This window comes from Castanea sativa, chromosome 11 (genome assembly GCF_040712315.1).
Source record: "Castanea sativa cultivar Marrone di Chiusa Pesio chromosome 11, ASM4071231v1".
NCBI classification, from domain to species: domain Eukaryota; kingdom Viridiplantae; phylum Streptophyta; class Magnoliopsida; order Fagales; family Fagaceae; genus Castanea; species Castanea sativa.
In genome coordinates, this window is record NC_134023.1 from 36,609,180 (window position 1) to 36,681,268 (window position 72,089).

The 72,089-nt window shown below is 34.8% G+C and overlaps 1 pseudogene; it reads right to left on the reverse strand.

The window, feature by feature from the left end:
• Positions 1-5,769: 5,769 nt before the first annotated feature.
• On the reverse strand, positions 5,770-50,815 carry LOC142617575 (laccase-15-like; annotated as a pseudogene).
• Between the last annotated feature and the right edge of the window lie 21,274 nt (positions 50,816-72,089).

Below are 72,089 nucleotides of genomic sequence, written 5' to 3' on the forward strand. Positions count from 1 at the left end.
TTGGGAGGCTTTGGGGCTACGCCCATGTTCAGCCCTATATATGACCCTCTAAAATAATAATTTGAACACTTTTAACCCTAAATTCTTTTTTAGGGACTAGTAAGAAATATAAATTATACAAAATCTAAATAAAAAAAGAACTTGAATATATTGACATCTCGGACTTATGAACAATTAACCAGCTCTAGCTTTAAATGGGTATTTAATTCAAGATGTAAAACTTCTATCTCCACTTTTCTCTTGTATTAGCTTCTTCCATGTTGGTTGTCAAAGGAATTTTGTAGCTCATTTTATTGCTTGAAGGGCAATTATTTTGCCCAATTTAATTTTCTAGATGGAAGATGTACCACAAAACATTCTTCTTATTGTTCAGGTTGATTTGGCTTCCAAAGTTAATGAATGCAATATCTTTCTTCTCAAAAAGGAAGAAGAATATATCAGCATCACAAAAAAAAAAAATAATAATAATAATACAATAAGTTTTATAGTTCCAGGGTTTCACATTTTGAAATCATTGCATTATAGTTTAATTATCAATCCTATGAATTACATCTCTTTCAAATTTGTTATTATTTAAATGGGCTTTTATGAGTTTTAAGATCAACAAATTTCTACCTTTGTTGTTGGGCCTTTTTTTGTTAAAAAAGACTAAAATAATATTAAAATGATTATATTCAAGTTTATTTCAACTAAGTTTTTCAATGTATATATAAAAAATTGGGTTCAAGTTACACCTTGTGTAACTCTAAGTAATGTTACACCATTCAATAACTTGTTATTGAATTCATTTTTTAAAAATTCCACTGTTGGATTACATGTTTTATATGTTCTTGATTTGCATACCAATATTCATGCCAATCAATTATTATTTATCACCTACATCCTCTAAGCAGAACATCTCGCCCATGCAAGAGCACATGACTGCCATAGAAACACCCAACCAAGGTAACTTCTCCTATCATTGATTCAATGGCAGATGCAAGGGTTGAGATATTGGTGGATGAAGCGAAAAACCTCTGGAACCATTTAGTCATTGATGGCATTTTCATTCCTAAAGAGGCAGAAATCATCAAGTCCATCTCGTTGCCACAACTACGGGTGGATGATAGGCTTTTTTGACCTTTCACTCAGACTGGGACATATACAAGCAAGTCGGGTTACCAGTTTTTGAAATCGGAGGAAGATACTTTAGAAGTTTCAGTTCGGTTGGTGGAGGAGAGGGAGTTATGGCGTGAAATTTGGTCACTACATGTACCAAACAAAATGAAAAACTTCATATGGAGGGCTTGCTGAAACTCACCGCCCACGAAGGAAAATTTGGTGCGTCGAAACATTATTGAAAATCTTCTCTGTGATTGGTGTTGCTCTGCCAATGAATCAGCCCTCCATGTGTTGTGGTCGTGTGGTGAGTTGGATGTAGTTTGGGAGGACTTGAACCTGTGGAGTTGTCGAAATACACATAGCTTCTTCACCTTCAAAGAGCTGTTGTCATGGCTGATCAAAAACCAGCACCACCTAGAGCTTTTTGTGGTCAAGGCATGGTCCATCTGGACACAGCGGAACCAGGTCTGGCTAAATAAACCCAGTTGTGGCTCGCACTCAATTACCTCACTAGCAAAGGAACGACTTCGGAAATTCCAAGCTGTTAACTCGCACCCTCAATCTCTTTGGACTACCCACTCCTTAGCGCAGAAGTGGAAGCCACCAGAATAGGGGATGGTTAAAATTAATTGCAATGGAGCTAGGTTTGCAAAGGAAAACAGAGCCGAAATAGGGGTGGTCATTCGTGACAACGAAGGTATGGTATTGGGTTCACTATCTAAGCAAATTTCCCAAGCATATAGCCCCTTGGAAATCGAGGCAATGGCTATCAAAACAGCAGTACAGTGCGCGTCGGACCTGGGACTCCAACGTGCCATCCTTGAGACTGACTCGCTCGTGCTAATGAAGGCTTTGCGTGATGACACAGAGTTCCTATCAGCTGTGTGTTTAGTGCTGGATGAGATCAGAAATAAGGCTAAATTTTTTTATGAATTACACTACTCTCATGTAAAGAGAGAGGGTAATATTGTTGCTCACAAGTTAGCTCGTCATGCTATTTGTGTTTCAGATTTTTTAGTATGGATGGAGGATGCTCCACCACTTTTAATTCCTATTGTATTGATTGACATAGCTAGTTTTACTTAATAATATTAAGTTACGTTCTTCCTCAAAAAAAAAAAAATAAATATATATATATATATTATTTATCATTCAATCCATAAACTCACCTTTTATGCATTATTTTAAATTACAAAAATTTGAATTTAAACAATTGATTAATGACACGACTATTAATATTTAATTATCTTGAAATTTTGCAAATATGAAGAATGCACGAAGATAATATAATCTAACGGTTAATTTGTTAAAATTTGTGTTCAATTAAAAAATATTAAGTGGTATAACATTGCTTAAAATTATATCAGATGTAACTTGAACTTAACTTTATATATATTAAAAAATATTATATATTTTGTGAACCCTTGTACTAAACGTGGTGCCGCATTTGACCTTGTGATACTTCTAGCGACAAGGAAATTTTGTACGTTTATATCCATGATGGAACTATACATAGTTCATATTTGTACTTTAAACAAGGACGTCTGCTCAATGTTTAACTCCTTTTCTGCATTGAGATGAAACTACACATGCTAACTCTTTCATATTTTTATCTAGAAGGTATATCCTATTTCAAATGCACATGGCAGGTCTCTCATAACACATGGAACCAATTAGTGTGTGGATATCACATATTGTAAGAGAAATAACTGTATATAACCAAAGCAAAATATTCATCTTTGTTTTTAACATGAGGTCGTTCTACGGTATCCATTTTATTTTTTTGGGTATGGTACTCAAGAAAATCCTAACCATTAATTTAGTGTTGTTCTGATATTAACGGTTTATTTGATTTTAGGGGATACTAGTTAACAGTAAAGTAAGTTAGTATATATAATTAAAAAGAAATTTTTTTTTTTCACATTCTCTTCGTCATCTAGTTGATTTAATCTCAAATGAAGGATCAAAATCGTTTTGTTATTGTTGAAGGTAAAGATCAAAATGATAACACTTTAATTTCACTACAATTGTTTTGTTTTCCTTTTTTTTTATTACTTTTTTTAGGATTACCCACTTGAAAAGTAGATATATGCAATTTCAACTTTTTTATTTCATATGATTTGTTTATTTTCTTATGAGTATTGTGTATAGGGTGGATGGGTAGGGACAAGGTTTCTCTCTAAACTAGTTTGGAGAGAAATTCTTTAAATTCCTTCTCTTTTTATTGGATGTAAATTTTGAAAATTTAATAATTTTATTGCATGTTCTTTATGTTCTTAATACACATGTCAATTTTTGTTCAAATCGGATGTTATTTACTATTCGATCATTAAACTCATTTTTTATGCATAATTTTATATTACAAAACTTGAAATTTAAACATTTGATTGATAATATAGTTATTGATCTTTGATTTTCTTTAAATTTTGCAAGCATGGAGGACATATAAAAACATATAATCCAATGGTAAGATTTTCAAAATTCACATCTAATAAGAAGATACTGACGGAGTTTGGAGGGTTTCTCTTCAAGTAAGTTGGAAAAAAAAAAACCTTTTCTGGTGGGGAGAAATCCTGAATCTTTTTAATGTATTTTGTGTCATTTTATTGGAATATATGCTATTTGTAAGGGTATATCCTCCTAAAATCGGTTTGATTAACTTGACTCCTAACTCTCTTGGCCTTCTTATTCACGTATCTACCGCCTGAGTTGCACATGTGGGTGCTAGTGTAGCGTCATTGATCGTACTATTGTTTGCTACATACAATGTTGATGAAGAATTTGATGTGTATGAATATATGTGTGCAAATCTATGTATGGTCTTAGGAGAAGTAATGTTGCAAAAGTAACCAATTGTCTCCTTCAAGCCTTTTCTCTCAAGATTTCTGCAACACCTTACTAATTTTAATTTATAATTACTCTCTTGTTGTAGAAAATGTTTTCCTTTCAAGTGCGAAAGAAAGTGAAAATTGGAACCCTCTGTTTGATGGCGAGGGAACTCACTACAACTTTATTTTAAAACATTCTATGACTTTTCGTGAAGTACTTAATTTCTTGGAATTTTTGGGTGTGGGTAAATTTCACTAATAACACCTGAGGTTTGGGATAATACCAACCGGGTTCTAAACATTATAAAATTGACTATTTCAGTCCTTAAACTTAAATGGCATATAGCGCCGTTATTTATTTTTAATCTCTCTCTCAATCCAAATACTCTCTTGTCTCTGTCTTCTCTCTTACTCTCTTGTCCATCCCTCTTCTTACTCACTCATCCCTCTCTTCTCTCTCACGTGGTCTTTGCATTGGTACTGTGGTCCGGGTAAGTGGTGGTTCGTGGATTTTGGTGTGGATCAGCATTGGAGTCCTTATTCTCTCTCTCTCTCTCTCTCTCTCTCTCTCTCTCTCTCTCTCTCTCTCTCTCTCGTGGTTTTGCAATAGTGCCATATGTGGGCTAGTGGTGGTTTGTGATGTGGATCGGCGTCGGAGGGTTTGGGTTTTCTCTTTCGTGGTCTTGTGGCGGTGCCGTGGTGTAGGTTAAGGATGGTTAAGTTTCGATCGGTGGTGATGGGTTTGCTGTGGGAGTGGTTGGTGGTGGAGCACATTTTTTTCTTTAGGTCTATGGATTTGGATGTTTTGATTGATTGGGGTGGTTGGTTAAGTGGATATTTTGATTGATTGGGTTTGGTTTTGGATTAGAATTTTGGGTTGCAAGGTTGATTTTTTTGTCATAGTTATTGATTGCATGTTTTGTGATTTGGGTTTAAATCTTCAAATGAACTTTGATTTGATGTGTTTTCCTCTTCTTTGAGTTTTGCTTGTTGATTCCATTCCCTCTTTTTTCTTTTCATGTTTGTTTACTGAGAAAGTTCTTTGGGTTTTGTTGCAAGATTTTGGTTCTTGCTATGGGTTTGGCTAAATTCTATTATGGGTTTTAGGTGGTGGTGGATTTCTTGCGGGGTGGTTTTGGGTTCCATTGTGATGGTGGTGGTTTTGCTGTAATTTGTTTTTGGGTTTTGTTGGAGTATTTTGGTTTTATTGCTATGAATTTGGTTGAGTTTCGGTATAGGTTTCTTTTGGGTTTTTAGTTGGTTGTGGTGGTGGTTGTGGTGGATTTGAGAGAGAGAGAGAGAGAGAGAGAGAGAGAGAGAGAGAGAGAGAGAGAGAGAGAGAGAGAGAGAGAGAGGGAGTCACAGAGAGGAGCTTGTGAAGAGACAATTTTGAGAGGAGAAAAATTGACGTACGGAGTTAACGGTGTATAGGGACTTAGTTGAGTTTAGGGACCAATTTGGTCAATTTAATTTGAATTATCTTGGACTTGGTTGGTATTAGCTCAACCCTTGGGGTAGTTGGTAGAATTTTACCTATTTAATTTGTAGTGGTTTTGGACCCTCTTGAGATACACTCAATGTGCTGCTGGTTCTTTTTGATTATTTATAGCACAAATTTGTCCTTAAAATATTTGAGCAGTATTTATTTCATACACACAAATTATTTTATACAATTATTTTACACACACCATAAAAGTAACTGAAACCACGATTTGCAACTTGGAAATTGCTTAGTCATAATGTCAATTGGATTATCTGGCAATCCTAATTTTCGAAAGAAAAATACCTTCATCATCAATAATTTCACAAAGAAAGTGGAAGCTAGCGATAATTGTATCTAGCAAACAATAGTACCATCAATAATTTATTTATTTTTTTGATGGATCCATCAATAATTTATTTAGTTTTTTCACAATAAATAAATTTATAACTTCTTATATTAGTCTCTCTGACTCTGATCAAGAGCTATAGTTATTTAAAGCGTTAACACAATATTACATCTATCAAATTTATTACATAATTTTATTAATGCAATTAGATAAAACTTGATTCATTTGTTTTTCCTTCAAACCCATCGCTCATTTGGAGCCTAGGCCTTGTTGGAACTCTACAAGAAGGTAAGTAAGCTGGAGGTCGGCGGATGCTGGTCTCTAAAGTGTCCCCATTCTTTACTATAAAAGCACCAGCCATACCCCAGGTCATATGTCTATCCAAATGACAATGCCAAAACCACACACCTGCCAAATATAATTGATTTTAGCATCCGCAATATATAGACCAACCATAGAATAAGCATAATGAGAACATGAACATTTTTTAATGTCTCCAATCAGTTGCATCATATTTTGTGGCTTGACATAATAATTCTTACACGCATTCATCATTCTTGGAGAATCCCTATTTTGCAAAAATTCCATTTCGATCTTTTTTTCTCTATTCTACCTTATTTATTTATTTGTGACTAGTAGCAAGGGTGTCACTGGTTAGAAGATAGAGAGCTAAGAGTTATCTCTAATTGATACAGTATTATATTAGTTAGAATAATTTTTAAGTAGGCTATTAAAAATTAGTCTTTATTTTAGAAATACGTTTGTATTGTTTAGTCTTGTTATGTGTCTCATGCAATTTGTATTTGCCTTTTTAGTTGTATTTATTATTGTTGGAAGTTGTAATAATTATAAGGATGGTTAGGTTATGACTGTGATTGAAATGTAAGAGTAAAAATCAAGTCTTTTATATTGATTATCTATTAAGTGTTATAATTTAGTTTAGCATAGCTCCCATTTCTTCTTGTATCTAATTCGCTTTCTTTCTCTTCCACCCACTTCAGTAATGTATGTATTTCCTTCTACAGTAATCATAGTAGCAAAATATAGAAAAAACTTACCAGGATTGTTTGCTATAAATCTGAGCGCAAGCCATCCATTCTTAGGAACTTCAAAGGTATTCACTTCGGGTGGGTCAACCAAATTAAACCCTTTTGGGTCAGTTTCATTGTCAAAATTCCCAAGCCCTATTCCAATCACATAGAAGCTATACCCATGCAAATGCATTGGATGAATCCCTGACCCTGCCAGCAAATTAGTACCTTGAAAAACTACCTCAACTGCTTCATTATAATTCAATACCTTCACCTTGGTGCCTAACTCTGTTAATGCAATGCTAGTTGGAAGATCTTCACCTGTAAAGTTAAAAAAAGAAGGGGGATGGTCTGGGAAATCTGTAGTGTAAACCCCACTAATGTTCCTGCATGAAACATTCTAGTTTAGTTTTTTTTTTTTATAAAGTATATAGGCATAAACTATAGTCGGATACTCATGTTAGGTTTAAAAAAGTATTGAGTAAAATCCATTTTCGGTCACTTGAATATAGAATATGTTTGATTTCAATCCCTATATCTTGAAATGTTTGATTTTGGTCTATCAAGTTTTTAAAATGTAACAGCTTAGTCCATTCATCTATTCTCTTCCATTTTTTTGATAGGTAATCAGAAAAATTTTATAAATGATAGAAAAAAAGAGGAATACAATGAGTTCATGATGATGAACAACTAGAAAAAACAAAAAAAGGAACAAACAGCACAACAAACAGAAGGAAGTTAGGAAACTAAACTAAGGGAGGACAAAAACATAGAGAGAGAAGAATAATCAGTAAAACTCCAACACCGAGACCACTCCAAAAGGCTACAATGGCATAAAAGCTCTAACTCATCCAACATTTTCTCTTTGTCCTCAAAGGATGGACAATTTCGTTCCAACCACACAACCCACATTAAGTACCCCGGAACCAAGTTCCAAATGTCCGGGTTATGCTTCTCAAGCCATTGATGCCAGCAAGATAACAAGCCCGCCACTGATCCTGGCATAACCCAAAGAATACCAAAGGCCTAAAGCATAAAAGTCCATAGGAAATGGGTAACAGGACAACGAAGAAGAAGGTTGTTAACTGACTCCCCATGACAATAACACATACAACACCTATTAGCCAAGGGGCAACACTTAAGCATAAGATTATCCAAAGTGAGGGTTCAACCATGTGCAGCGATCACAGAAAGAAAACCACGCGTTTAGGAATCTTTGGTTTCCAAACACCCTTCCAAGGAAACAAAGAATTCGAAGCACCCTGGATCGCATGGTAGTAAGATTGAGTGTCAAACTTACCATCCCCTTTAAGCCGCCAGTAAAAAGTATCTCTCCTATTACCCCGAGGAATACGAGTTTGGATAAGTTGAAGTAGAGAATATGAAGTAGCCAACTCCCAATCTTCAAAGACTCTATAAAACCTTAAATTCCACACTTTAACAGTACCCCCTTTTGGAATCCACAAAACCTCAGAGATACAAGCATCCTTAACCGTTGAACACACATAAAGCTCAAGATAGAGATCTTTTAGAGTATTGTCACCAATCCACCTATCATGCCAAAAGTGGATTTGAATGCCTTCACCCACTGTAAACGACAGATGCTTAGAAAAGCTCTCCCACCCTTCATTAAAGCTTCTCCATAGACCACACCCATAAGACCTCCTACAAACATTAGTCCTCCACCCCCTTTGACCCTCACCATATTTAGTGGAGATAACTCGTCGCCAAAGGTGGATAACTTCATGACCATATCTCCACTGCCATTTCCCTAAAAGAGCTTGATTAAAAGGCACCACACTTCTTATCCCCAAACCACCCATCTCGATGGGTAAACACACCTTGGGAAAAGGTGTGTTTACCCAAGCCACCAAAGGATATTTGAAACACCCCTTAGAAGACCCCTAAAGGAAACTCCTTTGAATACTTTCCAATCTTGCCGCCACAGCTTTAGGAATAGTGAAAAGGGATAAAAAGTACGTTGGGAGACTAGAGAGAGTACTCTTTATAATCATGAGTCTACCACCCTTAGATAAATAGAGACGTTTCCACCCAAAAAGCTTCTTCTCCATCTTCTCCAAAATAGGATTCCAAACTGAAGTTGTCTTAAAAGAAGTTCCCAACAGCATCCCCAAATATTTCATTGGCAAATTGCCCACTCTACAATGGAGAATATTAGCCAGAGCATCTAGATTATTCACCTCCCCAACAAGGGCAATCTCACTTTTCCTTACATTGACCCTTAAACCCGTAAAAACCTGAAAACAAGTCAACACCAACCTTATGGACAATAGCTGTTCCATAGAGGCATCGCAAAATAAGATAGTGTCATCAGCAAATAACAAGTGGGAAATACTCACACCAACAGAGTTCCCAGCTCCCACATGAAAACTCCAAATAAGATTACACTCCTTTGTCTTCTTCAAGAGTCTACTTAAGACCTCCATTCTCAAAAGAAACAAAAGCGGGGATAGTGGGTTCCCTTGTCTCAACCCATGAGAGCTTCCAAAAAAACCTTCAGGGGAACCATTTACCAAGACTGAAAAAAGGACAGACGAAACGCAAGCCTTAGTCCACCCCCTCCATTTCAACCCAAAACCCATCCGGTCCAACAAATAAAACAAAGCCTCCCAGTTATATGATCATAAGCTTTCTCAATATCCAGCTTGCATGCCACACCTAGAATTATGCTCTTCAGCATGCTATCTAGGCATTCATTTGCAATAAGCACTGAATCCAAAATCTGCCTTCCGCCAACAAACAAATTTTGAGTCTCAGAAATGAGCTTATCCAAAACCACCCTCAACCTATTTGCCAGCACCTTGGACAGCAGCTTGTACACACTACCCACCAAACTAATGGGGTGAAAGTCCTTGATGTTAATGGCATTACACTTCTTAGGAATTAAAGTGAGGAACGAAGTATTCATAGACCACTCAAACACAAAGTGTTGATGAAAGCTATCAAAAAAACCCATTACATCCTTTTCCACAACACTCCAACATTTCTGAAAGAATGCCATGGTGAACCCATCAGGACTAGGGGCTTTATCACCCTCCATCTCCCTTAATACATGGATGACTTCCTTCTTCGTGAACTCCTTCTCTAAAAATAACCTCTCATCCTCTTCAATACAATCAAAATCTAATCCATCCATAGTAGGGCGCCCCACCTCGGTTTCCTTGTATAACCCTTGATAAAAGAGAACTATTTGAGAGCGCACATTAGACTCATCCTCATAAAGAACACCATCCACCTCAATCCTTTTAATTTGATTAGCCTTTCTATAAGAGTTTGCTAATCTATGAGAAAATCGAGTGTTATTAGCGCCCTCCTTCCCAAACAATGGCTCGAGACTTTTGCCTCCAGGAAATTTCCTTAAGAGATGCCAATTGAATTATGTCTCCTTTAAATTGAAGACGCCGAATCTATTCCTCATTTGAAAGACCCACTAACTTGTCTCTCGCATCTAAGCCCAACAGCTTAGTCAGCTTGTTCTTCTTTTTAAAAGCCAAATCACCAAACTCCTCCCTGTTCCACTTTTTTAAGTCTACTTTCAGAGCCTTTAATTTTTTAGCCAAGAAAAAACTTGGTGAGCCCTCAAAACTGTATGCATCCCACTATTGCTTAACTCTATCAACAAAACCCTCAGTTTTCAACCACATGTTTTTAAATTTAAAGGCACTTCAACCACGACGAACAACACCAGCTTCCATCAGAAGAGGGCAGTGGTTAGAAAGAATACGATGAAGCACCGGTTGGGATACATTCTCAAAGTGCTCCTCTCAATCAGGAGAAACCAAGGCCTTGTCAATTCTTGACATAGAGGGAAGACCAGAATCTCTAAACCAAGTGAAGGAGCCCCCCTCTAAAGGTAAATCAACTAAAGAATTATTCTCAATGAAATTTGAGATTGCGAACATAGTAAGGCTAAAAGACTCACAACCAAGCCTCTCACTTAGATACCTAACATTGTTAAAATCACCTACTAGACACCATGCCATGGGCCACCTGGCACGCACCTGAGATAACTCCTCCCATAAAATAGGCCGCTGACCATTATCATTAGGCCATACACACCTGTACAAGCCCAAGCAAATTCATCCACCACTCCTCTTAATAATACACTAACAGAAAATTATCCAGCTATAACGTCCAACTTCTCAAAAATCCTCTTATCCCAAATCAGCAAGACCCCACCTGAGGACTGCATGGCATCCAAAACAGCCCAATCAATGTAAGGGCTAACCCATAAACTCCAAACAAAAGCAATGTCGATAAAAGATACTTTCGTTTCTTGAAAACAGACAATATTGCACTTCCATTCCTTTTAGAGATTCTTACAAACCTCTCTCTTCCAAGGATTGTTAAGCCCCCTTACATTCTAAGAAAGAAGTCGTAGAGTCATTTCAAACTACAAACAACCCCCAAATCCGTCGAAGAAGCTCTGCTCCTACTCCTAGAAGAGACACCATCATAATTAACAAAATAAATAAGTCCGTTAAGCTCCCTGAAACCTCGTAACCCTGAGTTTGCAGGTCGCTTAAACACCCCATTGTCATTCACTTTGAGACATTCCTGTTTATATGACTAATGGAATGCAGAGGCACACCATATTTAAGGGACCAAAACTGAACTAGCCTCATATTTAAGGAACTAATATCAAACTGGTCCTATATTTTAAGAAACAGAAGATGCAAGCAAGAAATTGTTGAAAAATAGACGAACAAACTAACTAATTACATTTTAAAAATATGATGGATTAAAATCAAATTTTTTTAAATTGAGACTTCAAATAAATTAAGAATTGTTCAAGGAGATATTATAAGAGAACCATTCATCCATCAATATTTTAGTCGTCATTTGAGTAAAAGCCACCATGCTCTTTTACTATTACAAAGACATCATAGGACATGTAATCATGGAGAGATGTTGTTTTAGTTGAAATGGAGAGTCCATTTTAGGGTTAGGCTTTTATTTTCTAGATATATATACAAATTATCGCATTATTTAAAATTTTAAACGATATGATACTAAAGACACTTTTAGATATATAATATTTTATCTACGATAATAAGGAATAAGGAAAATGCATTGAATCTTCCTACTTCGTTCCTCAAAAGAACAAAATAGACAATATTGTTTATAAAAAATAAATAAAAGAGGGAAAGAGGAAACCTGTAATAAGCAGACAATATATCAATGTCAGGGTTGAACCAACTTATGTTATTCACACCAGCAGCTAAAATATTCTCACCCTTTTCCGCTGTACATGTGGTGTTCCGACATTCAAGGTCGTTCATGGAAAGTGTTATAAAAATTTTGGTAGTTATATTTAGGGGTACATTTATTGGTGCTCCTTGCTTGCTAAGCTTCTTAAACGGGTTGTGAATTTTAAGGCAGATTGTACGTCCTTGTAAAGAGGAAGTGTTTTTGGAAACGAAGGAGATGATGGGATAGTATAGTTGCCTCTATATTGTAGGATTGCAGTGGTGTTGAACTGGTTGAAATCTGAAACTTTGATACTTTGGCTCCAAAATTGTCGAGCAGCCATATAATATTGGCCAACACTTTGATTTGCTGTGAGTAGGAGATCCATTGTTTGTCCGGGGCTTATAGTGATGTAACTAGTTGTTATGGGTTTGGTATAATGCCCATCCATTCCAACAACTGTGAGGTTGTGTTGAGAAATTGCAAAGAAGATATCAGCAGCCACAACTGCATTGACTACACGAAGAAGATAAGTCTTGCCTTGATCAACCATCCAACGGTACGTTGTTTCTACAACATTAAGATTAATGAATTACTAATTCTCCAAAAGTTTAAACTATTAGGAATTTATGAATTTAATAACAATTCTAATAATTCATCTCATGTATGTACCTATACTCCCTCTTAATAAGTAAAGTCAGAGACAAATTCAAACCCATGATACTATGATAAATTAATAATTATCTTAAGAATTTAAACTCTTACGGGGCATTTGGTTCGCTTGATTTTACATCAAGGTGTAATGTTGCGTTTTTGTAATCTTAGATTCATGAAATCACATTACAATAATATAAGATTAAGTTGTTTGGTTTATTAATTACATTTGAATCATAATCCAAAAATTCAACATTCATGTACTTGATTCATAAACATTCTTAGAAACAATTAAAATTATTCTAATAACAAATTAATTGAAAAAAGCCTTAACACCTAAAAACACCAAAATTACCCTTAAAACACATGTTTTAAGACCCAAAATGACCAAATTGCCCCTAAAACCTTAATAATGCACTATAGAAAATGACCAAAATACCCATAAAACCTATAAAACTACCAAATTACCCTAAACCAACGAAACTGAACAAAGTATCCCTAAAAACCTCAAAATGATGAAATAATCCTGAAATCTATCAAATGACCAAAATACCCACAAAATCACTAGAATGACAAAAATACCCCCAAAATCTCTTTAAACAACCAAAAATACCTCAAAACCTCAAGATGACCAAAAATACACTGAAACCTCTAAAATGATCAAAATAACCTTGAAATCTCTAAAATGATTGATATAGCCCCAAAATCTCTTTAAACAATGAAAAATACCTTGAAACCTCTAAAATGACCAGAATTACCCTAAAACCGATAGAATGGGAAAAAAATATCTCCGAAACCTTGAAAATGACCAAAATATGCCAAAAACTCTTAAAACAATTAAAATACCTCTGAAATCACTAAAATGACCAAAATTCCCTCAAATTCTTTCGAATGAGCAAAAAAACCTAAAACGTCAAAATGACCAAAATACCCCCATAATCTTAAAATAACAACAACAAAAAAAATGCCCCCAAAATTTCTAAAATGACCAAAATATATCCAGACCTCTAATTTTGTCATTTTAGAAGGATCAATGGAATTTTGGTTATTTTAGAGGTTCTAGGAGGTATTTTGGTCATTTTAGAGCTTTTGATGGTATTTGGGTCATTCTAGTGGGTTTGAGGGTATTTTGGTCATTTTAGAGATCTCAAGGGTATTTTGGCATTACATTATTTTTAAGAGTATTTTATTAATTTTAGAGGTTTTGGGGGTATTTTGGTCATTTTAGAGGTTTTATGGTTATTCTAGTAATTTTCTAGGTTTATGGGTATTGGCCATAGTGATTTCGAAAGTATTTTGGTCAGTATAAAGGTTTCAAGGTTATTTTGGTCATTTGAGAGGTTTCTCGGTTATTTTGGTCATTTTAAAAGTTTAGGGGTATTTTGGTCATTTTAGATGTTTTGGGGGCTATTTTAGTAATTTTCTAGGTTTAGGGCTATTTTGGTCATTCTAGTGATTACAAGAGTATTTTGGTCACTTGATAGGTTTTGGGTTAGTTTCATCATTTTAGATGTTTTAAGGATATTTTAGTCATTTTGAAGGGTTCACGGTTATTTTGGTCATTTTAGAGGTTTTGGGGGGTATTTTAGAGGTTTCTTGATATTTTAGTCATTCTCATTAGTAAAATAAAAGGTATGGACAATTTTGTCAATTCAATAAATTATTACATCCCCCACCAATTAGTAATGTAAGATTACCCTTATTTAAGAAAGTGATATGATATATTTTATATTCTTAGATTGCCGGAATCTTAGAAAAAACCAAATGAACCAAACTCTTTAATGTCACATTAAGGTCACATCATGGCAAGCCAAACTCCCTTTAGGAAACAATAAATTTAGTTATTTAACCATAATTCTTGCAAAGATTATGACTCAATTTATAATTTTATTAGTGTCAAGTTGTGATTTTTCTATGTTTGTTCTTGTTGGCTTTATTCTGTGCCAATTTGATTGTAATTATTTCAATCATTTACTTGTATTTTTGTATGGGTTAATTGTACTAGGTCTAGTCTACATTTGGTAATGAATTGCCCAAGACATTGTTATTCGCGACTAGCTCGCGACTACATCAACTTGTGAAAGGTCAAGTGAGAAGCACATGCTAAAAGTTTTGTGTCAATGTGTTTCGCAAATAGCTCGCAACTTGACTAACTAGTGAGTAACTCGCAAAATGCTCTGACAATAGGAATTTTGTATGACTCTTCCTGTCCTTTACCCACATATATACCCTCATTACCCACGAAATTGTAAAAAGGATTTCTAAGAGAAAACCCTAAAAATGCCATTTGAGAGTTAGTGATTGTTATCCATCAATCCATATTTCTCTTTGTTTTCTCTACTCTCTTCCCTCTCTAATTTCCACACCATGTTGATTTGTAGCATGTTAGGACTCTTCAAGCTATCTATGATTTAACACTAAGAAAGGAATTTTCTAGTTGATTTCAAGGACAACCAAGCCTCCTCAAGAAAGGGTGGAGATTAGGAATGGTTAAGAACTAAGAATGCATCATACTATTCATTAATCCTTTCTTCACATTACAATCCTCTCTTAGACTCTCATGACTTGCCTTCTAACTACCAAGTAACTAACTAATCAATACCAGGTAACTAACTAACTGCCTAACTGCCAAGGACATCAGCACATGCTCAATACAATCAGCACATGTCAAAATACAATCTCAGCACATGCTCCTAATCCAATACAATTTCTATACAATACAATACAACTATACAATATAATGCAGCTAGCTCTCTATCAATAGCCCCCCACTCTTAAATTAGCTTGCCCACAAGGTTTGGGAACTGCTTGGAAAGAGAATGTAGTGGCTCCCAAGTGGCATCTTTTGCAAAACAACCTTGCCATTGAACCAACAACTCAGTGATGACCCTTGATCGAAGATTGAGCTCCCTTCTATCCAACATAGCTATTGGTTCAAGGTTGAGAACTCCTACATCATTCACAGTTAGTAGAGTAGAATTGGAAGGATATGTTGCCTCAATTGCTTCTTAAGACAAGAAACATGGAAAACTAGATGAATTTTAGACTCAGGATGCAGCTACAACTTGTAAGCAGCAGCTCTAATCCTCTAAAGAACCTGGAAGGGACCATAGAATCAAGGAGACAACTTGTAAGAAGCCCTATGAGCAATGGATTGCTGCTTATATGGCTGCAACCTCAAGTAAACCCAGTCACCAACTTCAAAAACTCTATCTGATCTATGCTGGTCTGCATGTAGTTTCATAGTAGTCTGAGCTTGCATCAAATTGTGCTTAAAAAAAGCAATCAATTCTTGCCTAGAATGCAGCTGCCTATCCACAGCCTCAACCTTAGTGGTACCAGGGATATAATCAAGGAGTTTATGGGGAAGGACTCCATATAAAGCCTCAAAGGGAGTGCATTTAGTTGAGATATGATACTTAGTATTGAACCAATACTCACACAATGGTAACCACTCAACCCATTTAGCTGGTCTATCACTAGTAAAGGACCTAAGGTATTGCTCAAGGCTTTTATTCACCACCTCAGTTTGGCCATCATTCTGAGGGTGAGAGGAGGAAGACATGGCCAATTAAACACCTTGAAACCTCTTAAGCTCAGACTAGAAAAGGGCCACAAGGTAGGATCTTTGTCACTTACAATTGAATTGGGCATACCATGCAATTTGAACACATGTTGAACAAATAGGGTAGCAACCTTAAAGACTGAATACGGGATGACATAAAGTAATAAAGTGGGCATATTTAGTAAGTCTATCCACTACCACAAAAACCACATCCATTCTATGAGATCTTGGAAGACTTTCCACAAAGTCCATGCTTATATTAGACCAAGGCTTACAAGGAATGGGGAGTGGCTGTAACAATCCAGCTGGTCTATAGGTCTCATGCTTCATCAGTTGACAGACAGCACATTCCTTGATGTAATTTTTCAAGTTTGACTTCATACCCTGCCACCAAAAGTCATGTTTCAACCTGTGAAAGGACTTCAAGTACCCAGAATGGCCACCCAGGGAGGTTATCATGAACATAAGACAACACCTTAGGTTCTAAACAACTGGATGGTCCCAAAAAAATCCTCCCTTTATAAAGAATCAGTCCATTATGCAAAGTATAATGCTTAGAAGCAATACCTTGCTTAAGAGCAAACAAAAGCTACTATGACACTTCATCATGGAGATAATTTTGTTGTAATTCCTCAATCCATGTAATGATTGGAAATGAAATGAGAAATAAGTGAGCATTTGGGTTTACCACATCCTTAAATGAGCATCCCAATCTGGACAAGGCATTTGCAACCTTGTTATCTTGACCCTTCTGTTACTCCACTACAAAAGAATCGCCCAAAAGCTTAGAAATCCATTTTTGCTATGTTAGAGTGCTTATTTTCTGATCTAACAAGAATTTCAAACTCTAGTGATTAGTTTTAATGATGATTGGCTTGCCAAGAAGATAAGGTCTCCACCTTTTGACAGCTATAATCAAGGCCAAGAACTCCTTTTCATAAGTAGAGGTGCAAGCTTCTGCCATTCAAGGCTTGGCTGTGAAAGGCTATAGGCCTCTGACCCTGCATCAAAACGGCACCTATACCCACACCTAAGGTGTTGAAAGGTTGAATAAGCCTTAACAGTCCACTTAAAGGAATCCTTTTTGAGCAAATTAGCCAAGGGTGCATCTATGAGACCATAATTTCTAATAAACTTTTAGTAATAACTAGTGAGCCCCAAAAATCCCCTCAAAGCTTTCACACAAGTAGGAGTGGGTCATTGCTGCATAGCCAAGACCTTCTTAGGATCAATTTTGACACCCTCACTTGACACAATGTGCCCCAAATACTCTACTTCAGAGTAGCCAAAGGTACATTTGCTCCTCTTAGCATAAAGTTGGTTTTGAAGCAAAACACTAAGCACGGCCCTCAAGTGATCCAAATGATCTGCTATGGACTTGCTATAGACCAATATATTATCAAAAAAGACCAAAACAAACTTCCTTAAAAAAAGGTTTAAAGATATCATTCATAAAAGCTTGGAAAGTGAAAGGAGCATTTGTGAGACCAAAGGGCAAAACTAAGAATTCATGGTGACCCTTATGAGTCCTAAATGCAGTTTTAGGCATATCCTTAGTTTTTATTCTAATTTTGATGATAATTAAACCATTAATCAAGCTTAGAAAAGATCATAGAGCCACACAATTCATCAAATAATTGATCCACTGCTGGAATGGGGAACTTATCCTTGATAATGACTTGGTTTAGAGCCCTATAACCTACATACATTCACCAAGATTCATCAGCTTTCCTAACTAACAAAACAGGTGATGAAAATGGACTTTGGCTTGGTTTAATAAAGCCAACTTCTAAAAGCTCCCTATCAATTTTTTTAATCTCATTTTTCTGGAAATAGGGATACTTGTAAGGCCTTCCAGACACTAGTTGAGTGCCCTCCTTGAGTGTAATGTTGTGCTCATGACCCTGAGAAGGAGTCAAGCCTTAAGGAACCTCAAACACAACTGCAAATTCTTCCAATAAGGACTCTAGTTCAGGCACAAGCAAGCTAGGTTCAGAGGTGAAGAGTTAGGCTGTGATCTACAACAAAAGGTCTTTCCTAGTAAGTTTCTTGAAGAATAGGTCTGCATCTTGAAGGGAAGAGTGAGATGGACTCAATCCCTTAAGAATCACTGACTTGCCATGCCATCGAAATGCCATAGTGTGCAGATTGAAATCCCACTGTATTAACCCCAATGTTTTGAGCCACTAAGTGCCCAAAACTAAATCACACCCTCCCAAAGGAAGCACATTGAGATCCATACAAAAATGATGACCCTACACTTGAACTTGCAAATCTTGACAAGCACCAAGTGTCCTCAATATGGCCCTATTGGCAATTTTGACATCAAAAGCTAGAGTTGGATCAATTGCCAACTTTAAGCTTGAACACAACCCAGCATCTCTAAAATTATGGATACTGCTAGTGTCAATAAGAATCACCAAGCATTGCCTTTGAATTTTACCTTCAATACTCACTGTGCCTAGGGAAGGGCTGCCTACTAATGCATATAATGTGATCCCAGGTGTCTTGTAACAAGTCTTGACCTTCTAGCAACATCACAAACCCATCTCCATCCAACTCCATTAGTAGTGGACTCTAGGTAGGCAATTCTTGAGAAAAGGGGACTCCTAAAAGAAAAATCCTTGCTCCCTTACATTAGTGTCCACTCTGCCACTTCTCATCACGATGATAACATAGACCCTTCTTCCTCCTTTCCTCCATTTGAGCAGCTGTCAATCTCTGCAGAGGCACCTTGGTTCTTGATTTTGGTGTAGAGATGCTATTTTTAAGCTTAAGAATTCAAAAAATGGATGGTCTTGAACCATCATGAGGAATCTTGCTAGACTTTCTACAACTCCAAAGGTACTCCTCTTGCATCTTGGCAAGCCTAAAAGCTTCATTGAGAGTATTGGGACCCAACATCCTCACTAAAAGCCTCACTTCATCCTTAAGCCCACTGAGGAAACAACTTAGTTTATGAGGCTCAAAACCCTATTAGAAATAGCCTTAAATTGCCCTTTTACAAGCAAGAATAGAAGAGGTCTGCTTCAATCTTGTGAGTGACTCCATTGGATCATCACAAGAAGTAGCACCAAACCTCACATACACTACCTTAACAAATGCCTCCCAATCAGTGAACAAACTAGAGTTTTCAACATCTTGAGACCAAATTAAGGTTCCCCTTCCATGTGATAAGATGCCATCAAAACCTTTTGATGCTTAGGGGTGTTGTAATAAGCAAAGAACTTATTGGACTCGTAAATCCATGAAGTTGAATCTACTTTTGAGAAATAAGGGAACTCTAATCTCAAGAGCTTGGCCCCTTGTACAATAATGGTGTTTTCCACATTTCGAGTCCCTCTCTGATTTTCTTCTTAAACCCGTACCTCTATAACACTCAATCTTTGATCAACCCTCTACATGAACTAAGAAATTACACTCAATTACTGCTTCATCTCGATCAAGGTTAGATCATGCCCTTCAAACTTGGCAGCCAATGCTGCAATCTTCTCACCATTAGTGGTAGCTCTTATTTCTGCCATGGATCAGTAACTGCTTTGATACCAATTGTTAGGACTCTTCAAGATCTCTATGATTTAACACTAAGAAAGAAATTTTATGGTTGATTTCAAGGACAACCAGGCCTCCTCAAGAGAGGGTGGAGATTAGGAATGGTTAAGAACTATTAATGCATCATACTATTCATTAATCCTTGCTTCACATTACAATCCTCTCTTATACTCTGATGCCTTGCCTTCTAACTACCAAGTAAGTAACTAACTAATCAATACCAAGCAACTAACTAACTGTCTAACTACCAAGGACATCAGCACATGCTTAATACAATCAGCACATGTCTAAATACAATCTCAACACATGCTCCTAATATAATACAATTGCTATACATTACAATACAACTATACAATATAATGCAGCTAGCTCTCTATCAGAGCACTTGGAAAAGCATTCGGTCTATACTAATCTTTGTTTTTGCAATTGGCATAATTGTGGGATCCAGAAAGTTAATGAAAATAAGACTCCGTGAAAGGGATTTTGTGTATTCATATACTCCAATTAATTTACTAGTGGATCATTTTAGCTTGTTAGGCCGTGAAAATGTTATTCTACTGTGTTCTCCAATTTTCCCCTTCAATAACACTTCCAGTGTTATCTTGTGTTTGCATCCTTTTCTCCCTACTACCCTTGTTTATATTGCTTATCAATCCTGTATGTCTGTACTTTAGTTGATAGTTTCAATTTATTAATTTGGTAATCATGGAAATTCTGCATTAAATGAGTTTAGCTTAAAATTAATCTAACCACAATTAAAAGTTAGGAGTCTTAATTAGTTCCTAGCAACTAGACTAGGGCACTTTCAATTAGCTTACTTAATTTTAAAGGATGATAATAACATTATTTATCTTACTAGATATAACAATTAGTATGACCCAATTGCTTCTCCCTCAAATCCAAACTCTACAAATGTTCTTTCTCAAAAAAAAAAAAAAAAAAAAAAAAAAAAAACCTACTCTACAAATGTACCTTTGGAGCAATCACACAAATCTCCAGGTTCACCGTTTATGGTGTAAGCAATTGAATGTGGCAAGTCATCACCAGTTCGAATGTCTGCATCTAGCATGGCATTTAAATTTCCACTGTATAACGAACCTGCATTTTCCGTAAACGTAAATAAGGATTATGCTAACCTAGTTAGTATTAATCATTCACCTACTAATTAACATGTGCAAGTATATAGGATAAAGCCCAAAAACTATTTTGGAAAATAAATTATCTTAATAATTTTTATGTACTTGTAGCCACATTTCTAAAAGCATAGCATTTAAAACCAAAACTTATGATAGATTATTAAATTAAATGATAAATTCATTTTAAATTTCTTGAGTATTTGGAAATTGAAATTATAATTGAATTAGTAATTTAACTTCTTGAAATTTTAACCATGAGGTTTCACTTAAAGTAAATTATCCTTATAATTTTAGGGTACTTATAGTAAGTCATGATAAAAACACGCCATACAATTTATACTATATGTTGAAACACTTAGGACAACAATTCTTATATAATTGAATTTTTTTGTGTACGTGTATATGTGTATATATTATAAAGTTTCTCATATGATGCTTAAGTTAATTTATAGAAAAGATATATATAAAATAAAAATATAAGATATAACTAATATTTTATAATTTTCTCTAATTAAAAAAATATTGTTAAGTCCAGTAACAAAGCCAGGATATTACTTCAAGGGGACAAGATTTATATAAGCTTATATGTACCTACACTCAGACATATAATATGCATAGACTATTTGAAACAAGTATGAAATATAAAATGTCATTTATGTATATATTGAGTTATATCTTAATGTAAGAAAACCCACAAAACGATGACATATTTATTATATTTTTGTTAATATAAGATGGACACCAAGTATAACTTAAAATAAATCTATGTTACTATCTAATTATCCCAAAAATTTAATTTTTTATTACCAAAAATTTATGGAGAAAAGCTATTAAATTAAGAAATGCATAAAAACTTTTTAAAAAATATCAAATTATAATGGGGATGAGTCAAAAGTGGTAAAATGACTATTAACCTATACTGACTTATTTATTTATTTGGTGGGCAAGGGGGCAATTGCTCCCCTTTGACCACCCCCCCCCCCCCCCAAACACAAATGGCCTTAAAAACAATATCCTTCTGTACATTTTATTTGACACAATCGTGGGAGTGAAACAATCATTTTCCTAAAATTAAACCTAGCTAATTATGGCCTTAAAACCAGTGGCAAAGCCCTTCAAGTGGGTTGCAAGTGAAGGGAATAAACTCTGAGTGAGATCAGAGGGCAACTCCCTCCTAAAAAGAGGGGGAACTTTGAGCCCACATAAAATACATGATTGACTGTAAGCACTGTAGCAAAGAGCAGGTTAGCCAAGAAGCAGCTTCTAATTCCCCCCCCCCTCCCCCCCCTTCCCCACCGTCATCCTCTAAAAAAAAAGAGCACGTGTATTCTCTTCTTTTTATGGGAATAAGAAAATGATTAGTATTTTTTTTTCTATTTATTAACATAGAAAATAGTAAAATCTTTTTTATACACCAAGAATCAATTAATTTTGGATTCAAAAGATATAAAAGGAAATTAAAGGTAAGAGAAAAAGGAAAATAAGGACTACTTTTAAGTAAAAAAATAGACCAAATAAAATAACGTTGCTATTAATTTTGAAAATTGATAAATTTGTTTTGTTCATGATATGCATACGCAAATGGGCATGTATTTAAAAAACGTTTTCCCCCTAGAGCCAAAGTTCACACACACACACACACACACACACACACACACACACACACACACACACACACACACACACACACACACACACACACACACACACACACACACACACTACAAAAAACGCGTTTTTTGGCCGCGTTTTTTAGCCGCGTTTTTGTAAAACGCAGCTACAGTCTGCGGTTTTGAACCGCGTTTTACAAAAACGCAGCTCCAGGAAACAAGTATAGCCGCGTTTACTAAACGCGGCTATAGACCCTCACTGAAGCCGCGTTTTTTGGTGCTGATGCTGCGTTTGGCAGGTAGAATTTCAGCCGCGTTTTTAGAAACGCGGCTATAGGGATTTATTTTATTTTTTTTTAATTTTTTCTGGAGCTGCGTTTAAAAAACGCAACTCCAGACCAGCAGAAGCTGCGTTTCATTAAACGCAGCTTCTAAATGTTGAAGCCGTGTTTTCTAAACACAAACTCTCTCTAACCTAAATCATATCGAAAATAACCCTAACCCAAACTCTCTCTCACTCACCTGCCCAAATCAGAAACCCCTCACCCTCACTCTCTCTTTGCTTTCAACTCTCCCGTACACACGCACACACACACACTCACACACACACACACAGAGAAAGCCTAGCCTTCGTCTTTGGAGGTTGGCTTGCTCTTCTTCGATCTTCGATTTTCTCTCTCTCCGTTGTCGTTTTTCGTTATCTAAGGTAAGTTTGCTCCGATCCGAAGTGTTATTTTATTTTCGCTCTTGTTAGATTTAGTTTTGTTTATGGATTACGACCGTTCGATCTGATTTTGACCTCGATCGGTTTGTGTACGATTTCGAAGCTCTTCTTCGGCCTCACCGACTCCGACTCCTCCTCTCCCGTGACCGCACGATCAAGCTGCGGAACACCCTCGGAGAATGCAAGTTCACCATCTTTGACCAAGAGGCGCACCAGAGTGGGTCTCGTGCGTTTGTTTCAGCCCCAACACTCTCCAACCCACCATCGTTTCGGCGTCGTGGGATAAGACTGCCAAGCTCAACTTCAAGTTTAGCCTCTAAACGTAAGGCCTGATTTAATTATGAATAATCATTACATTTTTATATGTATACTTGTCTAAAAATATACTCATATAGACTTGAGATTGAAATGTATAAGTTTGTAAATAGGTTCATATGATATAAAATAATTATTTGTAGTGCATTGATAATATAAATAGACCATTTGTAGTAAAAATTTATATATTTATGATGGGATAAAAAAAATTTAATTATGGTTTTATTATATATGTGGGAAAAGAATAAATTAATCAAGCAATGACCTTATAGGTTCAATTACCAACTTGGCTTGTTTATAGACATACGCCCAAGTTACTATTTTATTAGGTTTTAGTTTACTAATTAAATTAGTAGTCCTAATTGGAGTCCTAATGCTATTAGTACATTGCAGTGTCTTTATATATATATTTGTGTTCAATGTATTCAAAAGAGGTGGAATTGAATAATAAAATTATTGAATGTTTTAAGCATAGAGGCACAACAGCCTATTTGGTTTCTTTCTCCCATCTTCTTCCTCCTCCTCTTATGATATAGTTCTCGGATATTGTTCATATAGCCCCTAAATACCATAAAAACTACCCATTTCCTTTTTACTTACAACCCCAAATCATTCCCTTTCTCTTACCTATCAAAACCCTAAATCCTCAAATACTTTCTTCTACCAAATGGCCATCAAATAGCTTATCGAAGCACCTTTTAATTCCCTACACAACCCCGTAACCCTTTCTGCAACAACTCTAGATCCTATTTCCATAAATCCTCCTTAACCTCTTAACCCACCCCAACCACATGTAGAAAAATTCACCTATTTGTCCTACATCACTCTCTCAAACTCTCAATTTAATTCCCTTTTATTTTTGTCACATTTTTGTGAATTTTTTCATGGCATATGTCTTGGGCCTCTTGGCACAATTTATGTGAACTATATGTGTAATTATGATCATTTATGTGAATTCTATCAGTGTATCTGTGGGAAAAATCTGTGATATTCAATTGGATGCTTGAGTTGTAACTGATACTTGGCTGAGATTGCTGAGCACTTGGAATGGATATTTGATAGAGGAGGTAATGATGTAGAATAAATTATGATTTTTTGTTACGAGCCAAATGCCAAAAATATGTTAACATATTTTTCAGTTTTCAGTTTCACAACCAAACACCGAAATATAAGCAATTATCCTAGCTGAAAACATTTCATGTCAATACAGACAACGTGAGTGTTGAAATTTTGCCAAAGCCATCTGATGCCTATCTCAGATTCACAATTGCTGCACCAACTTTCCAGACTCAAATGTTTAATGAAATTCATTAGCCCTAGCTGGATCTTACAAGCTTTTTGTGGTGCATTTCTCAACACAAACATTAGACTCTCTTGGGAATATTTCAAAACTTCCCAAAATAATAAGGGAATTATGAAAATTTCTTGGAACTTCAAACATGAATCCAAGTTTAGTGAATAGTGGCCTAACTATCTAACTCATTAAATTTGATGCGACAAATTCTCAGTTGCCCAAAAGTGCCAATACACTTTCCTACTGAAATCATGATTTCAGTTATTCATTAATCAATTGAAGTGAAATTTTTTAAATTTTTTAATGTTATGATTATGAACACGGAAAAGAATCTAAACACAACAGTTATGTTCTTCTTGCTTGGATTGTGATTATAATTTTACTGGTGTTATGAGTCCTGTTTGTTGGTGTTATGAGTCCTATTTACTGGTCTTACAAGCATGTATTTTGCTGGTGTTATTAGGCCTGTTTGTTACTTTTGTTTTAAATAAATGAAAAACCTAGCTAGCCAATCAAAGTGCCCCATGTGTTAGCTAATCACTATGGTAGCAGCAACACTATGTTAATTTTTCTCTGTGGTCTTGAACTCTTACAATCTACTTTGAATGTTTCTGGTATCGTAAAATTGAGAAAAACTTGGTTATACTAACTCTAGCTGTACAAACAATAATTTCTCTCCATGAAAACCTCTCTTGTTATAGCTTATGATATCCTTTAAATAGCGCAACAAACGGATTATGAATTGGGTTTGACACGAATAAGTTATGGCTTTTCGTGTTTCTGATTTTTGTTGATACACGTACTGTCAATCGGTCAAACTAGGTGTCAAGCTGGAATCTAACTCATCTCAATTGGTCGAACTTTCAATTGAAATTACAAAAACTTTATTTTTCTTTTTTCTTTTTTCTTGGAAGCTAATGAGTAGCAATTGGACCAATGAATTGCTTTTTCTTTTCTTTTTTCTTTTTAAATAATTATCATTCATTTTTGCTTAGCCATATTTTTTTAATATTTTCTTTTCAACTTATGTACATTCATGTTTATGATTTTTTTCCCTTTAATGAGTAGAAATTGGACCAATGAATTGCTTTTTCTTTGTGTTTTTTATAATTATTATTCATTTTTGTTGAGCAACATTGTTTTGATAATATTTGCAATGCAATTGACTTTTTTTTTATTTTTTTTTTCCATTTTTTCTTAGAAGCTAATGAGTAGCAATTGAACCAATGAAATTTTTTATTTATAATAATTATCATTCAAATTCCAACATTTACTAAAAGATGAAAACATAACATAAAAAAAATTACAAACGATGAAACTTTTGTACATATGGTGTACCTACCACCTACCTTGGTTGCTGCCTAATTGGTTGGTAGGATTTTCAGGCTTTCTTGCTTTGGAGAGGGTTGTAAAAGCATGCAAAGGCAGTTGGGTAAGGACTCTTTGTTAGGTAAAAATTAAAATTATCACAGAAAGAAATGCAATCTTCTAGTGAATTTATGAGTTATGGCCTCTAGAATGGCAAAAGGGGCACTACACTTAAGAGAAATGGAGACCCCAGTGCTGAGCTTGGGTCTTTGTCTTAAACTTTAAAATACATCTTTAGTATAGTCAATTTCACCAAAATACTATAAATTGATTAAATTTGAACATTGTTTGCCAACCTAAAAATATGGACTCTAAAATAGTTTTAAACAATTAAGCCCAATTAATCAATTTTACATAAAACAAACAACTTGGCATTTTAAAATTTTCAAACAAAATAATTTTTCATAAAAGACCAAAAAAGAAAAAGAAAAAATCCATCAACAACTAAGTAGCAGCTGAAAGTCAGAAACGCCACACGTAACCAATATAAGAGTTGCCTCTAAACTCCAAGCCCTAACTTTGACCCTGCATCTAATAAGGGAACCATATGTTTGAACCCCTTGGTTAAATTAGGCTTTGTTACCATGACATAAACCATCAAAATTAAAAACTATAGAAGCCTATATGATCAGAAAATAGGACAGCATATGCCTTTCAATTACTCCAACAAATTTATAATTGCTATAGATTGTTGTTCTACTTTAAGTTGCTGATTTAAGTTCCATACAAATATTTGGCTTTTTTTTTTTTAACGGTCCACCCCTTAGCTTCATGCACATGGCCTAAACATAACAGATTTTAAGCAAGGAATTCTGAATCCAATTCTCTATACCTCTAGTGAGTAAATTAAAACATTTGATCAGAGCTAGAGAAGCTTTCCATAGTAATAAAATATTTAAATATTCATGTGTGATTGGTGTGGTTAGTTAAATAATGAAGTCTCACATTGGATACTAATAAAAATAATTAATGGTTAGTATAACATAGTTGAGCTCAAACTCTTAGACTTAAATTTTTTGGATTAAGTTATGTCCATATATGTTATATTAAGACTTTGTTGGATTGTATTTATAGGAGATAGATAGAGAGGGATTGGAAGAGACTAGAGCAGTGAGAAAAGAGAATGTCTTAGAATATATGGTCTTTCAGTAAAAGCTAAAACAATGATGGTGTTAAGTGGTGCATCATGTGGCTACACAAATGGTGAGGTGGCTGTGGTTTTTAAGTCCTGAGTTCACACGTTTTTGCACCATAATAAGCATCCATGGGATTGCTTTTCGATACCCTTTTGCTTTGCTTTCATCTATGTTCTGATCACTGATGTCATTGGTGCGTTATTAATATTATCATGTTTCTTTTTGTTATTCTAAAAAAAAAAAAAATTGAAGAAATGTTTTGATGGATCTTATTCGCATTGGCCGACCATAACAACCACAAAGAATTCTCATCATTAAGTTAATCATGGTCCTGTTTCACATTTTTTTTAAGGTACAACTGTATAAATTGACGAAATTACATCTCATTCAATTCAAATAATAACGCACAATAAGTCTGATTTTTCATTCCACTCAACAAATTTTGGAGTGTGCATTGTATAGACCTATAATAGTGGCCTTTGTTCACTGTTTACTTCCTGAAACTTTGCATCTAAAATAAATTCTCAATTAACAATTAATAATTATCTCAGGTTCCAGTGCTCATTCTTCTCATTCAATTTATGGTGTGTCCATCATGAATGTGGGAGCATATACTCCGAGAGTACTTAAGCATTTTTCTATATTTTCTTTCTCATGATGCTTGAGTCCTGCAATCACATAATTCACATACCTTATAATTAATGAATAATGGGGCTTGTCACATATCCTCTAACCAAAAAAAGGAATGAGATTGTTTGTATAATTGTATTGCATGCATGCAGCTGGATTCTCAATTTTTATATAAATAGCCCATGCATTTCCTTTTCTTTTTAGGTGAGTATATAACCAATCTTAGTCACAGTGACTGTGTTTGTATAATTATATTGCATGCAGCTGGATTCTCTATTTTTATATAAATAGTCCATGCATTTCCTTTTCTTTTTAGGTTGAGTATAACTAATCATAGTCAGACACTACAGTTTGATTGAGCTCATATATATGTGGCAGATGCGTATTGTTAGAGGTAATACTAATTATTTCTAGTTTTGGACTTCTTTGTAATGATATACAAGTCTAATATAGGGAAACAAATGTCATTATTACTTAGATTTGTATAGGAAATGAATGAATTGGGTGAAAATGATTTAGGCATGACGCTTCTCCCTTTTAGCTATCAGTCTAATCTAATCACTTTTAAACCAACATACTCTGCGTGATTCTTTTGAGAGGCAGGTGTTCAGTTACGAAGGGGATTGTTTCTATAAAGTGAGCAACCTCATGTGTCTTTCTTGTGCTTATCCAAGACATGAAAAGACACCGTTGGCAATTCTTTTTTCTTGAATATTTTTGTTTTTACATGTGTGCTTTTCTGAATAAGTTAGAAAAGTGAGCAACCTCATGTGTGCTTTTTACCTTCTTTTGTGATAGAGAGAACCTTGTAGCTGTTATAAATGCCACTATTTCTCTGTAAGCCTTTGAGCCTGCTTTCTAAATTCTATATATCTTATAGTGACTACATGTACTGCTCCTAATGCCCTCCAATTTGTAAATACTTCATGATTGCATTCAATTGGACTTCCTAAATCTAATTCTCCCATTTATACATTCAGGTACATGATCTTAAGGAAGCATCAAGGACATATGACACTATAGAAGATTATCTTAAACGCAGCTTAAGTGATATAATCGCATGTCCCTTAATCAAGAATGAAGATATTTAGCATTTAAGGTAATTGCTAATTGGAACCCATGATTTTTTTAATCCTCTTTGTACTTATATTTTTTTTGCTAGTCTGTACAATATTGAACAATTAATTAGTCCACAATGGCTGTGGATGCGAATTTTGAAAACTTATTGGTGTACAGCTTGAACTAGGGTGGTCAATATATGTTGGGTGTACTAATTACTTAATACAATCTGATAAGGAAACCCACATTGACATTGCTGAACCTGTTATATCCCCTATCTCACCTTGTAATAGTCAAATTGTAATCTTTACTTGCATTTTGTTGCATTCGAAAGATGAACAGGGAAAGAAAACTTGTTGAAAGGGTCAAGTGAGAACATAAACTGTACAAGTTTAAGTGTTAGTGCTTTTGTTGCCGGCATAATTTGACATATATGTCACCGTATACGAAGGAATCGAGAAATTAACTAAAGTGGATGTTTCTTCTTGTATTGCTTTTGATGAGGACCAATACTCAATTGCATGCCACAGTAACTAATTAATTAATGAAATCACAAATGTATTATATAATGTGTTATTATAAAAATTGAGCAATGCCTTGACAGTATATATATGTAAGGTCCTTTTCTTATTTCAGATTTCTGTCTGTTGCTCTTGGTTTTTCATATAGAAGATGTCACATGTATTCAAGAAGGGTCTAAGCATCCATAGGTGAACACACACACACACAGACGCATATTCTTTTATAAGTTGCTTCGATAAAAAAGACATGGTTGTCTTTGGGTTAATCTAGAGCTACAATACGAAGGTTTAGGGTATAACACATTCTTTAAGCATTTGGGTTTGAGTTTATATCGCCCCCCAGTAATAATGATGGCAAAAAGTGTGATAATTGGGTGTCCAGTAGGAAAAAAAATAAATGCAAGTTGTTTACATGGGTCCAGTAGAGTTGTCAGAAAATAGTTATATGATAAATAAAAAATAAAATAAGTTTCAAAGATACTGTGACATGAAACCTGAACAGTCCAAAGAAGAGGGGTTAAACATGGGTCAAATTAAGAATTTTTGGAAGGAGTCCTCATAAATTTTTGTTTGTTTACATGAACTATGTTGGAATTTAATAGATGAAGTCCTTCATTTCCACAATTTGAATTGGATGGGTAGAAGAAATTGCAATTGGGAATTTCGTGCAACTTTCTTTTATCTTCTCACATCAAATACCATTGAAGCTTTAAATAATTAATAATAGCCTACCAAAAAGATTTTAAAGTACAATCAAATTCCCAGAAATTCTTTTCCACATTACTTTACGTTGATAATTCCGAAGAAGTATATAGCCTTTTCTGTTAGTAGGTAGGAAGGGTGTAAAACCTACTATAAGCGTGAGTGAAAAGATCTTGAACGAACTTTGAATAACGGTTCGATCGGTCTTCTTCTTCTTTCCTTGATGACTCTTTCTCAAATTCAAAAACACGTCCCCATTTCGCAGCCTTTGGTTGGCGGCTTAACTAGCAAAAACCATCACATGTTCTATGTGTTCCTTCATGCTTCGTTCACATGGCCCACCTATGCTCAAATGCGGAACAACTCCGGCTTCCTTCTTAGCCACTGCAGGTGAATACAATCTTCGTCTTGGAATTATAAAGGAGCTGCATCCGGACATGGTTGCAACTTATTCGGGCGAGGTTGTATTTGAACCTCAGTATGCTTGATCTGCTTCTTCTATGAAACTGACTCATACGTAGTATGAGTTTTCCTTGTAATAAGTGTAAAAGACTTAAAGGGTTACACTCATATGTAGTATGGTAATATAATTTTTTGTATATGAACTAGATTGTATGTTTTTAGAGTTAGATTTTTCTTCTGCTCATTGATGTTTTCCTTTTCCCTGTAAATGTGACGTTTCTCTTTTACCATTACATGCAGTGCTCAAGTTTTTGAAGGCCACCCATTCATTGTGGAAGCTGGTGTCAGTGTGGGAGGAAAAGACGTCAAGCAAGTGCGTGAGATACACTCTAGACTAATGAACTAATTAAATAAATAAATTGTGAATGTTATGCAAATAGGTTGTTAGATAAAGATATTATTCTTTAAAAAGGGCTAATTTTCTTTTTTATAATAACATTATTTTCATATAAAAATAATGTATATATGCTTCATTGCAATTGGTTTGCTAACAAGATGGAATACGTTATTTATTATAAAAATTAATTTTTAAATAAAGAGGAAAAGGAGGCACTGTTCTCTTTCTTGTGACTATAATAATTCCTTAAGTCTTTCTTTTTCAATGAAGGACTAATTGGTCCGTTTATATGTGGAAGTTTTGGCTTCTCTTTGACAAGAAGGTTGGTTCAATTGTGTGTGTGAATGTAATCTGAGCTTAAACATCTGTGAGAATACTCTACAAAATTACTTTGTGCATTTTTTTTTTTTTTTTAATGAATAAAAGATCAATTTATTGATATGAGAAGATTACTCCAGTACACAGGGAGTATACTAGAGCAACTCCTACAAATTTTACAATCTAAAATTTAGGAGATAACCAGATTCTACTAAAGTCAATGGTGGCTAATTTTTAAATCAAACCATACAAAGTTCTCAGGAATATGGTACGGAATTCACTACAGAATTCTACTGATTTAAAGGCTCAATTATTCCTTTCTCTCCATTAGACATAACAGAATGGAAAAAGATTTCCTCCAAATCATTTTGGAGAAATATCTTCTAACTCATTATGTGGCGATTTGATGACCATCCGCTCATTTTTTAATCACATGACTCATTAAGTGATTTAAACAAGTCACGTGACTATTTAATGAGTCATATGATTAAAAATATGTATGGGTGATCATTTGATCTCTTACGTAGTGGATTGAAGGAATATTCCTTCAAACTAGTTTGGATGAAAATTTTGTCCTAATGGAATAGCCTTTCAGATTTCACTACTTGTAACCTGTCCATACTTCCTTTGGCAAAAAGCAAGCAAATCCACAACATCTATGCTCTTATTTTAATATAATATTGCTATAATTAGCAAGTAGGGCAGGTTCTTTTTATACTAATTCAGTTTGGTTTCTAGTTCAATCCTATCCTTTATTATTTTCCTATACATGTGTTACACAGATATATGTAAATATATATACACACACACATATACATATACACACACTTTAGAGAAATGTTTTATTCATAACAATTTTACAATAAATCCTAGGTAGTAAGTTATTATTGGTTTTAATTTGGGTTTGTCACTGATATCATCTTCTTATCCATCACTAATAACTAGTCACCTAAGATTTGTTTTGATACTCTTTTGCGTCCTTTGTTATCCTTTTTTTGTTTTTTATTTTTTTTGTTAATTTTCAATTGGGGTATGGTCTTGGAGTTGGGTATATGCCATGGGTTGTGTATTCTTTGATTAAATTTTATATCCAATTGAATGAAATCACTTGATTTACAACTTGATTAAAACTATTTTTGTACTAAACTGATTATGGAGTTAAGTGTTGTTAGTCATGAAACTATTACTTTTTCAATTTATGATTCTAGAGTTTGGTACACATTTGAGATTAAGTCTACTTTGATTTTTCTTTCAATATATTCTTTCTCTTGTATGTTATATATTTTGATAAATATATGTAAGTTGTATGTTAGAAAGGAAGCAAATAATTGTCCAATTATAAAATAACTAAATGCGTTAATTTAATTATTTTTTTTCTACATTTATTAGGATTTTAAGTAATTTAAGAATTTTTAACTTAATAATATCAAACAATAAGTTTTTTTTTAAATAATGAATCTTATGAATGTTTTCTTTTAAATTTTTAATAGTAGAAATAACATTTAAATGGTATAGTTGTTTACTAAAATATTTAGACAAAGAATTAGATTAATTGACTATTTTTTTTTTTTACAAGCTAATGGATTAAAACGATAATAATTTGAACATGAAGAACTACTTTAGCTAGAGACATAGAATATAGTCTGACTGGTTGGAAGTCGTTAAAAAATATGTTCCTTTTTTTGCCAATTTGACTAGGTGGTCATTGTTTGACATTCTTGGCACTGTATTGTTGCAGGATCAAGTGCTGCTGCTTGGATGCTGTGAATACACAGCTCACCACTTTTCCTAATAAATTATAACAACATGTAAGCTAAATAGTTATATGATAACTATATTTGAATTTGATGGCTGTTGTATACCTCAGAAATGTCAATTGAAGATATTTTCTCTATGCAGCCATTGATCAACTCCACTATCAGGCTACGGGACTCATTGCTTCCAAAAGGACGAACCAAAGCTGGCTGTTCCTCTTTTGTTACTTATTGCTCAACATCGTTCTTTGTAAGCTGTAGAACTGTAATTGTTATATATATATATATATATATATATATATATATATATATATATATCTTTTTCCTTGGGATACATTGTTGATTACAATGTGTTCTGTTGTGTTTAATATCTTGCTTCATTTGATGCTTTTGATGCATCGTTGTAAGCCTTTATGTACATTCAGATTTGTATGATAGGGCCATATCTGAGACATATGTAGGCCCTATCAAACAAATTTAAAAAAAAAAAAAAAAATTGTAAAACAAACACAGTTGGGACATGCATGCGTGCAGTACCCTATTGGAAAGGGAAGCGGAATTATATTTGAATGGGTGAATTTCTCGCCCTGTAAAGAGAAGTTGTACTATATTTGAATGGGTGAATTCCTCGCCCTTGAAATTGCATGAAGAGACGCCTGAGTGTGTGTGCGTGTCTACACACACCCACACACACACATACACACACACATATATATATGCAACCTAAACTTCCTCTGATCCTTATTCCAGACTATATGTCTTCCCTTTTGGCTAACTTATTTCATAAATAAAAACAAGTTTCATAAATTAAATTAATTTTAACCCTTCGTATAAATTGATATTGCCTAACGATTTTCATAAATTAAATAAACTTTAATCTCCATAAGAAAATGTGACAATCAACTCTCAACAAGTAATTAGTTATTAATTACATGGATGCATTAGGCTCTTTCTTGCGATAGAATCAACAAATCTTATCAATTTTTCGAGGCAACTTAGACCAACTCTTGGCACCTCAAAGAAGTGGGCAAAGCCCTGTGCCTATATTTCTTGAAATAACTAACTTGTTATTTTTCTTGTAAATAGAATTTAAAAGCCAAAGCACAAGCTCTCATTCTATTTGGTGCGTGCAGTAGATTTTGGCCTGCAAGTGACCTGGCTAAGCTTTCCTCATAAGTAGTTTCCTACATCATTTTCTCCTTAACTACAAGTGAGTTCCCTCAAACCTTGTACTATGTGGGCAACAATTTTATTTATAGCCGAAACGAAATATTACAATTCTATAGAAAACCAATTGAGTAAGCAAGATAACCCTTTTTCTATTCTATTTTGTCATTAACCAAAAATTAGTTCCAATGAAATACCAATTAATGATTCTTATCGAGGTTAACGGTGACGTAAGTCACAAACTGTAAATTTTTATTACAAACTAAAATAAAATTTCTCATAGTTCGTGTGTAATATAATATTTACCTTTCTTTTAAAATATACATGTGTGCATGATTGTTACCACATTGTGTACATGTGGTCCAATTTTCTACATCTTATCGTACTTCTTATTTATTGTTGCTTCTTAATGGGGGTTTTAGGTAGGAAAACACTGAGCCACCTGTGATTCTTCATTTTCCACTGCTTGTCGAATATAAGGTAGCTTTCTTTTAATTAGTTGCCTTGTGGGACATGCACGTAGGTGTAATATATGAATACAAAAAATAGAAAGAGTATTCCCTAATGTAGCTATAGTTGCCCTATAGCCGCGTTTGTTATAAATGCAACTAAAACCCACCACCTATACCATTGTTGTTAACAACGTAGCTATAGGTCCCCTATGTAATAAGTAATAAGTGTCACATGATCATAGTTGCATTTAGTTTGATTGTCTTCTTTATTTGAAAATACGACTATATTCACAATAAGTGAGACTTTACATCTACACGTCATCCTTTGTTGGTGACATTCCATTTATATTATAATCTTCAACAAATTTGTTTAAATGCCACCTTAGCTCATAAGGTTCATGGTTAGGGGTCTACAATTTTGTACATAGAAAATGTTATTGTCAAACGAAACATCCTCAATCTTTCTTAACCACGTTAAAATCATTCTTCATAATACTATATTTATTGCAAACCCATCATCCAAAGACACATTCTACATTTCTATACAACAATTTGACAATAACCTAAATGCACTAGCATGCTTTTGGTGAAAGATAGGATTGTTTGACTAAAATTTGTCCTCTATTTTACGAACACTTGGTTCAACAAGTTTCAACTGTCACTCATAATTTCATCTTAACTCATTTGAAGGGTTACTGGCTATGCATTACCAAATGTTGTTGTAGGTCGAATTTTGAAATCTTGTCTAGCAATGGATAAAAGTTGGATGAAGAAGCAGAGGGGTTCAATGGAATATATTGAAGGTGTACTTAAGTTTGTGGAATTTGCATCTGAACATGCAAGCGATGGGAAAATCTTTTGTCCTTGTACCAAATGTGTGAATTTGTGTTTGGTCCCGCCAGGGGTGGCACGTGAACATCCGTGGAGAAAGGGGATGCTTCAAAGTTACACACATTGGAAATGGCATGGGGAATCGGCCGATGTGCCAACGGCCACCGAATGTGGGAGTAGTCATGTGCAAGAGTCCCTACAACAATATGGTGACTTTCGTGGGATGTTGCATGATTTGTGCCCCACACATGAAATGCCACCCGAACCAATGGAAGAAGGTGAAAGAGTGCAACAACCGGCTGAAGCCCAACCGACTGATGATGCACAAAAGTTTTACAACATGATAGATGATGTGGACAAACCCTTATATGCTGGTTGTACAAAATTTAGCATATTCTCACCATCGTTGTGTTGTTCCAAGTTGAAGACTCTTTGTGGTTGGACGAACAAGTCATTTACTATGTTGCTTCAAGTCCCGATGGATATGCTGCCTTCTGACGCTAACTTGCCAAAGGACCATTATGAGGCTAAGAAGATTGTTCGAGATTTGGGTTTGGGTTATGAGAAGATCCATGCTTGTCCCAATGATTGTATGCTATTTTGGAAGGAGAATGTTAACCTTGAGGCATGTCCTTGTTGCAAAGTTTCAAGGTGGAAAACGAATGAGGCATCTCGTTACAGTGTAATAATGCATCATCTAGTAAGGGAAAGAAGAAAGCCGCAAAGATCCTACGGTGGTTCCCCTTAAAGCCAAGATTGCAGCGATCGTTTTTGTCACCCGACCTAGCTAGTTCTATGAAATGGCATGTTAATGGTCGTACAGATGACGGGGTAATGCGGCATCCCGCCGACTCGGATGCATGGAAAATGTTTGACAAGACGCATGAAGAGTTCTCATCTCGACCCTCGTAATGTCGACTTGGTCTAGCCGCGGATGGGTTCAACCCATTCGGAATTCCGAGTACTACTCACAGCACTTGGCCCGTCATGCTAGTCCCTTACAATCTCCCGCCTTGGCCGTGCATGAAACGGTCATCTTTGATTCTATCACTAGTTATTCCTGGTCCTAAATCGCCAGTGGATTGCGATAGATGTGTACTTGCAACCCTTAGTAGAAGAACCGAGGGAATTATGGGATGTTGGAGTAGAAGCATACGATGCATCTTCCAAAAATGTATTCCAATTGCGTGCGGCATTGATGTGGACCGTACATGATTTTCCTGCCTACGCAGATGTGTCGGGTTGGAGTACGAAGGGTAAGTATGCATGTCCTTGTTGTGCATTAGAGATCGACTCGCGATATTTAAAAAATGGTCACAAATTCTCGTTACATGGGACATAGGCGATGGTTGGGTAGGGACCACGAATTTCGGGAAGAAGATACATTATTTGATGGATCTACCGATATGCGAGGGGCTCCTATGCCACAAGTTGCGGCAAGCATAATTGTGGACACCGAAAGTTTAGTTGGACGTTGTCCGGGAAAGAAATGTCAAGAAAAATACAAGAAAAGAAAGAGAGGTGAGGCAAACCAAAGTGTGTTTGGAAGAAGAGAAGTATTTTTTTCAACTTGCCTTATTGGGAGGATCACAAGTTGCGACACAATCTTGATGTGATGCATATAGAGAAGAATGTGATGGACAATATACTTGGCACGGTGTTGAACTTGAAGGATCGGACAAAGGACAATTACAAGGCAATGCTTGACTTGGCGTACATGGGAATAAGGAGTGAACTCCACCTACGGCGAAAAGGTGATGATAAGTACACGATGCCGCCCGCGTGTTTCCATATGTCCGCATTGGAGAAAGATGGTTTCCCGCAAGTTTTGCGGGACGTAAGAGTGCCCGATGGATATGCTTCCAACATCTCACGCCGTGTGAATCCGAAAGAACGCAAGATTTCGGTTTAAAGAGTCACGATAATCACATCCCGATGCAACAACTCCTTCCAATTGCTTTACGAGGATCTTTGCCATCGCACGTTACTAGGCCTTTGATAAAGTTAGCATGTTTCTTCAGAAAATTTGTTCGAAAACCCTTACGGTTACAGATATAGCGAGTGCTGAGGCGGACATTGCAGTCACGTTGTGCGAATTGGAACAGATATTTCCTCCATCTTTCTTCACTGTGATGGTACATTTGGTCATGCACTTGGCTACTGAAGCCAAGATTGGTGGTCCAGTTCAGTACCGTTGGATGTACCCCATTGAGAGGTAAGTCGTATGTGATACATGTCAAATTATGTAAAAATAATGTGCGCTTTGTAAAAACTAGTGTCAATTGCTAACCTTCTCATGCGCATTATAGGTACCTCTCACGTCTTAAGTCTTACGTAAGAAATAGGGCTGCTCCAGAAGGGTGTATTGCTGAAGGATACATAGTGGAAGAATGCTTAACATTTTGTTCACGGTATATGGAAGGAGTTGAAACTATATTTAATCGACCCACAAGGACGATGGAGGAGTCAACAGGGGCGGTTTCAAGTGTGGCACTAGGCAATAGGGAGCTGACCCAAGCTCATCGCTACGTTCTATTCAATTCCGACAACATTTACCAATTTCGTGAGTACGTACTACGGACACCAATATAATTGTATGAAAATCCAATGTTCGCTACGTGTGTTAACACTAATATAATTGCCATCGCATGCAGGATGCACAAAAGGGCCATAGAGGATGAACTTCGAAGGGGCCACTGTCGTATATCCAATGCTATTATTCATAAGCACCACATGGAGAAGTTTTGTAGCTGGTTTAGGTCTCACGTAGGTGTCACTTCTTAAGCTTGCAACTTTCCCATAAGTAGAATGATTGTACTAATGATAATAAGTTTGTTTGGTTATATTAGGTGATGTCTATGATCGATGCCGATAGGGAAAGTACCGCACTTACCGATGCACTTGTCACACTTTCCAAAGGGCCATATACTTCGGTCAATCGGCTGAAACATTATGTCATAAATGGGTTAAAATTTAGGAGTTCCGATGTCGAGGCAAATAGAAAAACGCAGTATAGTGGAGTTAGTGTCGCCACCGAAGGTGGCATTACGTACTACGGTGTGTTGAGAGATATTATTGAGTTGAATTATTCGCGTATCAAACATGTGTTATTCAAGTGTACATGGGTTGATGATCAAAATAGGAGGGGATATAAGACTGATGAGTTTGGGTTTCCTATGGTGAATTTTACTCACTCCATACATGGTGGGGAGGAAATGGTGCATGAACCATATGTCTTGGCGTCTCAAGCTATACAAGTATTTTATGTTGAAGATAAAAGACAGAAAGATTGGTATGTCGTCGTTAAAACGAAAGCCAGAGATGTCTTTGATGCCGGTATTGGCCCCAATTGTAACGAGGATGAGGCAGATGGGTTTCATGAGAACATTCCGTATAGTATAAGTGGTAATGATGTTCGTAGGGATGACCTTCGTTGGGGTCGAGATGATGTGGAGGGCATGACAATTGATGCCTCTGTCATTGGGGAAAGAGATGTTCATGAAATGGACAACTTCGATGCTTGTGAGTTCATTGATGATGAGTCCAACGATGAAGATGACAACGCAGTCGAGTACAGTGATGATGAGTAGTGTAATAGGATACTGCTGTTGTATGCGTAATTATGTTATAGTTATTATTGAAATTGTAAGTAGAATTTGTAAAGGTCTATTGCGTGCAACGTTTGACAATGTTGCACATATATGTGGAAATTGTTATTTATTCATATGATTCCTTGTTGGCTATAACTATCTTTATGTTTGTGTTGTAAAGGTGTTGGACGCAAGAATGGGGAGGAAACGTCAATTAGGGCTGGTTTACGTTGGGCAAGGATCATCGAATTCTCGACAAAGGGTGGAGGCAATAGATCAAGAAGCACATCATTCTGAGGAGGCAAGACCGGTGGGAAGTGAGGATGAGACACAGCCCCCAGGTAGTTAACATGTCACATTATCTAAAGTTTGATGTTTATTACTATAGATGCATAATTCAGTTCTAATAATCTATATTTATATAACATTAGCGTAGCATTTCCGTCCACTTTGGTCTATTCAGTATATGCGGTCGAATTTGGTCTATTCAGTATATGTGGTCCAATTTGGTCCGTTTGGTCCATTCATTTCCCTTGGGTCCAATTTGGTCTGCTCTGTCCATTGATTTCCCTTCAGTCCATTTCGGTCCAATATGGTCCACTTGATCAGTCCGGTCCAATTTCATCAACTTTGGCATATTCCGTCCACTTTGGTCCATTGTTGTTCTCTTTGGTCTATTAAGTGCACTTAAGAATGATAAAAGATAAGTTTGGGCTGAAATTGTACGTTCTAAATTTGAATTTATTAAGGAAAAATGAGGTTGTTCATATTTTCAAAATGATTAATCCCACAAAATCTTGTCATACAAAGAGGTCATAATTTGATTTTCCTTTTATTTTTATAAGTGCCAACACTTCGTTTTGGTAAAGTGCTCTCCTTTATAGTTGAAGTTACAATGGAAGCTAGTTGGAATGTTGGAATGTTGGAATGTTATGAACTAGTAGTCATTCTAATTATAATGCAAGCTAGTAAGCAAATGTTATCAACAATTAACTTGGCCTAGTAGGGAACATATTGGTTGTTTGCGACCTCATTTAATCCAAAGTGAACTAAATATGTTTCGTAATACATGATTGACAGTTACACTTGCACAACCAATGGGTTACATGAATGTGTGGGAGAAAGGCCTACATTTACTAATGTTTTGTTTAAATGAAATCATAAACTTTTTATTATTTTTGTTACTAGGTAGATGCATAATTTTTGTGTGGTGTGATATTTTTCAGTACTTGTGAGCTTTGATAAATCAGTTCTAATATTGGTGGTTTTGTATATACAGATGATTACGTTCAAACCCCAAAGACGGTACAAAATCCAGCATGAAAAATAGGCCCGGAAGACGTGGCAAAACGAAGTTGGCTGACATATGGGCAATGACTGGTGATGACTACAAAATCCAGTTGCCATTAAATGCTGAAGGCCAACCGATTAAGCGGGACGGGTCTTTGTTCAAACGGTGGTTGGGGTCGTTTTGCGAGAATGGCCTACTATGCCCGCTTACGCCTGCTGGGTGGCCAAGCGTTGCTGAAAAGTATAAACAGGATTGTTGGGTGGAAATTGAGGTAGTATGAAAATAAAGTATAAGTTACTACATTTACAACTGTTGTCCTAAGTAAATTCCCTTATTCAACCGTTGTTCTAATTAAGTTAGTACATGTTGGTAACTCCACTTTTGCATTTCAGAAACGATATATAATTGATCCCACCATTGTCGCACCACCCAATCAAAAGGCATGGGCAATGCATCAGCTAGGCGAAATTCGGAGAAATCGTAGGACCAAGTTAAAGAAGAAAGTCAAAAAACGCGGCATGACACGTGAAGAGGTTGCCGCTACTGTACCGGATCAAGTTATCCCAGTGCAATGGAGGGAGATGGTTGAGTATTGGTTCAATGACAAAACAGAGGTACTGACTTTCTTCGTTGGTCTCATCTTCGTGGTAATTTACTTTCATATGTTTTGTTTTGTTTTTTTAGTATTGATGGTAATGTGGTTGCAGACAACAAGTGGAAAAAACGCGGCTAGTCGAGGTAAACAGGAGGAAATAGCAAGGTCTGGGGCCAAAAGTTTTGCACAAATTTCTGATGAAATGGTAGGCTAAAGTTTATGATTTCCTTTGTCGAAATGACCTTTTCGCATCCTTTCTCTTCTCTTATTTTACTCTTTAGTTTTCTATATACTATTTCCTTGATGTGTGTGTGGGTGTGTGGCTTATGTGATGTAATTATATAAAGGAAAATCTGATATAACATGAAAGGACCACATGCGTACTTCCCTTCAGGATTGCATTTAAAAAATCACTACAATGAGTTTGGGACAAATCATTTTGCAATCCCAACCATTTTAACCATTGCATCCTGTAGAAAATAAGACTTTTTTGCTAAAGTTACAGGTTATTCAAATATATATTGTGAGTCATGTCTAAAGGTAGGGGTTAAGAGCCATATATGTACATAGGAGGCTAAGGTTTGGGAAAGCTAGGGACATAGCTAATCCTAAATTTGTTAAATTTGAGGAGAATCCTGAGTGTTCATCCAAATGACATAGAAGTCAGTAATCCAAGGCAGACATGATTTTGGTTGGTAGAACTATAAGTTAAGAGGACAATGTCCCTCCATTCAATTGCATTGCTGTATTTCTTTTTCTTCCAAGTAGTTTAGGTGCAAAACCATAGTGAGTAGTAGATTATGATATCATTTTTTGTTATTGCAGCGAGTTGAAGGACAGAAATCAATCTGTTCATCATGTCATTAGCCACATAAGAAAGAAATGGATGGAAAATTAATGGAAAGACTAAATTGTTCCCTTTTAAATATATATATATATATATATTTTTTGGAGAAGTCCCTTTTAAATAGTTGAGGGACTAAATCGAACTTATCATATATTTCAAAAATCATAAGTATAATTTACCCAGAAACATTTTAGGTTACGTATAAGTAATTTTCTCTCTATGGGACTTCACGGGTTGGAGTGTTAACATAGGATTAAAGTTCTAACTACCCATCAGATTATTGTTTAGATTGTAAGTTCTCTATAGGCCTTGGTGTGATCTCAAGTTCTCTTCACCCACCCAATTAAACTTATACACATTTGATTAGTGTTTCAAATGAAGAGCAAAAAGTAATACCTACAATTCCCTCTCTCTCTGCACATACAGGCATTCCCACATATAAACTTAGAATTTGTGAACACCTATTTATGGTTTTAACCTCATTTCATATGCTTTAGGAATAAGGATAAGTTAGTGAAAATCTATAATATAGGTTAGAATTTGCATTTATCATAGTAAGAGTGCATTACAAAACATAAGATAGAACATGTAAAATGAATATAGCTCAGACGAAATCTTTTTAAGGCAATTGTAAGAATATTTGGAGCAGTGCCTCTACGTAAAGACGCTTCCAAGCCTTAACATAGTCATTGTACCGTAAACAGCAAAAATAGGCTCTTTCTAACATGAGATCAAATGCTGACACGGAAAACACATCATTTAGAACCAAAACATCAGTAAATTAAACTTAAAAGATCACGACAAACTAAACCACCATATGCAAGAAACTCTCCATAAATATATTAGATTGTACATAAATATATTAGATTGTTCGAACAAGACTTTCTTGAATGCAACACAAATTTGTGAGAAACATAGAGGCAAAAAATATAAATAAAGATGCCAAAAGGCATTTCTTCATACTAGAAGCATAAAAAAAAGGGACCGTAAATTTCCCGCACTCCCATTCATTTGTAGCTTGTTCATCAAAATTTTCCAAAACAGCCAAATTAGGCATATCTCAACCATAACCATACCCAAAAAAATACAAATTTGGATTATCCTCTTTAAAAGGAAGGCGAAAAAAACAATTCAAAAAAATTATGCTTCAAACTATTCTACAAGTCTTCTTCTTTCTTTCTTTTTATTTTTTTCTTTTTTCGCTAGGTAAAAAGAAATGAAATTCGGTAGAACACATATATCACAGTGATACCCGGTATGCAGAATTATAGTTTTTTTCTTTACTTTCTAAATTTTTTAATTGAACCTGATGGAAAAATAGATGCAACCATACCTCTCGCATTTATACATATTTTCTCCATTAAGGCACTCCTTGGCTGTGAATTGTTCTAGGCATTCTTCCAAAGATGCAGCATCCCCATGAATTTCCACAGTCAAATCCATCATACTTTCATACTGATTTGAAATATTATTGCATTTTGAACATATCACCTGAAAATATTATTTTTTTTAAACATAAAAATTGAATACCTCAAAAGGAAACCAACAAAAAGGATTATATATAGAGGAATCAAATGTACAATTAGCAATAGAAAATCTGAAAATCGAAATGTGATTTGGAAAGAATTCATTAACCTCTATGGCTGCATAACTACAGCTATATTGTAAGCTAGCTCTAAGTGTTTTGAAGGTATTTAAAGAATTTCAACATGTAGGCGGAAGCTAAAGGGGCGCCGGTTGAGCGTGCAGATGTATATCAACAAGTATACCGCACCAAAGATGGGGTTGCTGTTAGTAGCCGTGTACAAGAGAACATGGTAAGCACAACTTGATCGAATGGAATTGTAGTGTATGTTGTGTTTGTATTGTTTATGGTGTGTAATATGTTGTTTGGTTCTTGTGGGAAAACAGGATAGGATGGCAGCATTGTTGAATGAACAGGGCATGCGACTAGAAGGAGAGGTTGGTAGTGGAATCCTCTGGTCGAGAGACGATGCGTATGCTCGGGTGATGGATCGTCCCGAGCGCCCCGACGTGTACGCGGGGTAGGTTTTGGAATCACCCCATCAGGAAGAAGTGCCACCAACAATTCACCGTTTACCTCGAGTCCGTCGTCAACCGTAACAACGCAAAGGATTTCGTGGTTGGAGACGAGTCATGAAGAGCTTAGGGAGCGACTAGCTCAATCGAGGCGAGGCATAGGGAGGACCCGGCTCAATCCGAGGCGAGGCATAGGGAAGAACTAGCTCAATCCGAGGCAAGACATAAACAACAACTGGACGAAGTGAGGAGTTCGATGAGAGAGATGTTCAACCAATTTAACGCATTTAGCCCACTTATCCGTGAATTATATTCTTCTCAGGTAGCAAACCAATTTCCCTTTAACGAAACACTACTTTTTACAATGCATTGTTATGTGATATTAATACAATGCGTTTAATATATATGTAGAGTGGCAATGCTTGATGGGAATGCAACTGTGCATCCGAAGGTAAAACAAAATTCCTTTAAAAATTTCCCTAAAAACAATACTCTTGTTAACGAATGGGAAATTGACTACACAACTTACTACACTACTCTTGTTTATGACTTAGTTGAACTACAGCTAGCCTTCCTCTTATGTTACTAAGTTGATGAAAACAACATAACTGATATGGGGCAGAGATTGATTCGTAGTACTATATTTTCGTTGTATTGTAGCCCCAATTGTAATGAGCTCTCCCTATTTCTAATTAATCTTATATGCTTCCATTTTGGCATTTGATACAAATGGTTCATTTGAACTCATATTTAGAGTATTATGTATTGCAAGCAAAAATTTGGCAAGTTTAACTTGACAGTTGTGAATAATTTGTGCAGTTTTACCATGAAGTGGACAAGAAAGCGTATGTCAAAATGGAGCCAAATGCCACTGAGGAAACTCTTCAGGCCTCACAACAAACGTTTTTTGTGAATAGACATGAACAAACGTTTGTATATATATATATTTTTGTTAATAGCCAGTTTGGCTATTTGTGATGTTGTTGGCTGTGGCTGTGGCTTTTTGTGATGTTGGGAACTGGTTTATTTTGGCACTTGTGTTGTGTTGTAATTTTGGGAACTTGTTTATTTTGGATGGTTGGGTTGTGTTGGAAACTTGTGTTGTGTTGGAACTTGTTTATTTTGGATGGTTGTGTTGTGTTGGAAAGTTGCTACTGTTGGATGGTTGTATTGTGTTGGAACTTGTTTAGTTTGGATGGTTGTGTTGTGTTGGAAAGTTGCTGCTGTTGGATGGTTGTATTGTGTTGGAACTTGTTTAGTTTGGATGGTTGTGTTGTGTTGGAAACTTGCTGCTGTTGGAACTTATTTATTTTGGATAATTTGTGTTGGAACTTGTTTATTTTAGATGGTTGTGTTGTGTTGGGAAAAATTCTTTTGAAGTTAAGGTGGTGAGTTGTTGAGTTATTTGACTCCATTATGGGAAATTGTTGAGTATCTTCAAAGTTATCTACACCTTTTTAATAATTTAAAATATTCTGTAACATTTTCAGTGCAGCTTGATAAGCTAGGCCTTAGTCTTCAGCTGGGTTCATTTGTGGCTGGTGTTATGATATCTACTACTGACTTTGCACAACATACTTTGGACCAGGTACTTTTTTTGTCATTAATAATTTCCAAACGTTTCATGTATATAAATTTAACTATTGTCTAAAACTAATTTCTAGTTCTACTTCATGTTGTGATGTTTTCTTATGTTATTTTAGCTTTTGAAAAGTTAGACTGAATAGTGTTTGAATCGGGGTAAATGAGTGTAGACTGCTAACTAATTTGAAATTATGATAATAGTCTTTGCAGTACTTTTCCTTTCAAGTATTGGAATGCTCATACATGGGCATTTCCTATGGAACCATGTGGATATATTGCTAGCATCTGTTATTTTGGTCATAGTTGTTAAGACATTGTTGTTGCTATTGTTACTAAGGCCTTTGGTTATAGCATTAGAACATCATTCATTGTAAGTTGACTTATATGGCTTGTTCAATTAGTTTTAGATCTGGATTAAGAAAAGAAATTGCTTATTTATGAAAGAATGATTTTTTTTTTTTATAGGTTGGGGTCTCACTTGCTCAAATTGGAGAATTTGCTTTTGTTCTCCTAAGTTGACTTGTATGGCTTGTTCAATTAGTTTTAGATCTGGATTAAGAAAAGAAATTACTTATTTATGAAAGAATGATTTTTTTTTTTTTGTAGGTTGGGGTCTCACTTGCTCAAATTGGAGAATTTGCTTTTGTGCCTCAAATCTTCATCTTATTGAGGTGAAATCTCTTGCTCTGCTGTTGTTTGTGTGGGTTGAATATTTTGGATGTTTGTGTGGGCTGGGAAAATTCTTCAGTTATGATAACAGTGAAAAAACAGCCAAAACAGAGGGCAGGGAAAAAAAAAAAAAAAGAGAAGCTATAGCCGCGTTTTAAAAACGCGGCTATAGCTTCTGTGCAAGGTTGGCAAACGAACTGACAGAGGGCTATAGCCGCGTTTTTTATAAACGCGGCTATAGTCTGCACCCTGTAGCCGCGACAAGAACCGCGGCTCAAGCAGGTCTGTAGCCGCGTTTTCCGAAAACGCGGCTATAGGTCGCTGACTATAGCCGCGTTTTTGAAAAACGCGGCTATAGACCTGATGCCTATAGCCGTGGTTCAAAAACGCGGCTTCGTGTCCGTCTGTAGCCGCGTTTTTAAAAACGCGGCTACAGACCCCGCAGGCCTGTTGCTGCGCCACTTAGGCCGCGTTTACAAACGCGGCTCTAGAAAACGCGGCTATAGGATATAGCCGCGTTTTCGGGGTCTATAGCCGCGTTTTTGAAACGCGGCTATAGGCCCCGTTTTTTGTAGTGACACACACACACACACGTATATATAAATTTTTTCCTCTATTCAAAAAACAAATTTCCCTCTTGGAACCAAATCTTGGCTCTGCCATTGCCCAAAAACCAATTACACTTTTATGTATATTTTTACAAAATTTTTTGTCACATAAATATATTTGTGCTTTTTATTGACATATTTCTATTCATATAAATATAAATATTAACATTACCAAGCACAATGATCTCTTCTTCATCTGGTTTGGGAAATGGATAAGTAGATCCCCTAGCAGGCAAGATAATAATGGCACCGTGAACGCTAGCTCGTGTCCAATCACTGTGAGCATGCCACCATAGGGTTCCTTCCTCAGTAGAAAACATGATTTCATAGGTGAAGTTTGATCCTGGTTCAATAGGACACTGCGTGATGTACTCTGGGCCATCAGACCATGGATTTCTTGGTTGCATTACACCATGCCTACAACAACCATAATATTATCCAATCTTGTTGAGTAGTACAAATGTTAGATATAGAGATGAACAAATATTTTCGGTAGCATCTTTTTTATTTTTCAATTTAAATTAATGGGAGCACCTGATAAAGCATTGTTTTGATAGTTATGGCTTCTTCATTGGTGTTTGCTTTGAAATTAAATTTTTTTTTAAGATTCTTGAGAAATTTGTTAGTATGATCAAACAATGAATTTTCTTAATTTTTCCATTAGTTGTATTATTTTCTCTCATTTCATATAGAAAGTCTCACTAATTAAATTTATTGTAAAATGCATTATTCATATGCAAGAAAGGAATATAACTAATAATTTTCCAATCACCATCAGATTCCTAAACCTGCAAAATATTTTATTACTATTAAGTTGTTAAAGTTAGGTAATTATGTGATGTTAGTAGTGGACTTAAATGAGAACTAATAACAAGTTCTAAGTTGTATGAACATTGACATGGGTACGAACATGGGAGTACAACAATTCTTGAAAACCATGGTGTCAGAGTATGAAAATTAATTAATTAATTAATATTTATATTTAGGTATATTTTTAAATTTAATATATACAAATATTAAACTTAATATATACTTCATTTTTTTATTCATAAACTTATAATTTTGTTAAAATTAGAACCCATATTTCCTATTTAAAGCTTTATTATATTATAACCCAATTTATTTGGTCCAAATACCATGATTCTTTATCACTACCAATATTCTCTTTTTTTTTTCTTTGAAAATTTTTATTACAAATATTCTAATCAATATAAAAAGAAAGATAAAAAGCATATAAAGAGAAGAGTATATAAAAAGAGTCAAAACTCAAAAGATGTTCACCTAAAACAATCAATGACAATCAAATTGATGAGACAAATAGCTCGTTATCTGCTTTGATGAAAAGACTAATGTTAGGATCACATTCACGTGATAAGTTGTGAGTGGTGAAATTGTGGATCCACATGAACTCACCATATTTACTTTGCTTTCTCATGATTTGCTACATGAGCAAGTTGTGGTAACACTATGTTTGGAATGGAAGGAAGTGGAGGGAAGGGAAAAGAAATAGAGAGAAGGGATTGTTTTTCTGCTGTTTGGTTGGAAAAAATGGAGGGAAGGGAAAAGAAATGAAATGCACCCGACCACCATTTTCACTCTTTCCTAACTGGGCAGAAATGGAGAGAAAAGTTTTGGAAATTACAATTTTACCTTTAACCCTTTACTCACTTGTCCACCTAATGATGGTATAAAGGTAAAAAAAAAAAAGCTCATTTTTCTTCTTTCGCAAACCAAACAAATAAAAAATATGTAAACATCTCCTTTTTCCTTGCCCTCCCTACTTCCAAACATATACAGAGGAAACATTTTCGATATCATTTCTTTTCTCCTTAATCCTTTCTTATCTTTTCTATTCCTCTATTTGCAGCCAAACACAGTGTAAGAAACGAATGACATACACTAGAACTGTGAGCAAAGTATCATTCTCAAACTGTGGGCAAAGTCATTGAGGACAAAATTATTACCGCTAAGAAGACCTCACTCAACCACATAATTTCTCTTGATACTTTCTGGTTTTTTTGGAAAAAAAAAAAAACACAAAATTAATGATTATTTTTAACCACAAATTTGGTCTTTTGAAAGGATTTACTGGAAAATTTTGGACGTTTCGACCGGAATATATGAAATGGGCTAGTACAAAAAAACAAAGCCAAAAAATATTGCCACCGCTTGCCACGACCTAGCTGGTTGCTGCCACGTCGTGGATGTCATCTCCTCTTTTTCTCTCCTTCACGACACTGCAGCCGTTTCTTCTAAAAAGTAAAAACAAACCCAGTTTTTCGTTTCTATTTTTTTATTTTTTACTCTATCTCCCAGTCTCCCTTTGAATTTTTCTTTTTTTTTTTATCAGTTTATCCGCCACCGACCTTACCAGTCTGCCACTGCACGTGACTTCTTTTTTTTTTTTTTTTTTTTAAGACATGTGACCGCTTTTATTAACTGACACTTTGAGAAGTTTGAGTTAAATTTTGACTTTTCAAAACTTTGTCTTTATCTTCTTTCATGGTATAATATATATTTTTTTGGGAAACGTTAAGTTTCCTTTTTTGTAGTTTATTTTTTAAAAAATTGCCAAATAATTACTAAAAAAAATTAAAAAATTGTCAAAAACTGAAAAATTTCCAAAACTTGAAAAAATTATCTGAAAAGTTAGCTAAAAGGATGTTGTGGTGCTCGTCTACACAACTTTTTTGTTTTTTTGAACACGGCTATAACTTTCATTCATCCCACTGTAAAGAGTCATGATATTTGGTTATCTACTACTACTGTTGTCTATGCTTCTTAAACCAACTAAACAGCCAATATATACTGATGGTTATCTGATTCATAAAAAGAAAAAAAAAAAAAAAGGGTTAATATAGTTATCAAGTTATCTACTCACTGAAATGAAATATTTGATGTGTGTGTTTTAAAAAAAATAATGTGTAACTTGGAGTTTATTTGCTTTTTTATGCAATTATTGTACTTTATACTTTTAAGAATTGAGAAACTTAGGGTCTACTTATTTTCCTGAAATTAAAAAATTTTTGTTAAAAGTACTGTAGATAAAAGTAAAAATTAACTGAAATAGTACAATCGAACACATAAATGATACCAAAAAATGTAGTGAAGCCAATAGTATTTTTAAATTGAAAGTACTTTTTGAAAATTTTTTACTGAAAGTATTGTACATAAAAATAAAAATTAATTAAAATAATACAGCGGGATCAATAAATAGTACTAAAAAATATAGTGGTGCCAAACACACACATAATATCAATATTTACTTAGAATTTGCTATTTTTGATTTGCTTTATGATATGAAAAATACATTTAATTGGACTATTTTAATCAATTTTTTATTAATTTAATATATTTATTTATATTTTAAATAATTATTAAATTAATTATTAGATCGTTGTAGCACAACATTCCAATAGTTTTTAGATAAGATTTTTAGAAGTGTCTTACTAGTACCCCTGTCAGATGGACACAAGTACTTGGCCAAAATAGGCACATCCGTGCAAACTATTAATAACATTTCTACTCAATATGTATGAAAATATTATAAAAATTATTACATACGTAGCATTACTCCACTAAAAATGAAAGATATGCATGAGAGAGAGAGACACATTACCAATGAACTGTCACCCCATAATATCCTTCGTTGTGAACATTCACATACACGGTGTCCCCTTTGTGCACTTGTATTACTGGCCCTGGCAAACTCCCATTTGCAACTAGCATGCTCTCGGTGCTGCACATCTTCGTGAAGTTTTTCTCTCTAAGCTGGAAATGAAGTTAGCATATATATTATCCTTACAACTGTATAGGCACCCAGATTTAATGCAAAGCCAAAAGATTAAAAAGGAAAGTAATATATATACAGTAAGTCGTTCTTACAACAAAGTCATAGAAATGGATCTCGCCTTCCACAACGCAAAGACATTGTGCAACAAGAAACAGAACGCCCAGAAATTCTACCACCAATTTTTTGTTCTTGAAATTCATTTTCCACTGTCGTTTTCAGCACACACACGATTTATGAGAACGTTTTGTTCTAGTGCCCTTTTATAGCCTAAATTTCCACCTCCAAGCATATATATTTAGTACAATGTGATTCTAGGGCGCCGCCCATACAGGTCAGGGGTGGTCCTGGGACCACCCTGACCTGAAATTTATATATATATATATATATATAAAAGTTTATTTCGTTTTTTTTTTTTTTTTTAAGAACACTTAAAAAAAAAAAAAATAGGAACACCCTAAATTGAATGCACCAACAGTAGACGTCGTTTGCTACATCAGTAATTTCTGTTAAATGAGTAACGGTAAAGACTAAAATGCAACGCGTTAATTAATTTAGAAACTAAAAGTAGTGAAATAAAAATGTAGAGACTAAAATAAAAATAACTTAAAATGTAGAATCTAAAAGTACATTTACGCCTTAAGATAATTCATATTCTCATATATACTTTAATTAATTTATTTATTTAAAAAATTACTGTATTGTGACCTACTTATTTCTAACAAAATTTCTGAATTCAAGTACAAACATGCGGAAGATTGTTAGGTAACTGTAGTGAAATAAATATTCAAGTATAAACGTGTGGAAGATTGTTAGGTAACTATAGTCTAGTATAAACACGTAGAAGATTGGTAGGTATATTATTATTTTTTTTTGCTGGAAAACGGGACAGAATGAGTTGACATTGACATATCTTATTTATACTATTTTTTAATATATATATATATATATTATTTTTTTTTTTGATTGGTAGAATCTTGTATAAACACGTGGAAGATTGCTAGGTATATTATTATTTTTTTTTTCTGGAAAACGGGACAGAATGAGTTGACATTGACATGCCTTATTTATAATATTTTTTAATATATATATTTATTTATTTTATTGGTAGAATCAACAGAGAATTCAGAAGTATAAATTATACAATTTAATAAAAAGAGAAATTCATATATTGACAACAATAATAAAAAAATAAGTACATACATAAAATTTACAATTGTCTTTTACAAGTATTTTTATATTTTGAAATCATTGCATTATAGTTTTATTATCAATGTTACAAGTTATATCTCTTTCAAGGTACACGACCAAGCAATCATTCATCCATTGAATGTAGAACAAATTATGAAGCAAAATTTAATTTTATTAACATAAAAAAAACTAAGAGTATTTCCAATTTTTTTTTTGAAGGGTAAACAAATAAATTTTTTTAAATTATTATATAAAAAAAAATTTCAAGTTAGGTTGCCTTAAGGTGGCGCCTGGTGGCAGCTCCAGAAATGTTTCTCAAGGTGTTTTTGGGTGTGCTTGCTCTTTAACAATTTTTTCTTTTTTAGATTTTAGTTCATATATTTTTTTTTTAGCTTTTTCTTTTTGCTGAAAGCAATGTTATGAATACCATTTTGGACCTTGTTTTGATTTGTTTAATGGAACAGAATATTTCGATACTGATCTATTTCGACGTACCAATTCAGAGGTGTTTAGGGGTTTCTAAAAAAATTAAAAATAATATATATTTATATTTTCTTATACAACATAAAATTATTGATCCAAATAAGTAAACCTTAAATAAAACAAATCATTTAGTTTTTTTTTTTTTTAGACTCAAATCATTTAGTTATTACATAACAATTACTCTTTTAGAATATTAAAACATAAATATGTAATTAAATAATGAAAAACAACAACAAAAAATAGTACAATAAGAGCGTATATATGTATATCATATTGGGAAGAGGGAAGATTCAACAAATAAGTTTGAAATCAAACTCTATTGTTAGCTTTTTGACTTTTGTCATTTCCAAAGCTTTGTCACATGGGTGAGGTCAACAAGCTAAAAGTCTAAAAGGCAAACTAAAGAAAAAACTTGACAAAGCAAAAACTAGAGTAAAAAAACAGAAAGAAGAGGTAGACTAGCAGAGCGTCTAAGATGAAGCAAAGAAGAAGAAAAGGAAGAAGAAGAAGAAGAATGGGCGACCTTTGCGATAGCTGGATTTGTTTTTAGGCGTTCGACGCAAGTAATGACATGATGTGCTGACGAGTTTGTCAGTTTAGGGATTTTTCTTTTTTTCTTCTAAAAATTGGTACTGGCCAAAATGTAACAAATAATCCACCAAAATTTAATTTTATTTGCATATAAATTTTTTTTAAGGATTTTTTTAAATGCTGACGTGGCATTTTTAATATTATTTTATTAGCTACGTCAGCATTTAATGTGCCAACAGTGGACGCCGTTTGCCACATCAGCAATTTATGTTAAGTGAGTAACGATAAGGACCAAAATGAAACGCGTTAATTGATTTAGGGACTAAAAGTGGTGAAGTTAAAATGTAAGGACCAAAATAGAAATGACCTCAAAATGTAGGGACCAAAAGTGCATTTATGCCTATTCTTAAATTTCAAATTTTTACTCAACTGTATACGGCACTATCCCCCTTTCAATCGATTTTATTTAAAAAAAAAAAAAAATTAAAGCTACACTTTACATTCGTTTTAATTGGGGTTATAATTCTATCCTATTAATGATAAATAAATAAATTGTATATTCCAAGAACTTAAATAAATTGGATATTTATAAAATTATGATAAAAACATAATTATCTTAACAATCATCTCAAAAAATAAAGTAGACAATATTTTTTTTTTAAGTAATAAACTTTTGCTCCTTCACGGTTAAAAATTTAAAGTTACACTTTACATTTGTTTAGAGTGGGGTTAAAATCTATTCTCTTTTTCCTTCTTTATTTTAAACCTTTTCCTAATTCTCTTAAGCTTTAAAATTTTCTCTACAAGCATTGTAAAAAAAATGTCATTTTAACACATTCAAAATGCTACTTTATTATTTTAACACATCATTTTACAATTTACCGTACATCACATCTTCTATCCTTCAATTCTATACATTAAAATAATATATAGAAATATTAAAATAACAGTAAAAAAAAACCAACCGCTGCCACTCCCACCCAGCTCACTGCCACCCCCACCATAACCCACCCCACCACAACCAACCACTGTTACAAACTGACCACCAGATCCCAACATTGTTACAAACCATCACCGACAACCAAAATCAACCAATCATTATTACAAACATTGCCATAAGCACCAAGAGAGAGAGAGAGAGAGAGAGATCGACAAGGTGGAGGGAGGATAGGTTGGCAGCTCTAGTCAAGGTGGCTCTAGGCGAGATTGGCGGTTCCAAGCGAGATCGGCAACTTCAGGTGAGACAACTCCAGGCAAAATCAGCGACTCTAGGTGAGACCGGTGGCTTTAGGTGAGATAACTCCAGGCAAGGCAGCTTCAAGCAAGATTGTCGACACGGCAACAGCTTGAGGTTTACGAAGTAGATTGAGGATGAGAGAGGAAGAGAATGAAAGTGAAGAGGAAGAGACGAAGCTAGACAGGAGAGAGCTTCAGAGGTGTGAGAGGAGAGAGGAGAGAGGGAAGAGTTGATTAAAAATAGGGAAAAAAAATTCCCACATTTGTTTGGGCCCACCGCAAATAAAATAATAATAAAAGTTTTGGAATTCATAAACAGTATACTTTCAAATTTAAGATTGCATTGTTCATCTATGCCAAATATTTTGGCATTTAAAACACCTAATAAGAGTGATTTTTTGATGTTTGGTGTGCGAAATACTAAATATTTGACATTTGACACACTGAGAATGCTCTAAGAAGTATATGTGTTAAAAATCATTCACTTCAAAAACAAATTTTAGTGGTATCACGTCATTGCAATCAGCAACATCTTTTTTTGTTCTTTGAACCACTCTTCTTCTATTTCATATTTGTTATTAAATTGATCAAATAGACTTTTTTTTCTTGAGAATAAATATAATAAACTTTTATTAAAATAGTGTATTGATGGGTCATTTGATTGTATTATTTATTATACATCCAGTAATTAGTATGAAGTCTTAAACCATAATAATTATTTATGATACATCTTTAATAATTAATGGTTTTAGACATAATTATTTGTCTAAGTTTTAGAAATCTTTAATAATTAATGGTTTAAACCATTCTATTATGTCTTAAACCATTAATTATTTGGATAAATCTAGAATGGTTTAATAGGTTGTATTTTAATTTCAAAAATCTAGGTCTATGAAAAAGTTATTAAAGTATGAATTTATTCTTAAAAATAAATGAAGATTATGATTCATAAAATAATATATTTTTGGGTTCTAATGTTAAACTTTTTATTTTTATTAAAAATGTAGAATTTGTATTGTTGGAAAATTTAAACCTTGGTTGATAGAATTAACAAGTTTTAAACCCAACTTTCTAATTATATTTATTATGAATAAACCTTGTTTAAACAACCAAATATCAATATCATGCATAGCGGAATAGTAGATAAGACAAGATATGATGACCTAAGAAAATCAATGAAACAAACTAGTTTCACAATAAAAAACCTGGAGGGAAACCTTCCCAAAAAGTAATTCACAGTAAAAAGATGTTTTAGATTTAGTACGAATCCTTTTCCCCTAGACTCTACAATCCCCGTAGATGAACTTATAACAGAAACCTTCTAGCGCTTCAAAACCTCTAAACTCTTCAATATATGAACGCCACCCTTTTGCACGAATCTCAGTACGTGATTAACCAATGATGCACGAATCCCAATACGTGACTAACTCCACCAACTTGAAAAAAATATTATTGGCTGCAAAGTTCATCAACAATGAAGATCAAAAAGTACTTGATTACAAAATCCTAAGGCGCAAAAGATGTAGCAACTTCTTATAGAGAGAATAAGACACTCATTCACTTTTTCATATGTACTCTATGTGCATACACACTGTGACGGCCTTTAAAATAAGCTTTATATATGTCTAGGGTTGTGAGAAAAGAAACCCTACACAAATATTTCAGCATTTTTCAAAAATCAGAGTTGGAAAATTATGATTTTGTACATCTCGATAGCTTCGTTCATTAAATCTCGATAAATATGTTTCTGTTGAGCTTTTGTCCAGCTTTTATCTAGCTTTTGTCCAGCTTTAATGAACAACTTTTCTCTACTTGTTTCTTGATCCAATCTTCATGACTTTAACACTTGACTTAAACAACATATTTTTTGAAGTCTTAAACCATTCTAAATTTATCCAAATACAAGTAAAGTGCATTTTGTCAAAGGATTAGTCAATTACATAAAATATGTCTTTAACAATCTCTCCCTTTGGCAATTCGTGATGAAACCATAACAAACAAATGAAGCACAAAAGAAGTCATAAATCACTAAACTCATAATCACTTGTTGAATACAATAAAATCTAATCCTAACACAAACTCTTGAAAAACTTTGGAAGAAAAGAGTTCATGGCATGATAGATTTTGACAACCTATCTTTTTGAAACACTTTAAACAAAACTCATCAAGGCATCTTAGTGTGAAACAGAGATAAGAGATTGCATACATAAAGAAACATGGGTATAAAGAGAGAAAAGAACCGACACATGTAGAGGTAGGTGAAGAAGACATGCATCATCATCATCATCATCATCATCATCATCATCATATATATATATATATATATATATATATATATATATATATATATATATATATATATATAACAAAGATAAGCACAATGTATGTAAAACAATCACAAGACTAGTCTACAAGAAGCTAAAGAAGCTCCTAAAATAACAAGGAGGTAAACATTCCCCCTAACAAGATGAAACACAATTCCCCATTACAAAGACATGCATTTCTCCCCCTAACAGGTAGAATCATAAAAAGAAACCACATTTTCTCCCCATTTTTTTCATGATTGACAAATGATATAAGAAGCTATAAAACTTCACTCGAGAAACATAAAGATGATCAAGGGGGCACAAGGAATCCATAAAATTGCATGAATTTATAAAATTGCATGAATTTAATGAAACAAGATGTTATAGATGACAAGATAATAGAAAGATACAAAACATGAGAAAAACAATGCATGCAAGAGGATTTCAACAGATCAAGAAGTTGTTGAGCGAAACCCAAAAATCTCAATGGATTAAGGATCTGTCGAGAATATATCGGCCAGACAGAAAGTTTCTCGATGGATAGAGGAGCTATCGAAAAGCTATCAAGACAAAGTCCAGAAAGCTCGATGGATCGAGATTGCGTTAACTTCTATTGAGACAAGAAGAAGGAGGGGCTCGATAGATACGAATTTGTCGAGGATTTGTTGAGGAGTTGTTGAGTTTGAAGAAAATGAGTTTTTCAAGGAGGGAAAAACACAAAGTGATGAATGTAACAAGCAAGCTACTCAAACATAAATCCAATCAGCATATTGAGCTTTCAAAACATCTCTCAACATATATGCGAAGCATTCAATATCTAAAACACACACATAAACTAAACAAGTCTAACAAATTTTATATTTCATAAACAAGTTAAGCCAGTTTAGTGATCATATATTAACACATGTATCCCTTGTGATGGCCAAATCACATTGTATCTGCACATGTATCAAAAGTAGCAAAAAAATTTTGCATGTTATGTGTGAAAAACATAGTAAAATTACACAAGTTTTTCATGTTATGACAATTTGAGATATGAGAGAATCAAATATACTCAGACACAATTATAACTGCTTGATGGGGACTTTCACCTTCAAGGTACATTCTATAACTCCCACATCTTCTAGAAACATACTTGCAACCATATTAAAAAGCATTTTAATTCTTTTTGCTTTTGAATTTCTTTGCATATTTTCTTTTTCAACATATCATGCATGGGCATATAAAGAGAGAAAAGAAATATCCAATTATGTAAGCCAAAAATATCAAAATTGTGCTATGCCAAAGTACACAGATGTTATACATGATTGGCAGGCTTTAGTGGTGAGATGGTTATTTATGCCTTTCTCTTAGGATTTTCTAGTCTTTCCCATAAAAAAGAGTGATATGAGTATTAAGTGTAAAAGAGACAAACTTAATCTTAATCATCACAAACACGAGCCACCAAACTCACTTGCTTAGTTGTGCATTAAGATGCTCTTCTAAGCTACAAATGATACAAAGTTTAGAAAATTTTGTTTCAATGGCCATCCAAGGTACACAAGTACCAATATACATAAACACACACTGTTTCTGTATTTTTTTTCTTTTTAATTTTATGTGAAAAGAAAAATTAAACAATCAAACAAAAACAGCTAAACAATATGAAAGCATAAAAGAAAGATGCAGATGCAAGAAAGCATAATTTCAAAAATAGATAAGAAATCAAGCAAGAAAGTCCTACTTTAGATAGAAAGAAAGAATCAAAGCAGAGGACAATAGAAAAGACAATTAAGTCTTAGGCTTCTTACTCATCCACACAGCACAAGTCTTTGGCCGTGAAAATGAAAAGGCACGTGTCCTAGTATGTCTACTAAAGGACATAGAAGAATTAGAATTCTTTTGAAATTGAGTTAAAAAGTTTAAAACTTTTAATAATTCTCCAAACAAAGGTGTAGTTCCTTGAGATGAAACCTATGACTGTTTGAATACTTGCTTTTAAGGATACAACTTAAAGCAATTAGGACGAATGTGTCCATAAACACCACAATGGTGATAAACGTAAGCAGTTTTAGGACTACTAGACTTCCTAGAGTGAGGTCTAACAAAGGATTTAGAACTAGACAAATTAGTTATGGATTTCATCCTTTATCACATTTCTCAGATTAGGGCACAAAGACAGTCCTTAATCTAGAAGCCATGGAAGGGAGGACTAGAGCAAATAGCATATCCTAAGCTAGTCTTATCAGAACTAGGCTTTTGAGCACTCAATACCTCATCAAGTTTTGCACTAGACATTCTCTCCATTTGAGTTCTAGCTTGACTAAGCTCAACATTGAGATCTTAACCTTTTCTTCTAATGAGGTGTTCTTCATAATAAGAGTCTCAACTAATCTTGTAGTCTCATCTAGTTTGACTAGCTGTTCAGCTTTTTCATCTTTTACCTCATTAAACTCTTTTCTACAAAGATAAGAAGTCTTTTAGATTTTATAATTCAGTGCATAACTTATCATAGGCTACCTGTAGGGTCAACTTCTTGGGTATTTCATCATCAGAAGAATCCTCACTATCACTAGTACTCTCCACAATCACCTTATCGGTTGTGGCAGCAAAAGTCATAAAGTGACCACATTCATCTACATACTCATCAAAAGAGTCATTCTTAGTATCATTCTAGGTAGAAACCAACCCTTAATCTTTTGACTTCTTGGTCTTTTCTTTCATATGATAATTTGAGTACTCTATCCTCATATGACCAAAACCTTTTCACTCATGGCATTAGATGAGAGGTTTCTCATTCTTGCCTTTTCTAGATGATTTAGATTTCCTAGGAGGTTTGTCCTTATCCTTTTTCTTATATTGAAGAAGCTTGATAATCTCATTAGCTATGAAGGTTAGATCCTTATCCTTATCATCATCTTCATCTTCATCTTCGCTTTTATCTTCATCTTCAAAGTCATCAATCTTTCCTCTATACCCTTAAGAGCCAAGTTTTTACTCTTTCCACCTTTTCTCATTAAACCTAATCCCATTTCATAGGTTTGAAGGCTCCCTACAAGCTCAATCAAAGGAATTTGATCAATGTCCTTCACTTCTTTAATGGCAGTGATCTTGGCATGGAATCTTTTAGGTAGGGACCTAAGGATTTTTCTAACAATTTTGGGTTCCACAATAGATTCTCCAAGATTGAAGGTAGAATTCAAAATATCCTTGAGTTTAGCATAGAACTCATCAAAGGTTTCATCCTCTATCCTTATTTCTTCAAAACTACTAGTGAGTTTTTGAAACTTCATAGTTTTTGCTGCCTTGGTACCTTTATAGGTGGTCCCAAGAAAGGTCCATGCTTCCTTGGCAACTTCTGTGGATTATATTTTCTTGAATTCCTCATTGGTCACCTTACAAAACAAAGCATTCAAGGCCCTACTGTTGAAATTTGCCACTTTGATTGTTGCTTTATCCCAATCCACTGGCTCTTCCTTTGGCTTAATCCAGCCAACTTCAACAACTTGCCATACTTTTTCACCTAGAACCTGCAAAAAAACTTTCATACGAACTTTCAAGTACGCATAATTAGTGCCATCAAATAAAGACAGAATCAAAAGAGTTTTTCCACGATCCATGACAACGGGGGTTAAGGATCACACTTAGGAAATTAATCCAATTAAAGTGCACCCGTTCTAATACCACTTGTTGGGAAATTTAGACACCGATTAATAGAATTAACAAGTTTTAAACCCAAATTGTTAATTAGATTTATTATGAATAAACCTTGTTAAAACAAGAAAACATCAATATTATGCACAACGAAATAGTAAATAAGACAAGATAAGATGATCTAGGAAAACCAATGAAACAAACTAGTTTTACAGTTAAAAAACCTAAGGGGAAACCTTCCCGAAAAGTAATTCACTATAGTAAAGAGAAGTTTCAAATGTAGTACAAATCCTTTGTCCCTAGACTTTACAATCCCCATAGATAAACTTACAATAGAAACCTTTTACCACTTCAGAACTTCTGAACTCTCCAATATATAAACGCCACTCTTTTGCACGAATCCCAGTATGTAACTAACTAATGATCCACGGATCCCAGTACGTGACTAACTCCACCAACTTGAAGAAGATGTTATTGGCTGCAAAGTTCTTCACTTCATCAACAATGAAGATCAAGAAGTACTTAGTTACAAAATCCTAAGGCCCAAAATGCACAGTAACTTCTTATAGAGAGAATAAGACACTCATTCACTTTTTCATATGTTCTCTATGTGCATACCCACTGTGACGGCCTTTAAAATAAGCCTTATATATGTCTAGGGTTGTAAAAAAAGAAACCTTACATAAATATTTCAGCATGGACCAAAAATCATATTAGAAATTCTGATTTCGTAAGTCTCGATAGATTCTCGATCTGTCGAGCTTCTTTCATTAAATCTTGATAGATATGTTTTTGTCGAGCTTTTGTTCAGCTTTTGTAATGAACGGCTTTTCTTTACTTGTTTCTTAGTCCAATTTTCATGGCTTTAACACTTGACTTGAACAACATGTTTCTTGAAGTCTTAAACCATCCTAAATCTATCCAAATACAAGTAAAGTGCATTTTGTCAAATAATTAGCCAATTACATAAAATATGTCCTTAACATGTATAAATTAAGTGGACAAAAAGTACAAGAAAGTAAGAAATGGTCCTCATGCAACGCAGTGCTACATAAAACATATTGTATGAATCATAAAATTCCTTGGTTAGAGCATTAGCATTAGGGGTGTAAAAACCCCCCAAGTTGCTATTTTACACTTCAACATACCAAAAACATGCTCCAGCTGGGGTGGAAACTTAAAATTTTTTACAAACCCACTACAATGAATTCTTATTTATAGAACCTATTATAGTAAGTTCTAAGAATTTTTTAATTCTAATAAATTGTCTCTCTCTTCTCTCCTCTCTCATCTCTAATTTTTCTTCATCTTCTCTCTCTATTCTCTCACGTTTCACTCTCTCATTCATCTCACTCCCCTCTGTTGAGCTTTGTTCCCTCTATCTATTTCATCTCTCTATTTTGCTTGTCTCCCTCTTAGATCAGCATGGATGTGCTGTTCATGGTGGAGGTCATGGGTCTTGGGTCGTGTTGGAAGTTGTGGGTCTTGGGTTTTGGGTCTGCGGTCATGGAAATCATTTTGTAGACCAGTGGGTTTAGGTTATGGTGGTTGTGGCGATGATGGCTGATTGAAAGTGGGGGTGATTGAGGGTAATGGTTGATTGGTGATGTGGGTGTGATGCAGCCGTGGGTATGGTGGATTCCGGAGTATTTTGTGGTGTCGGTTGTTGCTAGGTTGTGGGGGTGGGCTAGTTTGTAGACCAGCAATTCTGCACACACAAAAAAAAAAAAAAAATGGTTTGCAAAAAAGAAATTCTGCAGAAAAAAACTGGTTTACAGAAAAGCAATTATGTAGAAAAAGAACTGGTTTGCTGAAAAGCAATTCTACTAGGAAAAAAAAAAAATTATGCAAAAAAAATAAAACTGATTTGCATTGCAGACTAGCAATTTTGCAGGAAAAAAAAAATCATGAGTTTAGGTGAAGGTGTTGTGTGGGTTTGCTGGAGAGAGACAAAAAGGTTGAGAGGAAAGAGAGATGGAAGTGAAGAAAGAGAAACTGAAATTTTTTATATTATTTGGTGGTGTAGTTTATATTATTTTAATGAGGTGTATATAAAAATAGAAATTGGGATGTTGGATAAGTTGTAAAATGAGTTGGTATAATAAATAAAATAGTTTTTGAGGTGGTAAAATAGAATTTTTTTGGCCACCCGGATGCTAGTGCTCTTAGACTTCTAACTAATCTTCATCCAAAATACACTTTTTGTATCTCACATTGAGTTATAAAGTAATTTAATTGTATATTAAATTAATTACTGCCCCATACGTTGCAAGGATTTTTCTTATTTGTAAATTTATATATATTAATCTGTAGACATTTAAAGTTTTTTTTATAACATATTTATCCTAGAAATATATTAAGTACTCCATTATCTAGGGGTTGAATTTTATTGCATTATTTTTTTACTTATGCTTTTCCGTTATTTTATATATATTTATATATTATTGATAAGTAAATTATACCATACAATAAAATGTAAAAATTTAGTAATCTTGTTTTTTAATTGGTTGTTTAAACTAAATGATATGAACATTATGTATGACTTAACTTTTTCTATAGTCTTATGTATTAAATTATAGTACTATGATTAAAAAAAAAGTAAATAAATAAGATTTTTACATTTCATGAACTTCATATGACAAAGATTTTTCATTTCTAAAATTCTTGAATCTAGAAAAAGAGCCCTTAAAAAATAGAGAACAAAAAAAAGAGAGCTAACAATGACTAATAATTGCATAAACCAGTAAACAATTTTAGTAAATTTAATTAAAAATATTTACCAAGAAATTGAAAATAATTACCATTAGGAAATTTTGGGTGATACTCATCACAACCTAAACAAATTATATAATTGTTATCATTCTTTTTCTTCTAAAAAAAAAAGTCTATGTTATACAATAAAAACCAATTGTCATTTCTTATTTTTCCGTATTTATATTTTATATAAAAAAAGAAAAAACCATTATGTTGTATTTCTAAGCACTATTTTCAATATTTGTTGCTAAAGAGAAGCAAGAATACCGATGATTAGAGAAATATATGGTGTAATCAAACAATTGGTGAATTATTTAAATTGCAATTTAACAATTTATAATTACATTCTGAATGTGAAAATAAACATTAAAAATGAATTAAAACGATTCCTAATGATGAAAAAAAGAGGAAAACATCGTTGTTAAATATAAAATCATATAATATTTCTTAATTAAATAGTATGTATTAATTCCTATTATAGAACTTTATCTGAAAATGAATTACAACGTTGTGAGGTCGAGGCCACCATAAGTCCTCCAACCGTAATATAACCAACAAAAAAAATCTTCTTTTTTTTGGTCCATAATAATCTAAAATTGAACATTATGAAATTACATACCAATTCAATATCTTAATCTATGAAAGGTACAACATAAAATTTTAGATCATTCCTTTACATGTGGCTTCAACAAAGTACCGATCCATGAAAAGGGAAGAACCAACTTATATAAAGTGACCCCTCATATTTCTATGAATAAAAATAAGACTCATTATATATAGATATGTGAAACCAATAATACAAACAAAATCAACCAATTATATAAATGACAATAACAATAATATACACAATAAGAAAGTTAACGATTGCTAGAATCTAACCTTCACGGTTTATATTGAGAAAATCATAATAACAGTATCTTTATCCTCTGCATATTTTTACCAAAAAAAGAAACAAAATCTTAACTAATTACACACACATATATATATAGAATCAAGACAAACAACTTTCATTAATGAAATTTAGCCATAATCAGCTAGTAATACAAAATTTAGGTGAGAAGGAACCTCTTCCGTCCACACAACTAAACCGCTAACATATCTTGTATGTCTAGCAAAGTTGTGAGCTACAAAATTCCCACGTTGAAGAAAATGGAACACTCTAAAACTATGAAAAAATTCTGCATAAATTTGTGCTTCCTCAATGAGATGGCCATAGGAAGCAAAGGACTGGTCTTCGTTTTGTAGAGCTTGAGCAATGTTCTCAGACTCTTCCTCCAGAATGATAGACTTATGGTCAAGCTCCTTGGCCAAAATACCTGTTTCATTGGTCTCTCTAAAGACAGCACCATCATAGTTTACTTTCAGAATGGAGGCGGGAAGAGGTGACCAAGACACTGCTGAAGTATGAGAAGAACTTGGAGGCGCGGCTCTCACTGGTTGGACCTGATTATGATCCTACAACTTCTACTAAGCTTAAGAGAGAATTTGGTCTAGAGGGAGGGGCAAGTTACCTGTTCTAATCTAGTTTCTCTGATACCATAGCAACCACACAGCCATTGAAAACATTTCTAGGTCTAACCCAGCGTCGATGATGTGCAAGACCAGCTGCTGAAAGTCTGGGAAAGTCCGAACATTCCGAAAGCTCCATGTCTGATCTGACTCCCACATCCCCGTTAAGCAACGACATGTCCATAGAGCATGCACAACACTCTCTGATTGCAGTTTGCAGTGGTCACAGGTTGCTTCAGATAGTACTTTCCACTTGACTAGGTTGTCTTTCACTGGGATATCATTCTTGGAAGCTCTCCACGTGAAATTTCTCACTTTATTCGAAACCGATAGGCTCCAAATAAACTTCCAAATCTTCTGTGTTAGTTCAGGATTGCTAGCTTCAGAGTTCACCTTAGTCCTTTCTTTTGACAGAAAGTAATACCCAGATTTAACTGAGTATACTCCGGATTGGGCATGAGGCCAGATCACTTCATCGCCAGCCATAGTATTGCCAAGTGAGATGCTCCTGATCAGATTAGCTTCCTCTGGGCTAAACAGAGCTTGCAGCAACACTACCTTCCAGCTTCGTGTACGAGGCATATAGTGAGCAAACTCGGATTTCTGGAAAATCAATCCCCATTGGGTTATTAATCCTTGGAGCCTCTAAAGAAGGTAACCAGGCATCTCCCCATATGTTAATGCCCTCCCCAATGCCGACATGCCACCGTGCCCCTTTCTTCAAAACCTCTCTTCCTTGCAAGATGCTTCTCCAAGCATACGACCCTTTGGCTGACTTGGGACCTTCTAAAATAGAATAATCCGGAAAAAACTTTGCCTTGAAGACCCAGTAAAAAAGGGAGTTTTTATTTTGTAGAAGCCACCAAGCCTATTTGGCCAAAAGAGCATCATTAAACATAACTAAATCTTTGAAGCCCATACCTTCCTCCCCTTAGGTTTGCACATGGTTTCCCACTTCACCTAATGGATCTTCTGGCGTTCACTTCTTTGTCTACACCAAAACTTGTGAATAAGACTTTCTATCTCATTGCAAAGTCCCATTGGTAACTTAAAACAACTCATCGTATAGGTAAGGATGGCTTGAACTACAACTTTGATCAAATTTTCTCTTCCTACCTATAAGAATAACTTTTCCTCCCAACCTTGTAATTTTTTCCAAACTCTTTCCTTAATATATTCAAAGCTAGCTTTCTTCCTTCTACCAATCAGAGAAGGGAGCCCTAGATAATTTTCATAGCTTCTAATTTCAGGAACACCCAGAGCATCTTTAATAAATTGCTTCCTTGCTGCTGATGTGGACTTACTAAAAAATATAATTGTTTTGCCCCTGTTGATGCATTGCCCAGAGCACTTGCTATAAGTTTCTAGAATATCTAATACTTTCTCACATTCCTGAAGAGTGGACCTGCAACAAAAAAAAAAAAAAAAAACTATCATCTGCAAAGAGAAGATGGGTTAGTTTGAGTCCATTTTTGCAAAGCGAGTAATTATGTAGCTCCTTTTTTGATTCCGCGAGATGGCTTGATCATGCCCTAAGGCTCACCATTCACCAATATAGAATAGGAAACGGTTTTTACACACACCATCAACAATTGTATCCACCTCTCTGTAAAGCCCATCCTTCGCATCACTACCTCTAAGAAAGGCCATTCAACCCTGTCATAAGCTTTACTCATATCCAGCTTCACTGCCATAAAACCTTCTTTTCCAGATCTGTATTTCTACATGCTATGGAGACTTTCAAAAGCAACTAGAATATTATCCGAAATAAGATGGCTCTTAGTAAAAGCACTTTGATGTTCAGTAATGAGTTAAGGCAAGACTTTTTTCAACCTATTAGCCAAAACCTTTGAAAATATTTTGCATAAAACATTGCATAGGCTTATAGCCCGAAATTCAAAGACTAACTCAAGGTTATTAACTTTAGGGATTAAAAAGAGTAACGTATGGTTCATATGTGAGGGTAATGATGCAGAATTGAGAAAGTGGAGTATAGATTGGGTAACCTCATCACCGACTAGTTGCCAATAGTTTTGATAAAATATTGGGGGCATACCATCTGGCCCAGGCACCTTGAGTGGGGCCATTTGTTTTACTACTGTTTGAACCTCTTAAGCCATAAAATATGATCAAGGTGTTAATCGACTGCAAAGTTTCTTTAGATTATGAAGGGTTGGCTGAGGTCAAAGATCTTGATAGTATTGCACCAAAATGTCAACCACTTCCTCCTTATTCGAGCTCCATTGCCCATCAGGATTTCTGATTCTATGGATAAATTTTTTTGATACCTTTTTGTTCCTCTATTGTGAAAAAAGCATGTGTTTCTATCACCTTAGGTTGCCCATAAAGTTTTTGATCTCTGCAGCCACATACGGTTTTCCTTACCAAACAAAGTATCAATTTCCAAATTTAACTCCCTTACACGATTATTCACACCTGAAATCATAGAGTCCTTCTTGGCTTCAGCTAGTAATCTCCTCTTCATGTCCAACATCTTTCTCACCTTCTAGATTTCTCATGGCCCACCTTGTCAATTCAACCCCACACTTCTCAATTTTTTTAATAACCCGAGAATTAGAGTGTTCAAAACCATGAGAGAGCCACACAACTTCAACTCTATCCATGCATCCTTTATCTAAGAGCCACATCTCCTCGAACCAGAATAGTTTCTTTTTCCTGTCCATCTCTAGACTCGTGGGAACTATCCATATAGGGTAGTGATCAAATGAGTTAGAATGAAAGGGGGTGAACTCTCACCCCAGTAAACATAAGAAGCCATTCATAGTTTGCTAGACCATGATCAAGTCTCTCCCAAACTAAATATCCCGTTACATAGTGTTTGCTCCATGTGAATTAGGGTTCTACAAAACCAAGATCAAGAAGACCACATTCGTCAATTACATCTTGGAAAAGTTGCATTTGAGATTGTGAATGAGTGCTTCCACCATGCTTTTCATTACTACACACTATCTCATTGAAGTCTCCTGCACATAACCATGGTAACTTAAAACGAGAATTTAATTGGCGTAGTTTAGACCAAGATTCATGTCTTAAATGAGTTGCAGGTTCCCCATAAAATTTTGTGAATCTCCAAGCATCCTCTTTGTCTTTACTGATTATAGAATCAATGTGGTTTTTGGAAAAAGTTTCTACGTTGACATCAATAGAATTTTCCTAGAACAATGCTAGATCCCCTTCTCTATTTATTCAAGGTACAACAAACAAATTATCAATTTCCAAATTCCTTTTAATATTTTTTAGCCTTGCTTCATCTGCCCATGTTTCGGCTATAAATACGACAGAAGGATCTTTTGTCCGGATTAGTGTGTTGAGCTCCTTCTCTGGACGCAGGTTCCCAAGATCACGATAGTTCTATACTAAGCGACTCATTGGTCTTGGCAGGGCTGCCTAGCAGCCCCCACCATTGAATTGAAAAGGTTCGTCTCCTCCTCAAAAACCTGAGTTTTCTTGCATTGCACTTCAAATTACCCAAATTTGCAATCTTTGCCAGTTCTTTTTCTAGTGACCATGCCTTGCATGGACGAGTCCCCAGCAAGAACTTGACATGCCAATTGCTTCCACCTTCTTGGGTTACGATTTACATGGGAATTGATGGGATGAGCAAAATTAGGGCCTAAAATTGCTAGAGCATGAATCTGGGTGGATATCCCTAAAGTATTGTGATTAGGTCCTCCAATATTTTCTCCTAAAAACACTATCTTAGGATCAGTATTGTTATGGAAAGCAATCCCATTATTATTTGCTTCCAAATTGGTAACTTCCACCTTATCAAATTAATTTAATTCCATATCAATCTCTTGAATTTGAATTTCAAAAGAATTCTGCTCATTATCTATACTATTATTTAAGGGGCTTCCCCTGTTTGGACCAATTTTTTTTTTTTTTTTGGTTCCAAAATACTCTTATGTCCTAAGTTTAAGTATAGACAAAATTAAATGATAATCCTGTAAAAATACTTATCTAACTCCTACTAAAACGTTGCCTATAAAATAGCTGTTTGGACTGAATTTTTTTTTTGTTCCAAAATACCCCTATGTCCTAAGTTTAAGTAGAGACAAAATTAAAGAATAATCCCGTAAAAATACATATCTAACTCCTACTAAAACGTTGCCTATAAAATAGGATCACTTTCCTGTTAGTTTTCAAGTTGCTTTTATCCACTTATCAATTAATTTTTTCTTTTTTTAAAAAGCACAAACCCTTCTATTCGACGAGAAACCCATCACTACATTTCTTTTCTGTTTTCATTTTGTAGTTTGAAGATTGAAAATGGGTTTTATTGTTTCAATGTTGTTGCTTAAAAGATGAAAAATTTTCAGTAACCTAGAAGAGATCCCATGGGTTAGGCTGGAGCCGATTTTGCTGTTGAGTCCACTACTGTTTTTTCCAAAATGAAAAGGTTGCTGCCAATTTGAATATTTGCCTTTTCTTTTTTATTCAGTTGTAAGAAATTGTGTGTTACATCAAAAAATGTGTTTGTGTTTTACTATCATATTTCCCCTAATGTGTTTGTGTTTCACTAGATTTGGTATTTTACATTTTTTGTTTAAATGGGTGGGAATTCATGGAACAAAGTGTTTCGTCAACATGGTTTTTAGTAGGCTGTTTTTTTTTTTTTTTTGCTAGCACTGATTGAAGACATATTGTAGTTTGGTTAATATTTGTTATTAATTTTCATTATTCCTTTTTTTGTTCAAGACTTTTCTTTACTTTAACTATAACCTATTGAATTTGGGTTTAAACATTTGAAGTTTCGTTGTGAGTGAAATAATTTTTTTGGTATAAATATCATCACACCCCTTGATATTTTATGATTTAAAAATGTTTTTAAATTATGATGAATAAACACTATTAACCTTTACACAAAAAATAGAAGAGTCTCTGAGCGCGCGTGCGAGCGCGTGCTTAGAGGCTAGTGGGAAGTTGAGCATATGGGGCTAATTTGTTCTACCGAGTTTGGGGCAAGATTAGAGGAGAGGCAGCTGTTCAAATTTTTTCCTGCCAAATCTTGAATTTCCAAATTCGAAATCTGACCATTCGGGGTACCTTCACCATAAGCTGTGGAGGAAGGTGGCGACAGGGGAGTTGCATCTCTAGTAGGTTCATCAAAAATATTTTTTGAATGTGTCTCCTTTGGCTGAAAGACCTCCAAACCTGGTACAGAGCAAAAGGTTTCCCTTCCCAGACTAAACAGGTTTGCATGTATCCATGCTCCAACTCCTGTAACTCAAGGGAGAGCGACCCTTTATTGGCTAGCCACATATCATAGTCTTTATCATCATGGCTGACCATACCACACAAGTAGCGAAGTTTGGTAGTTTTTCATACTTGAAAGAAATTCAAACCTCTTCCTCGTCATCTAGTACCACTTTCCAGCCCCCACAAAGAGGCTTTAAAACATCCACTTACACCTTAACCCTCAAAAAATCACCCCTATCATATTTGCCTTGCGTTCTGAGGATGAGATTGTCCCAATGGTTTTACCAATCTAGATGGCCATGGGGATGTCTAACCTATCTACTGGTAGGCCATGCAATTGCACCCAGAATTTTGTCGATGTAAATTTCAAATTCTGGACAATCCTTGAACCAACGAGGTGACGTAACAAAATTAGGTGTTTGTTGAAGCTCTTGCGAGTCTTCTATATTGCCTTGAATGTTCGACCAATTGCATCTACATTGAGAACCCTTCTATTTAAGAACTTTGCCACCAACACAACTTCGTTATTGACAGAAGCTTGTTGTTTCTTATCGCGCTTAACCCAATCCCCTTCCTTGTTTGATAAGGAAAAGAATTGTTGCTACTGCTCCTGTGTCAAACAAGGCTATTACTAACTATATGAGAGAGTAGAAGGATAAACAAAGGGATAAACAGACAATGGGAGTGTAAGAAGATCATGGAAACTGGTTAATGGCATATATTGCTAGGACCATATAAAAGATAACATAAAAGTAGGGAATAGAATACAGAACAAGATACAGCAAACTAAGGGATATTATTAGATTCAACAGCTTTTTTACATTAGACATAAGAAAAGCTGGAAGACATATTACAGAGGGCTTTCTTCACTCTCTACCCTTACAAAGACACAAGATGCCTATTTATAGGCAATAAGTTACAGCAAAAATATTTTACAATAAGAAGATAAGGAGACTTTAGATTGTAGGGGCTGGCTCGTTCTTGACATTTGTCCAAGAGAGTTGGGGTCTTGAAAATGTATTGACAAGTGTCATCTTGAATCAGGGAGCCCTCCAGATGTGCTGTTGACAGAGAGATTAATATTGTCTGGGGGGAGAAGATAAGAACATCCAAGATTCCTTGCATGGTTGACAACTGTGACCATAAAGTGCTAGGGCCATGGTCTTTAGAAACATCTGGCAAAGAAAGTCTTCTGCTAGTGGGCATAAAGTTTTCTGATAGATAAGATGCCTGTGCGCATGGACGTTTTCGGAACCTTTTTTTTTTTTTTTTAAAGTGTTGGAAATGTCTAGTCATCCCATCCATCTCTTCCTTGGAACCATTCTGCATCCTTTGAAAATAAGAGGATATCATCTACATAGATTAATGCATTTGTCAAGAGTGGCTGGAACAGCGTTACCATTGCTTTTTGGAATTGGGAAGGAGCATTTTTAAGACCAAAAGGCATAACAGTCCATTGGTAACGGTGGTTTGGGCAGCAGCTCTCTTTGAAGAAGTTGATGGTAAGAGAAGTATTTGTAGTTATAAAAGCGGTGCATTCAAGCCTTCAGAGCTTTATTACCATTCCACTTTCAAAGAAATCTTGGCCGTAAAACATGGAATTGAAAAGTTCCAATTTCACCTCCTTGGGCACAATTTCCTAGTAGAAATGGACATATCTTCCTTTCCCAAAATGCTCCAATTTAAAAGAAAAATGCTTCCACATCCACAGTTACTCAGGTGGTCAAACTGGTTTTCACAATGGTCTTTTCAAGTCAAACACATCAAAGGAAAAGATAACATTCTCACTGACTATCTTTCTAGAAAACCTCCTATCCTTACTTCCACAATTGTCCCTTCACCTTTGTGTGTATATCCAATCACAGATATATCCTCATCCTCAGGTTCTTCTTCTGCAACCCCTCATGATATCCTCCACATGGTAGAAACCCTTCCCCCAGAAATAAAAGACCAAATAAAGACCTTGACCCTTGAAGCCAGATCTAAAAGAATCATTAGAGTCCTCCATAATTATCTTTAAGAGCATCAACGCCATTTTCTTGCTATTTTTCCAGATATAGAACAACTATGGAAAACCCCTTTTGCCTTTTGGATAACAAACTGGACAGTTGTACATTAACTCTACATGTGGTACCTACTCAATGAGTATTACTTGTGTCTCTATTTTGAGCCAGAATTTTATTAATATATTTTCCCTCGTGAAAATAAATATTTTCACCAATTCTGGTTTGAAATCTTGAAATATGATGCTCATGATGGTCAATGGTTCAAGTAGAGCACCTACGTTTTGGTCACAAAATTACTTCTGCATGTATAGTAGCCAAGCTAAATTCCAAAAATAATGTTTGGGCAGAAGGAATCCTCCACCCTATAGAAATGTATTGGGTAACAAATGCCAATGGTACTCTTCACACATACGTGGACGTGTTTGGATATCGTGTCACTATTCTCTCACAACGGCAGAATCCCTTAACTAGGGAATCTTACCTAAGATAGTCCCAGCAGATCCAGATATCTATAGACAGCAATGGTCACATGAAGACCATTGGAAAATGCCAAATCCTTTGGTTGGACATGATGATCCATACCACTATAACCATGATCCAGATGCTGACGTTGATGAAG